Below are 72,089 nucleotides of genomic sequence, written 5' to 3' on the forward strand. Positions count from 1 at the left end.
CCATCTATTTGATAAGGAACTAATATCTAAAATGTATTTGAAACTCATAAAACTCAATAGCAAAAAATAAACAATCTGATTTAAAAATGGACAAAGGACCCGAATAGACATTTTTCCCAAGAAGAGAAGCAAATGCCAACATATACATGAAAAAGAACTCAACTGGACTAATCAGGGAAATGCAAACCAAAACCACTATGAAATATCATTTCTGCTGTAAGAATGGCTGATATCAAAAAGATAAGAGATAACAAGTGCTGGTGAAGATTTGGACAAAAGGGAACCTTCCTATACTGCTGGTGGGAATGTAAATTGGTATAGCCACTATGTAAAACTATATGGAAGTTCGTCAAAAAATTAAAAATAGAACTACCATATGATTCAGCAATTTCACTTCTGGGGATACATACAAAGGAAATGAAATTACTATCTCAAAGGGATATTTACACCTTCATACCCATTGCAGCATTATTTATAATAACCAAAACATGCAAACAATCCAAATGTCTGTCCATGGATGAAAAGATTAAGAAAATATACACACTCACACAATAGACTATTATTACTTTTGCTGATGAGAATACGGTGGCAGGGAAATATTAAGTAATTGGCCAAAGTCACATGGTTATTAAATAAAAAAGAGGATATAATACCATTAGATTGGGCTCCAAAGTTTTGTTGGGTCCTGTTTATAGAGAGAGATGCTGAAGAGAAGGAATGCAATTACATGTCAAGACTGGTAATCTTAGTGATAATTTTCCTGGTTATTTTCTTTATTCTTCTGTGAATGTCTAAAATTTTTATTTGATGACTATTTACACTAAGAATAAAAATGATAAAAGAAAACTCAAGTGTTACCAGCAGGTACTATATCAACTCATCATGTTGCAGACTGAGATTTGACTTGTTTGTAGTTCTCCATTTATGCATGATTTATTCTGCATTATCTAAAAAAATGTTGGCTGTTCTATGGTTACCCACGGGAAAGGGGAAAATATATCTCTCATTTCATTGTTAAGTTATGCTCCTGATTTTCTCATCAGAATGCCTGACAGATAATAACTGGCAATTCACAGACACACGTATTTACTACACTAATACCCAGTGTCCTGAATGTAGGACATTTGTGGTGTAAGATGAATGACAAGTTAATGAGTTTTTCTCTGAGTAGTTGGCATCAGGTCCAATAAACATATTTTTTATTTGCACAATGAAGAACATATAGTAGGCATGCAGTGCCTGTGTGCTAAATAAAAGAAATAAAGCCCTCTAAATTTTAGCATGGGATTTCTGTCATGTTGTATAATTTTTAAATGGCAACAGAATTTCATTTCACAAACACTTTTGAGTATAGGCTCTGTGCCAGGGTTAGAGAACTAACAGTGAAATAAGGACAAGGTCTTTGTCCTCATGGGGCTTATCGGCAATTCAAGCCCTAGAGTAGGAGTCAGCAAGCTATGGCAGGCAGGCCAAATTCAGCACACTGTCTGTTTTTGTACATCCCATGAGCTAAGAATGGTTTTTACATGGCTAAGTCACTGAAAAAATAAAAATAAAAACATTTCATGAAACTTGAAAACTGTATGAACTTCAAATTATGTCCACAAATAAAGTTTTATTAGGGCACAGCCACACCCATTTGTTTACATATTGTCCATGCTGCTTTCCCTTTACAAAGACAAGAGTTGAGCAGCTGTGGCCCAGGCCATGTGGCCCACAAAGCTTCAAGTATTTGGACTTCTAATCAAAGTAATAAATGGAGTGCTAAATCCTGCTTCTCAGACTTTGCTATGCACACGAATCCCCTGGGGAACTTATTAAAATGCAGATTGGATGCAGCTCTGGCTAGAGCAAAGATTCTGCATTTCTAACCAGACACCAGGTAGGAATTTCTAGCTAGGTCTAGAGACTGGGTCCTTAAGTCTCTGCAAAGGACCAAAGGAGTCAAAGAGAAAAAGGCATCGCGGCAGAAAAATAAAAGTAGCTTCGGAACCTAGCATCACACAGTTGGTTATTTTCGGTCACAGAGTTATCACCTATCAAAGATCAATGAGAGAGATCCTGAAGTTCATTTCTTAATTGTCTTTGGTCATCATGCTCTTAGCAAAACTAAGATGAACCATTTTCCAAAGAGTAAAAGGCAAATGCAGCTTTGTTACTATTAGCTATTTGTGAAGTGAAAATTGGGAAAAACTAATATTTGTGCCTGAATTCTGTTCAGAGGACAGGAAAAAAAGACAAGCTCATAAAAACACTATTAATTTTTAAAAACTTCTTTGCATCTTTAATAAGAATGGAATATTAATCAAGTATCTAGTTTTATGTACTCTGCACATTAGTAGTGAAAAGATGATTAAAAGCTCTCAGAACATTCTGCCCAAAGGTTTTAATCTTGGTTATTTCCTGTAAATACTGTGATTAAAAAAATGAAAGCTATATTCTCAATATCAAGCACTGGCAAAGACATGGAGCAACTAGAACTCTCATGTATTGATGGTGGGAGTGTAAGTTGGCACAATTACTTTCAAAAACAGTATCTACCCAAAGCTTAATATGTGCATTCCTTATGACTCAATAATTCTGCTCCTAGTATATATACTCAACCGTATTGTATATTGTATATCAAGGGATTTCTACAAACATTTTTATTACAGTATTATTCTTAAGAAACTCAAAACTAAAACAAGACAAAGAACCCCTAAATGTTCATCAACAGTAGAATGGAAAAATATTGTGGTATATTCATGACAATGGAATACACAGAGCAATAAGTACAAAGAAAACAGAACTGCACTCAAAAATATGGATGAATCTTACAACCATAATACTGGGCAAAACTATCCAGACACAAAAGAGAACAAACTCTTTAAAGCTTGAAAATATAAAATCTATCTAGCTGTTAAAAGTCAGAGAGTGGTTACCTGGGTAGGGGGATTAGTGATGGGAAGTGGGCTCGTGATGGGGGCTTCTGGGGAAGGGATAATCTCTGTTTTGGGACTTGTCTAAGAAGTCCTTTTCTACTTTAGAAAAATGTAATCAATCCAATCAGCTTTACTGAGCTCATCTGCACAACCATAGAGCCCTCATGTAGACACCTCCTCCACAGTAATGTGAAGGGTACATCTAAGGACTGCCTGCCCCAAACCCATAGGCCACCTGATGAACTGAGGCGGCTTGGGTTTACAAAAGTCCTTCTTTTTAAACAATAACCTTAGAAGAAGTGGTCTTCCCACCCAGTTTTAATATTAGTTTAGAGAGGACCTAATGTTATTCCTCTCTGCTGGGTCTTTTCTGCCTGTTGTTATCACCAGAAGTTATTCCACTTTCCACAGGAGTTTAAGGACAGGACAGGACAAAACTGTCATTGTGAAAGCTGGATTGGCTCTCTCCGGTTTACACGTGTAACCTCAGCATCGAGCAAAGTGCCAGATACACAGAAATTGGCTGAAAAAATGATATTTTGTCATTAGAAAAATTAAGTTTTGAAAACTAGTAATTTAGGAAAGTGCTCAACATAAAATTATGTGAAACAAATCAGGGTACATATGTTATATGTACTATTTATTATGGCACCACTGTTATAAAACCCACAGAAGCATATGCAAATATCAAAGGGGAAAAAACAGGAAAAATAATTCACTAAAAAAATCATGAATTCGTGGTTTGTTTGCTTGCTCTCACATAGCCATACCAACCGAATTTTTAATAATTAAAATGTATTACTGTTAAAAATAGTTACAAAGTAATAAAAGTACAGAAGTTTTAAGGACTCATAGAAATACCAACAAGAGAAAAGAATAAAAGGTCAAATACTTCAAGGATCTGACACATGCACTGACTCAATGCTGACCTTTGAGCCACCATCCTGTGCCCCCTCTACTAACACTGACACACGCTCTCCTTCTTCTCCCCTATTTGGGCCAATAGCTTGAGGGCAGGTCCCCATCTGGACATCCCCCTCTCTTCTATTTCAGGAGAGCAAGCAGGTCACAGCTAGCATGCTTCTCCTCCCACGTTGGCAGCCATAGTTTGTTGCTCCAGTAGACCCCCAGGGCACTGTGCTACCCATTCATTTACAAATCTATAGAAATATTTCTTTTACCTCTTCACTTGAGATTTCTGAAGCTCAATTTACTACACGAGGAAAAGTAGTCAAGCCTCAGAACACCTCTAGTTTGGGGCTTCCCTGAACCTACATCATCAGCCTCCTTATCTCCCAGAGCTATAGGCTTCTGCTCAGATTTTCTCTGCCTCAAGTTTCTTCTCTTCTAGAAATAATTCTGAACCCTAGCACTCCTTGTCCCCATGTCCCACCCAGCTCTCAGAGTGGGTATGTTTATTAGGGAAAACGGGGGTTTGGCGCAAGCCTTCAAGAAGCAGAAAGATATGAAAAGGAAAGATAAGAGGCCACCAAAGACAGTACTTGCAGTTTTATAGTGCAAGCGTCCCTGCAGCTAGAGAACTCAGACTGTTAGAAGCCTCTGAGGTCACTGACACCCTTGTTTCACTCAAAAGGGTTAAATAGATTTTTTCACAAATAATCACAGAAATATCTATCCACTTTCTATGTCCTTGTACCTTCCATGACAACTGTGTTCCAAGACTTGAATTTTTACAGGCAGGTTCAATTCTAAAAAGGAAAATTGCTGGTTGCTAGGTATGTTACACTGTTGCCAACCTATCATTCCCTGAGTAATTTAAAATTTTTAAAAGGAAAGAAAGAGGGGAAAAAAACACAGTAGGTCACCTACTGTGACCATCATTTATTAAAAGACATTAACCTCAGAGAAAAGAGCATTCATCTAAATTGTAGAAATGTGGACTGGTATTGGGGACCCACTGGCCCTCTGTAACCTGCCCCAGTTTATTAGCCACTTGCTATGCATATGCATTCTACCTGAATATTAAGACCTAGGAATAATGGTTCTACCTCCATGGGCACATCTTAATATCCAGCAGGAAATTATACTGGCTGTTCATGTCTGTTTCTAGTCAGTGCCTTCGTCTGGGTTCCCCAGAAGCAGACCCTGAGCCAAGGGTTTATATAAATAGTTTATTCAGGAGGTGGTGAGTTCAGGAAGCCCTGGGAGGTGAGTGTGGAGATAAGGTGAGGAAGGGAAAGAAGCAACGATAGCATGCACTGTGGGCAACTGAGCCCAGGAAGGAACTGCTGGGAAATTCTAGGTGAGAGCTTAGACATGTATCAATCAACTCCCTATCCATTACTGGTGTGGGACTGCTCCCAGGAACATTAACTCCCTGGCATTATTGGTTTGCTCCTGTCACTGGAGAGGCCTGTTTCTGTAACCAGAGAAAAGCCTTCAAGCAAGGAGATACAACTGTTCTGGTGAGAGTCCTCTGGCATGTAGAGTGATGGGGGAAATAGGGCGTGGCACCAATAGCATCTGCCATGCCCGTTTTTAAGGGTCCTCAAGCATAGTGGTAATTAACTTCACATTGAGACCTCTTCTTTATTTAATGTTACAATTAAAGAAATGTGGAAGAAAATTTTTAGGTTTCAAAATAAGAGCATTTCCTATACTCCCTGGAGTTTCCCCAAAGCATTGTGGACACTTTGTGATCTCTCTTTTAGTAAGGGCACCCCACATCCAGGAGAAAACAAGAGTAAGAACTAAGAAGGCTTCGAGAGCACAGAAGGCAATGGAACTGACTAATGTCTGCCTTTGCCTCCTCAGGCAATTAGATAATGGGGAAAAAAACACTAAGTACATGAGGGACTTAGGGAGTATCAGAAAGAGTTTGTTTTAAAAAAATTTAAATTTATTTCACTTTCCTAATAAGCTAAAATCATTTGCCACTGAATAAATTGCAAAGGCTACTGGATTCTCTTCTCAGCAGTTTGCCAAGATATGATGTTTAAGGCTTTGTTATTTGAGTTTCAACTGTGGATCATATTTGTTTATGATGTAGCTTTATCCATGCTGTCTCTTCATATAACCACTTATTACTATACAGATAGCCATTTTAAAAATAAAGAACAAATTTACAATAGCCAAGAAATGGAAGCAACCTAAGTGTCCATCAGTAGATGAATGGATAAAGAAGAGGTGGTACATATACACAATGGAATATTATTCAGCCATAAGAAGAAAACAAATCCTACTATTTGCAACAACATGGATGGAGCTAGAGGGTATTATGCTCAGTGAAATAAGCCAGGTGGAGAAAGACAAGTGCCAAATGATTTCCCTCATTTGTGGAGTGTAACAAAGCAAAACTGAAGAAACAAAATAGCAGCAGACTCACAGAACCCAAGAAAGGACTAACAGTTACCAAAGGGAAAGGGACTGGGGAGGATGGGTGGGAAGGGAGGGATAAGGGGGGGGAAAGAAAGGGGGCATTACAATTAGCATGTATAGTGCATGGGGGGGGGCACAGGGAGGGCTGTGCAACACAGAGAAGAAAAGTAGTGATTCTACAGCATCTTACTACGCTGATGGACAGTGACTAATGGGGTGTTGGGGGGGGACTTGGTGAAGGGGGGGTCTAGTAAACATAATGTTCCTCATGTAATTGTAGATTAATGATACCAAAATAAAAAATAAAAATAAAAATAAATAAAGAACAAGAGGGTCAAGATTTGTTGGGCCAGATCCTGGGAGACGATTTAGTTTTTCCTTCACCCTCAAGATACTTGTTGAATCTATATGTCTGACACAGAATATTGGCTCAAGACTGAATGATCAGGAAGATGCTTTCCTATCCCCTAGGAGCTCACAGTATAATGGTCATAAAATCCAGATACAACATGGAAAATGAGGAATTAGAATTACCTATTGTTGCCAAATCAAACCAGGGGTCTGGGAACCAGTCCTCTAACTCAGGTATGGGGAAATGCTGACAAGTGTCAGTATCCAAGGAAAAAGCCTTGGTAAAGTTAGATAACAGCAGACACGGATGACAGTGTGGGAGTGAGCCTAAGACTTGGCCAGTAATTAGGCCCTTGTCTTCACCAGTCTTCATTGTTTTTCTCCTCCCACCAGGTTCCAAACAGACTCCAACTGTGGCAGGAACATCATTCCCACCATTTGGACCTGTTGTAGACTCCACAGCAGGCATGCATAAGTAAGTCCTGACTGCTCAGTATCTTGCCCTCACTCTTGCTATATTTTTGTTCACCTTGTAGGATTGAGTTTTTGCCACAGTACCATTTTGGTATTGAGCTGCTCTAAACCTTAGCCCACTTGACCTGAACTCTAATTCTTTTCCAAACATCTAAGTACATCTTTCTTCCCTCGACAGATCATTTTGCCATGTGTCTCCCTCTACGTGCCCCACAACCTCTGGCGAGGTTCCTGGATCCTATCCTGATTAATCACCCTGTCCCACACTTGGATGACTCTGAGTATCAAACATTACCCGTGTACTCTGTACCTGGGCTCTATCTCACAGACTGGACATACTGGGATATCTGCATAGGCAAGAGTAAGAATGATAGCAGCTGCCATTTATTTATAACCATTATGGTCCAAGTAACATATTTAGACACTATCTCAGTTAATCGTCACCCTATGAGGAAAGTACTCTCATTATCATCATTTTACTGAAGAGGAAATAAGACTTCAGGTGAAAGCTCATGAGGGGAATAACCAAGTTTGGGATCCAGTTCTGCTGAAGCCCCCCATCACACTGGAAGCTGCTAACCTACTATGCTGAGCCCTCTTTAGGCACTGGGGATAGACATGATGCTAACTCCCTTGAGGATATGCCCTTAAGGAACTGTCAGTTCCCCAGGCCCAGGCCCACGAGGCCCCTGCCCTCTCTTCCTTCTGCAAGTCATAAATACTACTAACGCCCCAAGAAGCCTCACATCAGAACTCCACTGACATATGACATTGGGGTTAATTTCTAGGTTATTTCTTCCCAACTACATAAGAAGTGGTCTATCTCAGGATATTAAAATATGAGAGCTTACTAGTATGTGAGAAATTAATGCAGTTGACTCCATAGGAAAGGTAAAGTGGGCAGCTGTGGCAGATGTGTCTCTATAAAGATAGAAATCTCTAGAAGAAAGAAAACACACTATCTCATGCAGTGGGCTGCAGGGCTGTCACTCATGTAGTTGAAGTGATAATAACCAGGGATGCGGAGTTTTCCTTTCCTGATAGTTCTTCTAATGTTAGTGATTTTAACCAAACATCCAGTATTGACACTAGACATGTTTTGAGTTTAGGCCACAATACATGTATGAGCAGCACAATGCATTGGCCAAGAAGTACAAAGCTCACAATTCATGTTGAAATTATTTGTGCCACTTCCTCCCCAGTCACCTTCTAGTTGAAGTGACAAAGATTAGATGGATCTCTAACGTTTTGGCAGCTGCTGGGAGACAAACACCATGTTAATATCTTGAAATTGTAGCTGCTGATCCACAGCACTCTAAACCCAAGGCAGGCCACTCTGGACCAGCTGGCTGCCTGGCTTTGAGGCCTCCTGGGAAAGACTTGGCAAGATTCGCTGCTCCCAGGATTTGCCCAATGCTATACAAGCTCCTCTATCCCAATCATCCCATCTTAGTTTCCTATCTTTGGTTTCACCAACAAATCAGATTTGACACCATTATCAGTAAACGGAATGATGTACAAATGGAAACTCCATCTGAAGGCTGCGTAAAGAGCTTGCGTCTTCCTAGGACCATGCTCTGAATCATCAGACAAGAATTTACTCTAGCCTTCCCTTCCATTGGTCTTTTGTCTTATTCTTAAATTGTAACCATTTTTTTCTATTTCAAAAATAGGTAGCATGCATTGACTAAAATCCTGATATTGATAATTTACTTAAAACTCTATAACCAGCTGTCAAAGAGATAATTTATATGATGACTATTGATTATTCAGTTTGTGGTGATATTCTACTGTATGCAATGATCCGTGCGATCATAGTCTGCTACTAGTTTCCTATTCGATGTGCCTTCCAGTCCTCTGCAGGCACTGCTAAGAAGATGACAACAACTCATCCATTCCTAGGACATTAGGGGAAAACAGCAATACACAAAGTAAACCATCATTGGGCTTGGGGGCTGAGGCTAGTAGGGAATGAACCAAGCATTTGAATCTGAAGGCAAGATGACTTCGTTTTGGGAGGCATACATCTCGTTTGTCACTGCCCTGTGCACACACACAGACATTCCAACAACACCACACCTGTGTGAGCACTCTAGGGTATAATCCTCCTTCCCTACAGGAAAGTGAAAAGAACAAAGCAATTTTCTCGGTCTTTGCCTAGCTGTACTGACAACACTTAGAGATACTACAGAGTAGATCCCAACCCTGTTTCTACAGAGGCTTCTACTTATAATTTAATAATATAAATGGGATCTTCTTGTTACTGTGCTTTCCTTTTCATTACTAATCATCCTGAGCACCAAATAAGTTAAAAGCATTAAAAGCAGTAACATCACCCTTCTTCTCCTGAAACTGTTAATGCCAAACAATGAGTACAATATATAACATTTTCATTTTTCAACGCCTTTTAAAATATGACTTCCTTACCACTTTCCCCTCATATATTATTGACACAAGACACATGTAAACAATTCACCCATTCCCATCCCCTTGAACACACAAAGCCAAACACACGCACCAGCTCACAAATACACATACCCTCATACCTCCCTCCTCCTTCCCCCCTACTCACATACTTGGAGGCAAGGACAGAAAGTGTCAGAGAAGCAGCAATTTATGACAGAATCTGGTCTAGGATTTGGTCCCCAGAAGTATCAGGAAGAAAATGGGACTTAACAGTAAGTAAAGGTTCCCTTAGGTTGGAGGAAATGTTACTGTAAAATTTAGAACAATATGTGTTTGTGTTTTAGCTTGACCTCCCCCAGAAAAAAGAATCTGAGATGGGAATTTGGGGGTGAGGGAGTTAGCCAGTGATGGAGGCTACAGGTAGTTCATTTGGGAGGGAAGCAGCAATGAGTAGGGGAGGGAAGGCAGCCAATAAAGACTACACCAAGGAGCACGTTTACCCTGTAATAAATTGGTGTTTGAGCCCTTTGGAAAAATCTAGGAGTTGGTGTGGAATGGACAACTCAGAATCACCATCCCCAACCCAGGAGTGAAGAGAGTAGGGTATTTATACACCAACTCCCTTCTGGTTGCTTGACAGCTAGGGGTGGGGACTTCCCATGACCTGCTCCATGTGGGCAAATAAGGCCAGAGAGAACCCTGGGGCCAGGGTTACTGGCAAGTTACAGGAAATGGTCAGGGACACAAATGACATCTGCAAGAAGAAAAAAATTTGCTTCTATGTGTATTTTAGTACATTCTAGCGTGTGTGCTTTGGTATGTAGCTATGTGAGGAAAAATGCTTCAGTAAATGTGGCACAAGACACTCTGCACCATAGAAAAAATAATAGGCCAACAGTGAAATGAAAAATCCTCTCCAAATGGCAAGGGAAAAACCTATTGAAGAAAAACTGACTAAACTGTACAGCATGTATACCAGGTGTTGGCTTAAAAATGCCACGGTGATAAATGTTTCTGCAGTAGACAGAAATAGCATTAGTTCATTCCAACCATGAAAATTATGAAGGAAAACACATGCCAGAGTCACCTCGAAGTGAGTTATTTGGATGTAAAGTATCTTACATGTTTCAAAATTAACCTACAAAAAAAGCAGAGTAAAGCAATATCAGAGCAATTGGCAATGCCTAACAGTTTTATGGAGAGAGATGAGCTTCCAGACAAATAGTATAAAAAGTTTGCACTAGATAATATTCAAATGGACAAGACAGTTCACTGGTGGCTCTAGAAATAAGCACATGGCTCAATAAAAGACAGACTGGCCGATTAGACAAGGAAGAACAAAGACAAGGTCGATTGCAATAACGGCCACAGATCTTCCCCCTCCTGTCACTGCACTTGCAGTCAACGCTTCTTTGTAACTCTACCCGTTAACAGATGGAACCTAGTTCTCCATCACTAGTTCTCAGAGTCTTGGCCAGTGGGATGGAAACTTAACACAAACAGAAGCTTTCAGGATGAAGAGCAACACCGAACCCAGTTCCTGTCCCACTTGTCCCCCGTCTCCAAACTGCCAACAAACTGCAAAACACGACAGACATTATGACCAAGGCCCAAGAGATATGCTGAACCTGACCAAGACCAGATGCACTGCATTGCTTGCCTGGTTTATCACACAGCAAAAGCTTACCATATCAACACCCTGACAGACTTTCAGGACCAACATGCATTTCATGCTTTACAAGTATTTCTTCATTGCTTACCATGGCCTGCCACTGTTCTGGGTTTAGGTAATATGGAAATGATAGAAGAGTCAAAGTATCTACTTTCATGGAGCTTATATTCCGATGTGAAGAAATACCGAGGCAAAGAATAAGCATAGAAAATGCCTGACAGTGGTAAGTGCTGAGAAGGAAAGTAAAGGGGGGTGAGGGAGTTGGCAAGTGATAGAAGTTGCGAACACCACTGTAGATAAGAGTTGGAAACATCTTTCTATGGACCTGACCTTTCCTCTGGCTTCCAGCTATTTCCCACCTCTTTCCTCAGCTCACTTCACTCCAGTTACACTGGCCTTCTCTTGTAACCAGCCAGGTACACTGTTGCTTCAGGGCCTTTGCACTCACTATTGCCTCCACTTCATTTGTGAAGGTAGCTTCAAGAAGAGCCTCCTAAATAGAGGGAGCAATGAGTAGTGTGAGATGGGGAAACTGGGAAGGAGTGATGCTAAAAACGGCTTCCAGGTTCTCTTCTCCAGAGTCTGAGCTAAAATGACCTGGCAAATGGGGGATGATCCCACAGAGAGCCTTAACTCTGAAGGGAAGATGGAGTAGCATCCAGCTAGCCACATGGGAAATAAAGATGCCATCATATGACTGCATTTCCTAATGTGAATATATGGGATGCTTTCAGTATGCCTGTCTTCTTAAAATAAGGGAATCTTAAGCTAGGAATGTGTTCTCTTGATCAAAAGAATTTGATATGCAATACATATTACAGATTTAGGCTCTATTTAAACACTTAGTTGCCATGATTTTCCCTTCACAAGGCTACAAAGGCCATTGTTTACAATCTTCAGTTGTTCTAGACTTTGGGAAGGGGGATAAAAGGCTGTACTATATATGGTTGGCCCCAGGAGGTAGTGTTAATATTCCTTTTTTCCAAGTGAGAAAACCCAGGCTCAGGAAGTTTACACAGCAAATTATCTATGTCAGATTCCAAGTCAGGTTCATCTCCAACTAGACTATGAGCATTATATTCACTTCTCTAGACACCCCATCAGTCCTTCTTTGGTTGAACAATTCAAAATAAGCCCACTTTCTCTTCTTTTACATTTGAGGAGACCTCTAGTGTCTCACCTACATTTCTTTTATAGGTTGAATGTCTCCAATTCCTTTAAACATTTCCTCAGGTGACAGGTGTCCTTATTATTTAATCTCACTTGGTGATGCTTTTCTTACAGTAAGGAACCTGGTCTTACTCACACATACATCTTGAATGATAATGGGTACAAAACCTCACTTGATCTGGACACTAGTGTTCCATTTTTAGAATCTTAAATGGGGATGATTTCCTCTCCCCTATCACATGGACACATTTTAAGTTTATAGTAAAATAAAAGCCCCAGGTCTTTCCTGAACTAAGTTCCCCAATCTCCCTTTCAGTCTCATGCAGTGTATGTGTTTTAAATTGAAATGTGGCTTTTGTTTGGATTCCCCTAGAAGCAGATGCTATGACAAAGATACAAGCATGAGTGGTGTTGTAGGAGGTGATCCCAGGGAACCTTGGTAACGGAATGAAAAAAGGGAAGGGAAAATACATGATAAAGCATTATCAATCATGTCTTCTCTGTGGGCACCCAAAAAAATCCCTCCAGGGTACTCCAGAAGCCTGTGCAGAACACACCTGAGAGGTATGCCAGCTGAGCAGTGGATTATGTGCCCAACAACCCTGAATGTGAGACACATACCGTTACGCTTCCGCGCCTGCGCCTGACAAGAAGGTCCATGAAGGCATGCGAAAAGCACTGGATTATTCCACCCAGACCATGTCAGCTGCATGTGCTCAAATGTTATCGAGTAAATTCAAGTTAGCTACTCATTAAAAATGTCCCCAAACAGCCCCACTTCATGGACAGTTATAGTACCTGAAATAACAAAACTCTTTTTAAAAATGCCTTTTTCTCCAAAATAATTTATTGCTCAGAATTATGCACGCTACTACTCCTCCTCCTTCCAATAAGTCGGAATTAGTACAACTTTGCCATAACTTACCATCTGATCCCCTTTACCAGGAAAATGTCCCTGAGTTCAAGAAAACACTGCCTTTGGGGCCTGCTTCTTTCTGGCATGAAGATTTCAGTTGGGATCCAAAAGACAAAAAATAACAAGTGTTGGCGAGAATGTAGAGAAATGGGAACCCTGCTATACTGTTAGTGGGAATGCAAATTGGTACAACTGCTATGGAAAGCAGAATGGACGGTCCTCAAAAAACTAATAATAGAAATACCATTTGACCCAGTAATTCCACTCTAGGAATTCACCCAAAAGAAACAAAATCACTGATTCAAAAAGATACATGCACCACTATGTTTACTGCTGAATTATTTACAATAGCCAAGATATAGAAGCAACCTAAGTGTCCACCAATAGATAAATGGATAAAGAAAATGTGATACATATGCACAATGGAATATTATTCAGCCTCAAAAAGAAAAGAAATCCTGCCATTTGCAACATGGATGGATCTAGAGGGTATTATGCTCAGAAATAAGCCAGGCAGAGAAAGACAAATACCATATGAATTCACTTATTTGTGGAATATAAAAACAAAGCAATCAGAATGAACAAAAGAGCAGTAGACTCACAGACACTGAGCAGTGACTAGTGGTTACCATGGGGAAGGGGTTGGAGTGGGTGGGTGGAGGTGAGGCAGATAAAGGGGCACAAAAAATTCCAATCATAATGTAAGTTGGTCATGGGGATAGTAGTGCAGCATGGAGGCTATAATCAACGATTCTGTAACATCTTTCTATGTTGACAGATAGTAACCACACTAGTGGGGTGAGGATTTAATAATATGGGTGAATGTTAAAACCACTGTGTTGTATATTTGAAACCAATATAAGATTGTGTATCAATGATACTTCAATTTAAAAAAAAAGATTTCAGTTGGGAATCTTTACTTTCCAGTTGACTTCTGGTTTTACATACATTTACCAATGCTCCAAGATCAAAATGACTTCTCGGTAAATAAATGCAGGGAGGAACAACAGGGTTTACTGTGGGAAATTTTGTTCTCACTAGGGTTTTAAAAAGGACTTTCAACTTCCTCCCATTTCCTATGCTGGGACGGTTTTCTGACACACAGCAGACACATTGGAAATACAAACAAGGCAGGATCAGTGTCTTTCCTTTAACAAGAAAAGAACTCTCCCTTCTCAAGGAAAAACAAGGCTGGAGAGCGGCCAAATTTCACCAGGATATGCATTACTATTAAGTAAAGAAACTCCATGAAGAGAGAGCATGCTAAGGTAAGTCTAGGAGGAAAAACCTCTGGTTTACCTTTTACTAGATGTTCCTTTGCATTTTCAGAAATGCACTCAACTATGTTATACAGATCAGAATATTGGTATTCATTACATAACGTGTTTAAACATTTTTTTTCAGTGAACAATGGATCTCAATGAAAGCAAAGCTTTGAAAATATTAAATCCCCATGAGTTATTTCATGGTTTGACTTCTCACTGTCATGTACAAACTTATTCCTAGAGCAACACATTTCTTGGTTCCTTTAAAATATTTTGGCCATTCACTTTTGATTATCTCCTTTGCAACAAGGTTAAAAATTATTTGGCCATTAAAGCACTAAGTAGGACTGTTCAATGAATAGTATATAAATTTTCATGTTCAAAATATTGCTGGTTCCTTCATGCTCCATAATATCCAGAGAACAATAGTAGGGTAGTTAGAAGAAGGCTTATCAAGTTGATCTAATATAACCCTTTGGCAGTGGGCGTTTTATCAAACTGTTCAGTTAGATGTTTTCCTAACTGAAAACAGAGGACAGAGATGACAACTACATAGTGCCAGCATGCTACCTTCCTTCACCAATATGTGACAGACATCACAAATCAATCAGAGCCGTAATAATTAATCCTTTTCAATTAGACACTGTAGGCAGCTACGACCAATTGACCAAAGTGAGCACCAAGATGAAATTGGCAGATCCCTGACTGTTTCGGTAGTGTGACCTGATACGTAGATTTGTTTCCCACCAGGAGACTTCTACTTACTTCTAAGCCAAATGTGCTCAGTCTATAAAGCCAAGATAATGGGTACATATGATCCTCAAATGTTTCATCCAGTTAGGACAACGTGAACTAAGAATCGGAAAGGTCTTGAGCAATATACTCAGCTTCATGAGTGTCTTGTCAACTACAAAATGTAAAATGAGCTATAGCCCCAAAAATCACAGGGAAAAAGTTCTCCTAGGACAAAAAACATGATTTTCTCTAGCACAAGCCTAAGCACATAGCCAACATAAATAATGTTTTTCAGTGAATGAGTCATTAAAATGAACAATCCACCCTGAAATTTGAGGGTCAAGGCATGCCACCCATTCATAAGTGAGACAACTTTGCATTACCTGGGATATAAAGTGTGCCTAAAAATGATAAAATCTTAATAATTCTGCCTGTGGGCCTGCAAAGGAAACAAAAACCTAATTTGGTCCCCTGCTCTTTGAATGATATGCACCTATATTTCCAACATGGCTTCACATCATATTATGATTCTTAGCAGTCTTGACCTCCAGGCTTCAAGCAGCCTGTCACAATGATCCACTCTGCTCTAGTTCCCAATGCTACCTATCAGCTCTGATTGATTTGTGATGTCTGTCACATACTGGTGAAGGAAGGTAGCATGCTGGCACTATGTAGTTGCCATCTCTGTCCTCTGTTTTCAGTTAGGAAAACATCTAACTAAACAGAAGCTACCTATCAGCTAACATTGCCAAGAAACAGGCAAATATGCAGAGAAAAATATACTCTTCTGGACACCTTACTCTATTTTCTGTCCAAAAGTTTTTATTTGCAACACCATGTCATCAAGTAAAAACTGTTTAATGTCTCTAATCTGTCTACCCTTACATAGTTTCCATTTTTCTCCCATGGACATGATACAAACCAGTGATTCCTAACCTTTACAGGCAATCCTAATAGCCTACCCAACCAACTGATGGTGTATAACCTTTTGTTCTTCATTTCAGGAATGACACTTCCCATGCAGACCAAACTTGCAATTATTACACTGGCCTGTAGGTCGCTGCTTCCCTGGGAAATTGCCTTTTCCATTTCTGACATCACTTGTGCTCTTAACAATTCCAGCAAGAGTCTTTTTCTGTGGTCCTGAAAAATGCCCCCAAGCTTTAGCGGAACACATGAACACAAGGTGAATAGGAATTCCCTAATACCTAAGGAATTAGAGGCTTTTGCTTCTCCCTCAACTTCGCCTGTAACCACACCTATCACTAATATAATATAAAATGATATGTGACAGATCAATATCGAGTATACATGATTCAGATACTGTTCTGTAGGGGGCAACTATTATTTGGTTTAATCATTCAGGGCAGAACTTAATTGCAACTGTCACTGGTGCCAGAACAAGGCATGCAGCTGCTCTTCCTTGAGCTTATATTGAGATGACAGAGGGATGATTTATGAAATACCTGATGCCAGTCCTCTGACCTCAGTTGGGGCAAGAAGCCACCAGGATGGGCAGGCACTCCTTACCTCTTGTCACAAGTCACAGAGTACAATCAAAGATGGCTGCTGTCTGAAAAGGGTCCGTCAGGTAATAAAGCCAGAAGTGATCATTAACAATGAGTGGTCAGAAAAATCATGACGCAGAGCCCACTAGAATCAAGGAAGCATGTGTATGTTAAGAAGAGCTGTAATTACAGCATAGTAAGAGAAAAAATTGATCTGGGTTTATTCCATACATAGAGACTGGGATTGAAAGTAATTTTTCTGAACTTACAGACTCACTTTTCAGTGGATAAGCTAGATATGTTGAAAGGCAAAGAATGAAGTCCAGAATAATGGACTGTGTAATTAACAATGTCCAATTTGTAAGACAATTGATCTATCTGAAGGCATACACACTACTAATAAATAATACACATGGTAAATCTGGCATTAATTCTAATTGCTCCTCAAAAAGGAAAGGTGAAAACCTTAGCCAGTGCTTTCTTAGTCCTCTTCTCTCACTGCTGGGTCTAGGATTCACTCCTTCGATGTCCTTTGCTTATGTATATAGCAATTTGGAATGGTCTCATCTTTGTACCAGGGAATAATTAGCTCTCCAAAACCCTCCATCTGTCATCAATGGTCTAACATTCTCTAGCTCTTGCCATTCCCAACTAGCTCCAACTCAGTTCTGGGCGATAAGGAGGCTTCAGGTTTTCTCTGTCTCAATGTATCACCTGCAAATATGGGCTGTAAAACACCTCATGGTTATCTCAGAATGGTTCCCCTCTCTGAGCCACACATCATATGAAATGGAGTCCTCACTCTTTCCTGAATTTCTAGAAGAAGTACAACACGCTCCAGCACGTGTGTTATTCTAGGGAACTCCCCAGCAGAAGTCATTGCTGCTGGTTTTCTTGTCAAAAAATTAAACATTTGCTCTGGCTACACTGAAGTTCATTCACCATGTAATTTCCTACCAGATCATGTTGGCTAAAGTAGCATGGAAATTTTATTTTTCTGGAAAAAAGATAAAGGTAGAAAATTCTGGTCTTGTATTCATTCTCATCTCCAGAAATAGAGAATTCTAGAACCCTAATCTCATTGTGCCAGTCACTCAACCCACAGTTTACTGAGCCCCCACCACGGGATTCTCTGCAGACCACTGCCTAGGTGCTGGGAAGGGAGTATGATGGAGAAGTTGGGAAGGTTCTCCTGAGTCATCATTGCTCACCTCAGTGGACAGCCAGGCCCAGCAAACCCACAACGCTTGTTCTGGAAGAGCAGACAAGCAGAATGGGTTAGCGATTCATTTTCTCTCAGCTCCTCACCGCCGCCCCCTCTGCTTCCCTGGGCTGGTTTGTGATGTGGGGGATGGGACTCCGCAATCCTTTCTGCTTTGCTGGCTGGAGCCCTGTCCGGCTCTCAGAGGGGACTGCCGAGCTGAGGAAGGAGGGGGGGGGGGAGTTGCTCTTTCCTGGCTGCTTCCTGTGAGGATTTCTCCACCAGCACCACTTCTCTGCTGCAGTGGCAGTGCCGCCCCCGACAGCAGCAGGCGAAGGCAGGGTGCAGATTTTCTGAGCCTTGTAGAAGCAGCTGCATTACTCTCCCCTCAGAAACACCAGAGCCGGCCATCGTAGGAGATCTGGGTTTAACTCCATAGAGACCCTCCCCTGAGCTGCTAAGGTCTAAAAATCCCAACCTCTTCTTTTGGTGTCCCTAGCTTCAGAAGTGGGGGCTGTTTGCTGTAGTTTCTCTTTCCCTGATCCTTTTTCTTTTCCCTGTCTAGTGTCTTAGTCAACAATGCTGTACCTTGTTAAGCATTCTGGCTTCCTAGGTACAGAACTTTTCCTGTTTTAAATAGCTGATGAGGTTTCTGCCTTCTAACTGGACCCTGACTGAAGCCAATCCCAAGGGTACCTGACCTTTACAATGCAAGGGGGTTTCCCAATCCCTCTGGGCATTCAGGCTGCTACAAATGCCACCAAACCCTCGCACTGGTGAATTTCCACCCAACATAACATCCTCAGGAATCTTTGATCGAGTAGGCAAAGTCATGAGATTTAAAATGTGTATAGCAACTTGTAGCATCCAGTGATGTACAAAAACTCAAAATCAAGTATACAAAACTGGGACTTTGTGCCAGCCAGTCCCTCCTTGACACCCCATGCCACGCAACACACAAAGGCCTTACAACCTGTCTTCCGTGAGGACATGACTGACGGCGGTCCTAGGAGTCTCCTGAAGCTGTGGCTGTCCCTGGGCTCCCGCCGGCATACCCACTCCCTGTTCCTGGGCTTCGGCTCCCAGTACTGGGTTAGCTCCACCGTGGCTTGGGGCCCAACATCCCTTGCCAGCTTCCTTTCCTGGAGAGCTGGAGCCTGGTCTTCCTACACATTCAGGCTCTGCCTCAATCTCAATCAGCTCCCCTGGAAGAAAAATTGCAACCTAGAGATCCTGGCTGCCAAGACCCCACCCACTGCCTGAATCCTCTGGGTACAAGGGCAGTCCAACTCTTCACAGAAATTTACTAAATCCTAAATTCTACAGCTGGGTCAAACCTAGGGCTCTAAGGTCTCTGCTTATGCCCCTGTCCTTCCCTGCTCAAAGCCAGAGGCCCAGCAAGCCTGCCAAGTAGGAACACGCAGTTTATGACAACATACCCCCTTGCTCAGGTCCCCTTCACACCAGACTCCTATTTGGAGCCACTGGGATCTATAGCGGGTGGCCATGGGAACATCTTCCACATCCAATCCATGTTGTTTAAAGATTGTTTCCTGGGAATATGGTGAGACTCTGGCAAGTTTTTAACAGAGTGGACTGGGACCAGGAAGGCTCTCAGCATGAGCAAATACTGAATGGAGCCCTGTCCGGCTCTCAGAGGGGACTGCAGAGCTGAGGAAGGAGGGGGGACTTGCTCCTTCCTTGCCCCAGGGAATAGACCCACTTCTCAAGCACGACCTTGATGGTAACTGAAAAGTAATACTCAGCTGACCTTGATGGTAACTGAAAAGTAATACTCAGCTCACCCAAAAGACGCAGCCTCCTCCTCACTCCATACTTCTCAGCTCCAAGAGGCACCTGATGTTATCTCTGCTTCCTTTCTAGGTCCCCAAAGACCTTGAGGAGAAGGCTTGGAAGGAATTCCAAGATCTGTCTCAGATTTCCCTTTTGTTTCCTTATAATCTGATCTGCCATGCCATCTGTTTTGTCCTTTTTTTTCTTGGATCACAGCATGCCCATTCACTTATACATACTGTCTACAGTTGCTTTCTCACTAAAAGGGCTGAGTTGAGTAGTCGTGACAGACACCGTGTGGCCCACAAAGCCAAAAATAATCACTAGCTGGCCCTTACCGAAAGTGTGCCAGCTCCTATTTATAAATCACTTTGGGATAAAGAGTAACTCTGTGAGGTGATGGATGTGTTAACTAACTTGATGGTGGTAATCATTTCACAATATATAGGTGCTTCAAATCATCACACTGCACACCTTAAGTATACACAATTTTATTTGTCAATTATGCCTCAAATAGCTGGAAATTGAAAGCTGGAAACAAATAGGAATTACTTAGTTTAGTTCACTGACGCTCTATTGCTGTCTGTTGTAGAATCACGGTGAGCGACATATAAAGCCAAAGGCCTACCAGCAGATGACCACATCTGAAGCCCTGAAAATTACTTGTCATTATTATTTTCTAGCCATTAGAGATTGCCCTGCCTGTACACTGTTAGAGTACTGTTAGGAACTGTTAATCATAATGCATACTAATTACTCTATGTTTACAGATGGGGAAATAAACTCAGAGAAATTAAGTAACTTGAACAAGTGTATACAGCCAAAAATTGGTGAAAGCAGGTTATGAATCTTAAGGTAATCTATTATACAGGTTTTCTCAAGGCTTAATGTGCATAGAAATTATCCGGTGGGCCTTATTAAAATGCAGATTCTGATTTAAGAGGACTGGGAGGGAGCCGGAGATTCTACCTTTTTAACAAGTTCCCAGGTGATGCTGCTGGTTTGCAGCCCATTCTGAGTAGCAAGGCACCCATTCTGCACCCATTACTGCACCAGGTTGAACTGAGTTAACTGAAAACATTCCATCTTTCTAGCTAGATCGAAGCCTGAGTGACAGAACCACCAACCAGAGTGGGAAGGACTAACTGAACAATATCAGCAGTCAGAACAGCTAACATTTATTGACATGTTATGATGTGCACTTGATGTGAACTGTCTCATTTCACTGTCACAAACACCCTAAGAGATAAATAGCATTTTAACCCCATTTTACAGCAGAGGAAACTGAGGCACAGAACAGTTAAGTAACTTAACCAATGCCATACAAACACTAATATGAAGAGGTGAAACTCAAATTTCACTCTGATAGTCTCTGCTCATGACCATTCCACTCTACTGCATCTCATTGTATGTGTCTTGTAACACAGCAGTGAGGATTGCTGGCCCCATCTGTGAGTGGGTGTCAGTCCCTGTCTTTTCCAGACACTTTTCTCTGGACTTTCTAAAAGCTGTCTCCTCCACAAGGCCTGATCATGGCATCAATTTTATCAACAACCTTGACCCACCTCCCAGTGGGTTTGGAATCAGCCTTGCTGTCATTGACACAGTATCAAGTGTATGAAGAAGGCTCTACCTCCCACAAGCCCCACCCCACATTGAAACAGTCTACACAATAATCTTTCATCTTGTTTCCTTCTGCCCAGCACTCCCATTTTCCATGGGCAACAAAATCCCACCCTGAACCATAGCCTGCTTTGGTGGGGTCCTGACACCTCACCACTTACTTGTTCCTGGAAGTTGGATAATCCCAAAAGCTCTCTGACTAGCAAGTAGCCTGGAACCACAGTAGCCCCTCATACCAGACATCTTGTACTGCCAGCTGTGTGAATTGCAGCTACAGGATTAGAACACCTTTACCCACCATGCAAATGGCCTACTATGCAAATGGTCTAAGATAAACAGGCTTTCCAGACATTGCATATTTGAAAGGTTGGCTGTCTTTTGGGGTCATCTTCAATGGCCAAGGTAGTTTCCCTCACCTTCATCCCCCTTTCTCTCAGCTACTTCTCCCCACTAGCCCATCCTTGAAGACCCCAGCCTGTCTCAGCTAGGACATGCAAGCCTCAAAAATTTCCAGGTTGTAACTCACAGCTGCCATCCAGGAAATCTGTGTCACTCCAAGAAGAAAATATTCAGATCAAAGTCAGACAGTCCAGAAAATACCACTTGATGTTCTCCCTGAATGATCTTTAAATAGCCACACATATTAATTAATTTTCTGCCATACTTCACTGGGGTTGCAATCTTTTTCAGCAAATTGAGACAAAGACTCCATAATGAGAACAAAACTATATCAAACACCATTTCGGCCAAAATTGAAAAATCGAAAGTGATAATATTTCTAAAGTAATGGCTATGTTGAGAAGAGTAAATGCCATCAAATGCATCTATTTTCCTGTCAAGTGCTATAATGAGACTGACAGAAAAAACAAGATGCTAAATTAATCCACCCTTAAAAGCTGTTGCTTTTTCTTCCATCAATTTTCTACTCCTATCATTTCGGAATATCAATAAACTCCCAAAGAGGAGCTTTGGCAGTTGTTAACATTGTCATTTGTGTTTCTCTTCCCTACAACGATTCTTACTAAGGACTTAAGTCACCTGCTATCTCCCTTAGTAGTAATGCACACTGCGAAAAACTGAGCATAAGCCCTTGCCCCAAATCCTTAGTTTGAATGGTTTTAGCAACTATAAGCAGTCCCAAAGCCCCAGAGGAAGGCAATAAAAACTTCTGTCACACTGGATTGCCTTTTTCATCCCATTTGTCACAACTAAATATGTTTACTGGAAATGGTTTCCTTTTCTTGCCTTCCCCATGTTTCCCAGCCTATTGTTAATGCCCTTGTGTGTTGTCAGGAAATCTGTTGAGTTTGCTTTGTGGAGTTCAGGAGTCAGCTGCATGACCGTGGACAAATAAATTATTCTTACCTCAATTTTCACATTTGTAAACTGTATTGCTTTTAGAGGGGGAATTAGATGATGAAATGAAGTAACAAGACAGGGGGCAAGTGCTTAGAAACCTAAAAGTCACATAGCTCTATATTTTATTTTAATCTATGGAGGTATAATTCACATACCATGTAATTGATGCATCTAAAGTGAATAATTCAATGGTTTTTAGTATATTTACTGTTTTGAAACAATCACCACAATTTTAGAACATTTCATCACCCCAAAAGGAACTCTGTAGCAGTTCCTACCCACTACTCCTCCTACCTCACTCCCAAGTCCACCTCAACTCCCACCCCCATCCTTAGCCTTAGGGAATCTACTTTCTCCACATTTGCCTATTCCTGACATTTCATATACATGGAATAAAAATATCTGGTCTTTTGTGACTGGCTTCTTTCACTTCATGTAATGTTTTCAAGGATCGTTATGTTTCATAGCATTTCTCAGTACCTCATTCCTCTTCATTGCTGAATAGTGTTCCATTGTGTGGATAACACATTTTGCCTGTCCATTCATCAGTTCATGGATTTTGGGGTTGTTTTCACTTTTGACTACTATGAATAATGCTCCTATTTACATCTATGGAAAGGTTTCTGTGTGAACATGCTTTCATTTCTCTTGGGTAGATATCTAAGAGTAGAATTGCTGGGTCATGTGGCAAATTTATTATTTTATTTTTATGGCAGCTTAATGTTTAACATTTTGAAAAACTGCCAACACATTTTCCAAAATGACTGCATTGTTTTACATTCCTACTAACAACATATGAGGATTCAAATTTCTCTTCACATCCTGACCAACACTTATTATTGACTTTTTTTATTATAGCCATCCTAGTTTGTGTGGAATGGTATCTCATTGTGAATTTGATTTTCTTTAACCTTATGACTAATAATTTTGAATGTGTATTCATATGTATATTTCATGTAGGATAGTTGAAAATTCTTTTATAATTTCATATTAGTTTATTTGTACTGCTTTTGAGTGTATGCATTTGGATGGCTTTTTAGTGGTTCCTCCAGATATTGCATTATATATTCATAACATCACAGGCTACTGGTATCATTATTTTATAGTTTCGTGAAGTATAGAAATTTTACCTCTTTTTATGTCCCTTTACCCTCTCCAATTATAATTGGTTAAGCTATTTTCTCTACACCCATCTAAAACCATATCAGACACTGTTAGAATTTTGCTTCAATTGTCAAACATAATTTAGAAAACTCAAGAAGAAAAGGCTACACTATTTACCCATATTTTGCTTATCGTTGTGTTTTCTCCTTCCTGATATTCCAAATTTTCTTCTTTTATCATTCTGTTTTCATTTAGAGAATGTATTTTAGTCATTATTTTAAAGTTAGTTCTGTTGACAACAAATTCTATTAGTTTTCCTTCATTTAAAAATATCTTGATCTCATCATTTCTGAAGTTATTTTCTCTAGATATGGTCTTTTGGGTTGATCATTCTTTTTTTTTCTTCAGCATTTGAAAAGTATTATGCCACTTCCTTTTGTCCTCCATGGTTTCTCATGAGAAATCCGCTATCACTTGAACTAGTGTTCCTCTATAGATAATGTGTCATTTCTCCCTATCTGCTTTCAAGAGTTTTTCATTGTCTTTAATAACACAGAAATTCGATTAAGATGGGTCTTAGCATAGATTTCCTTTAGTTTATTGTGTTTGGGGTTTACTAATTTTCTTGAATCTGTAAGTGTATACGTTTCATGATATCGGGAGATTTTCGGTCCTTTATTCTGTTTTAATATTTGCTCATAGCCATATTCTTTCTCTTCTTCTGGAACCCCAATGATGTGACTATTAGAGCTTTTGTTACTGTCCACAGGTCTCTGAGGCTCTTTTTTTTTCAGTCTATTTTCTCTCTGTTGTTTGTTACAAATGAGAAATTTCCAATGTTCTATCTTCACGTTCACTACTTCATTCCTATCTCACCTCTATTCTTTTATTAAGCCTATGCAGGGAGTTTATTTTGATTATTGTATTTTTCAGTTCTAAAATTTCTATTTGGTTTTTCTTTATATCTTCTACTTCTTGCTAAGACTTTTCTCATTTGTTTCAGGTATGTTCATAATTGCCCATTGAAGCTTCTTTTTTGATGGATGCCTTCAAATACTTTCTAGAGAACTCCAATGTATGTTTCTTCTCAATATTGAAACCTACTAATAGTTCTTTTCTCATTCATCCTGGTTCTTTTTTATAATTGTAGTTTACATATAATTTCATAGTAGTTTCAGGTGTACAACATAGTGGCTTGACATTTATATACATTATGAAATGCTCATCACAAGTGTAGTAACCATCTGTCACCATACAGTTATTACAATATTATTGACTATATTCCCTTTGCTGTACGTTTCATCCCTGTGACTTACTTATTTGACAAAGAAGTTTGTACCTTGTAAACCACTTCACCTATTTTGCCTACCCCCACAACCTCCTACTCTCTGGCAACCACCAATTTGTTCTCTGTATTTATGAGTCTATTTCTATCTTGTTTGTTCATTTCTTTTATTTTTTTAGTTTCCACATATAAGTGAAATCATATGGTATTTGTCTTGCTCTTGACATGATGAGTGATTTTCACTTCTGTCTTGGACATTTTGTGTATTATGAGACTTTGGATATTATTTCAATCTTCTATTTTAGCAGGCCTCCCCGGACACCATGCTGATGTGGAAAGTCAGGCCCTGCCCCATTACTGCCAGGCAGGTGTGGAAGTGCAGGCTCCCCATTAGGACTCCACATACACTATGGAGGAAGTGAGGTATGCCTCATTACTGCTACATGAGGGTGGAAGTCCAGGATCCCCATGTGGTTTCTACTGTCATGACGTGGGTAGGAGGGTGTGGAAAGGGCATCTCATTACCTCTGGGCAGTGCTAGAAATACAGTCTTGGAGACTTGGTCTCCGTGGACACCACCCCACTGGGGACAGGTAGGGACATCTCATTACCAATGGATGAGGATGGAAATCTAGGCTCCACACTTGGCCTTTGCTGCTGGGCCAGGGAAATGCACTGTGCTTTTGTTTTTCTGTGATGTCTGAGCAGGGCAGTTATTCAAAAAGGTTTATTTCTTGCTAGGCTGCTCCTTTCCTGACACTTTGGCTTAAGAATATAGGTTTGTCCCGGAACTGTTTTTTTGGTTGTGCCTGGGGGTATTTCTGAGTTGCACGCTTCTCCAGCACCCAGTCCAGGATATAAGGGAGGCAAAATGAAAACCCAGGGAGCTCATAATTTTGTCATTCCTTGAGTTCCAAAGTCCTTAGCTGGTCTCCATCGTTCTGTCCAGATTTCAGAGCCTTCTTGTTTGCTTTACATTTATAATAAATAAGCAGGAGTACTAGGGAGAAATGTGCCTACACCATCTTATCCAAAATGAGAAGTATCCTCTTTTTCCTTTCTTTTTTTTAGTGTAACCACTAGAAAACTTAAAATTGTGTTTGTGCCTCACATCGTGTTTCCATTGTACAGAGCTGCTGTACATCTTAGCTTTCTTGCTTGCAAATGAGAGCGTTAGAAAAGATGCTCTCCCAAGTCAGTCCTTCCCACGTCTAAAATCCCAAGATTCTAAGGACTGTTGTTTGGCTTCTGCATATAATGCAAATGATGTAGATAATACTATTGCTCTTTCCACTTCCCTACATCACAGCTATCAGAAATGAAATAGTCCTGGAAAGCCCTTCAAACACTCCAAAATGGAGCCAAGGGATAATCGAAGGTTATTATTTTTAAAACGAATGCCAATATGTTAAAATTTCCATAGGAAGTAGTTGGTAAGCAAGAATTTCTCCAAAGGAGCTTATTGCAGGTGCTAATCAGCTTACAATATTTTTTTTTGCAGTTTGTGCTGAAAGGAGAATTAATTACCTCAATAGCTTCACTTCTTCATACACCTAAATAATGCATCCCCCCACTTTGTGGAGAATAAACTAAATTTGATAGAGAAAGGTTTAATGGGTAGCTAAAAATAGCACTGTAATCTCCTTGAAAGAACTCCCAGTACTCCCTCTCCCTCCTTTTGGAAAGACTTTCCTTTTCTGAAGCTGCTAATGAATGGTTCTTGTTTCCTTGAGAATCTCTCCCTTACCCTATCCTCCCACATATTTTGAAAGACTATTAAAGTTCATTTCCTTCTAATATTCATGATAAGAAATCTTTTCTGAAATCCACTGGATCTTTCACAGAACAATCCCAGTCACTTGCTCATGAAATCTTGGCTTCCTAGAAGCCTTGTTTAAAAATTAAGACAGTGTCCTTCAGCTTTCAGTACAAGATGAAAAGTTCTCTGCCCATCACTGAAAAGTTCTCCAGTGGTCCTCCTGTCTCTCATCCCAAATGCTTCCCTTACATGTTTCTCCATCACTCCATGAAAAAGGCCTTGAAAGTCACTCAAAGTCCTGCCCCAAATTTAGCAGTCTACTTACCTCCTGGCCTTCATGAAGTATTTTACATTGCATACCAGGCCTTCCTGACATGCTCTCTTGCTTTACTTCCTATTATAATTCTCTTTTGCTTCTCTTGACTTTTTGTTTCTTCACTTGACTCCCTGTCCTCTTCTTCTCATTACCTAATCATATGAATTCTCTGATTCCTTAAGATATCCTTAAACCTGTCTTTTGTTACTCTCTGTTTCTTGGGAAGAATATTCACCCTCTCAGTTTCAACTATAACTTCCATGCTAATTACTCTCGTCCTCCCTCTCATCCTGCCTTCTCATCTGAACTACAGTCCCAAATCTCCACTCCTACTGAGCATTTCTGCTTGCACGGCCCCACACACCACCACAAACTGGACAGGTCTGAAACCAAACTCCTCTACTTGTTCTACAAATAACTTCCTCTCCAACTTCCCTGTCAAATGGCTTCAAGATTCTTTGCTTCTGAGTCTCTAACCTATAAGCTTGTGATCTCCTTGGTTAAACATTCCTTTCAACCCATCTCTAGAATCAGGCAGCAAAGCAAGCACATTTACCCCTAAACAGGAGTTTATGGAGGGGAAAAGGCCTTGAAGCTAATCAGCCCTGTGTTTAAATTTAGCTAAGTTATTTACCATATGTTTGCATGGACTTGGATGTATTGTGTGACATCTAGGAGTTTCAGTATTTTCACATAAAGAAGGAAGAAAATACCTACTGTGGAGTTGCTGTGATGATTAAATAAGATAATGCCTTTTAAATGTTTGGCATATAGTAGGACTAAATACCTGACGTTGCTATTTAGATTCCTTCTCTTTCTAGCTCTTCCTTTCTCTGAATTATCACTGCCACACTCTGTTTAAGTCTCTCAGGCCAACATGCTTAAAATACCACTAACACAGTCCCCATTCTTCACTTCACAGCACTGCATCTGGCTTTCTCTGTAGTTTGTCCATTGCTTCCCTAATTAACATTGACAGTGTCACATGACTCCTTCATTCTACCCTTTACCCCCACCTCCCAGATTCCTAAACCATATTAATTTGAAACTTCTTTGATTGTCTTTACCGATCCTGAAAGTTCCCTATTCCCTTCCCCTGATCTAAATTATTTTTCTCCATCTCCCCTTTCTCCTTAACCTGAATCTTCTATCCTTGCCCTCTAGGCTGCTTTCATCTCTTGCCTAAAGCCACAGTGGTTTCCTCCCTTGAAACTCCAACATCCTCCCATCTCTGATTTCACACCTCCTGGTGACAGATCAGACCAACACCCATTATAGTTCTTTGCCTCAATTCTCCAGCCTCCCAGACCTCCCTCCAGCTCTTCTTGCCTGCAATTATGATTAATACCTAAAAGCATTTTGAATTGTGTTTATTTGCTAATGTGCTAGATGAACACTTATAATTCCTTGTTTTTCACATACCAGTAACATTTCAAAGTCAAACCTGGCTACTGGCATTAGTTTTACTTTTTTTTTGTCTTACTAAAGATCTTTAAAAATCATCTGTAATCTTCATTTCGTTTTCAAAGGGGCATTTTACCAAAAATAGAAGGGCATGATGTCAGAATAAAATGTTTTTAATTGAATGAATTTAGGATTATGAAAAAAATTTTTATTATCCTTAGTTTTTTTTCACTTTGATGTGGACCAGAAGAAACTGCATCAGGGCAATTCGTGGACAGGCTTTTGGGAACCTCCATAATTATCTCTATGTACCCACTGTTTTCATAACATGGCTAATTGAGACTTGGAGAATTCCTACTATGATCCAAGTAGTGTAAATATGAGTGTGTCTCTGTGTGTATGAGATAGGTATTAGTATGTCACTCCACAGATAGCAGAGCCATGGCGTAAGAAGCTTGAACTTACTCAAGGACTCACAGCTAGCATGTGGTAGAACTGAGAGTTGAACCCAGTTATTTAGGCTCCAGTGTTCTTGACCACTACCCCATACTGCTGCCAGTTCTTTAGACTCTACAGTATTGAGACTGGTTCTGTGCACAAAGTCAACATGCCAATATGTTCAATGATGATGGCAGCGTTTGCCATAATGTATCACATCTGCAGAACAGAATGCCCAGATATATATCATCCAAGTAGACCATTTCTATAGGTATTTATAAACTGTAAAGTGCTATACCACTGTAAAATCAACTATAATTGCTATAATCATCAGTGCTAACTGGAATTCCACAAGTCTAAGTCACCTTAGATCATCAAAGAAGGTTTATTAAATAAAATACCATCAAGACTGTTTCTAAGGAAGTCCCACCTATGAGAACACTTTGGGTCATCAACATAGGAACTTATCTACAGCAAAATTTTGTAGAAATTAGAGTGAAAATTAGCTCAATTGACTTCCTGCAATATTTGACTCTCTTACTATTGCCAATAAGGTTAAGTATAAAGTAAGGGACCACCCTAAGCAAAATGGTGAAGAATGTCTTAACACACTCCGTCTTTCCTTTCAATCTCTTTCCTCTTACCTTCGGACATACTTTGCTATAAACTCAAACCCTTCCTTTTTTGCCTTCCTCTGCCCTATAAGAATGTCTTAACCAGCTGCTCTACTAGATGCATCTAACTGACAACTTCACACTTTTGTGTTCTATTTTTTTCAAGAGCAAGTTAATAAGGTACCACGCCATAAACTACAGGGGTCAATATCTAATGGGAACATTTCAGACATAAGAGGTAAGCCTGTTGCAGAGATAACGTGAAGCAAAGAATGTCATGTTGATGGCCCTTAATTCAGGTAACAATCAATTTCTCCAACTGATAAGGCCAATCATAGATAGTAATGAATGACCCTGAAGGCACAACTTCACTCAGTGCCTGCAATAGCCACAAAAATACCTTCCATCCCAGTAATTCAGTATGAGTTCCACCTAAAGTGCACTGCTCTTGTAGCCAATTTTACAGCTACCCTCCTCCCCACTCTATGACTTTCCTTCACTTAATTTCATGGCTTCATCTATTCTTCCACATCACTCACATAAAACAAGAGGAACAGAAACAAGTCACTTCATGGTAGCAGAATAAGAGCCCTTCTCTGCAAGCCAAGAAATGGTTCTGAATTTATACTCTTAAGGATGGGCTGAGTACTTTTGGTTAAGTCCAGAAGGATTTTAGGGCCTCAATTTCCTTCTCTGTATAGTATAGGAGAGGAACAAGATGGCCTCTGACATATCCAACACCTCTGGAATTCTGTGGTTCTGTAACACGTAGTATTACTCAAATTAAAGACGAGGCATAAAGACAGAGAAAGCAAAACATAGCATACTCTTCATTAAGTAAAAGCTACATCTGACTAAGCAAACTTTCCATTTTAATATTTAATGAACTAAAAGATACTGGGAATGCTTTAAAACTCCCAGTATAATACATGGAGAAGTGTAGAGGAGTCTTAATGTGATTTGGTCAGAGTACATCTGGTTGAACAACCAAATGGAAACAAAATTCATTAGATAATCTATATTCATCCAGAGCAGTGTTTTCCAAATATATTACAAAGAACATTACTAGTTGTACAAAATATTAATAAGAATTATGCTTAAACAGGAGGTAGGCCTTTAAGGGTCATCTGGACTTAGTGACTTGCTTCCAAAGAACAGAGTATGTAAAAAGAGAAATAATTTTACAGTGGGAAAACCTGGGTAACACAATTTAACCAAGTGACCAAGATTAACATTACCAATGACACGTCATGTTACATCAGTTATGATTCCCCTCCCACCTCCAATACAATGCAATAAGAAGGGCATGTCATTTCTGTGATATTTTCTTCAAAACTCCATGACCCAAATCTAATCATGAGAAATTATATCAGGCATACCCAATCTGAAGGGCATTCTGCAACATAACTGACCATTTACTCCTTAAAACTGACCAGGTTATGAAAAATAAGGAAAGACTGAGAAACTGTCACAAATCAAACATGACGGCTAAATGCAATGTGGCATCCTGGATTGGATCCTGCAACAGAAAAAAATACATTAATGTAAAAGTGGTGGTGAAATGTCTGGAGTTTGGTTAATATTAGCACACCAATGTTGATTTCTTATATTTGACAAATGTACCATGGTAACGTGAGAGGTAAGATCAGAGGATCCTGAAACTGGATGAGAGTTTATGGGAACCTCTTTTACTACTTGTGTAACTTTTCTGTAAATCTAAAATCGTTCCATAAAAAAAGCTTAGTTAAAATATTGAGAAGAGGTTCCATTGGCAAATTCTTAGGAAACTTTGGGTTCAACAATGCCCAGTGGAGTTTGATTCCTGTAATTACCAGAGCCTCTGTGATACCTAATTGTGCATTGTGACTCTAATAGAGGGGACAGAGGGTACTGTACTTCTCAAACTTATTTAGCCAGCAACCTTTTATTTTTTTTCAAAAAGCATCTTTCAGGAAAGGTGCTGACATACAGAAGGTTTTTCCTAATGTGCCAAAGACTTCTACCTCTATACTTCCTACTTTCTATATCCTACCATGTTCAAATTTTAATCAGCACCTTTGGCTATAAGGAGAAAGATGTCATGAGCGGTTGATCAGCAGATGACTTGAAACTAGAGAGAGGATAATAAAATGACTGAGAGACTCAGCATTAAAATTATATTTAATAGGCTGCTTCAATTGACCAACTTAGCAGGATGAATATAATGGGATAAATATATAGCCTACTTTTAGTTGAACAAAGGAAAAAAAAATAAATCATTTAAGTACAGGATGAGGAAGAATGGACTTAAATGTCCATCATGTTCCTTTGAGTAGCTTTGCAACTTAGGAGTTCATAGGGAGAAGCAGTAGAACTGTCACTCTCCGTGAAGAGGACCTCCTCATACAACGGTAAGGCCGTTTCTTCAGACTGTGTCATTTAGTTCGATGTGCCACATCGTAAGAGGTCCTCAATGAATCACTTCCAAAGGAGAAGGAACAGGAGGGTGTGTACCTTGGAAACCATGTCATATCAAGAAATGTTGAAGAAACTAGGAACTTTACCCTGATGAACAGAACCCTTAAGGGGATTTGACAGTGGCCTTTAAGCATATAAGGGGACAAAGAGAATCAAAGCTATTCTGTGTAACTTCAGAAGTCAGGAGAAGATTGCTGCTAGGGTGTCTTCTATGTTGCACCTAATAAATGACTTCTACATAGCCTTCCAATGCCAAGATCTCTGAATCTGTGAAACCATAAGGAAGAAAAAAAATTAAGAGACATTGAGAAAATTTGCAAACTATTGAAAACACTCCCTTAGACCCAATTCTACCTCTCTTCTAAACAGCATCCCTGAAATAATAATGAAACTGCCTTAGCAAATGTTAGAATTTAGCGAAGAATCAAAGGCAAAATGCCATCCCTTAAGTGTGTACTCAAGAAACTTCTGATGGTATAATTTGAGTTATAGAAGAGGACAGGGAAGTGATGCTTTTATCAACACCAAGTATTATTGTTACTGAAAAAGAAATTTACCAAAATAAACACACAAATATGTAAATAAGTTGATTTTTTTAAATCCACCATTTTTTTCCTCCTATGGAAATAACTGGCTTATAAAAAAGACTATGTGGATAAGTTAAAGGCCTGCTTCAAGTCTGCTTTGATGCTGAGCCAGAACTAGTATAAGGTGAGCCACTGAGGCACCCAGAACACAAAAGTTGAGGAAACACACTCTCAAAGTCCTGTAAGTGTCTTTAAGATCAGTCCCTAAATTGGACAGCTACACGTAAGAGAATGAAACTGGATTATTGTCTAACCCCATACACAAAAGTAAATTCAAAATGGATCAAAGACCTGAATGTAAGTCATGAAACCATAAAACTCTTAGAACATAGGCAAAAATTTCTTGAATATAAACATGAACAATTTTTTCCTGAACGCATCTCCTCGGACAAAGGAAACAAAAGCAAAAATGAACAAATGAGACTACATCAAGCTAAAAAGCTTCTGTATAGAAAAGGACACCATCAACAGAACAAAAAAGCATCCTGCAGTATGGGAGATATATATTAGTAAATGATATATCCAACAAGGAGTTAACATCCAAAATATATAAAGAACTCACACACCTCAACACCCAAAAAGCAAACAACCCTATTAAAAAATGGGCAGAGGACCTGAACAGACACTTCTCCAAAGAAGAAATTCAGATGGCCAATAGGCATATGAAAAGATGCTCCACATTGCTAACTATCATGAAAATGAAAATTTAAACCACAATGAGATATCACCTCACACCAGTTAGGATGGCCACCATCCAAAAGACAAACAACAACAAATGTTGGCAAGGATGTGGAAAAAGGGGAACCCTCCTACACTGCTGGTGGGAATGTAAACTAGTTCAACCACTGTGGAAAGCAGCATGGAGGTTCCTCAAAAAACTAAAAATAGAAATACCATTTGACCTGGGAATTCCCCACCTAGGAATTTACCCTAAGAATGCAGGAGCCCAGTTTGAAAAAGACATATGCACCCCTATGTTTATCGCAGCACAATTTACAATAGCCAAGAAATGGAAGCAACCTAAGTGTCCATCAGTGGATGAATGGATAAAAACGATGTGGTATATATACACAATGGAATACCATTCAGCCATAAGAAGAAAACAAATACTACCATTTGTAACAACATGGAGAGCTAGAGGGTATTATGCTCAGTAAAATAAGCCAGGAGGGGAAAGACAGGTACCAAATGATTTCCCTCATTTATGGAGTGTAACAATGAAGCAAAACTGAAGAACAAAACAGCAGCAGACTCACAGACTCCAAGAAGGGACTAGCGGTTACCAAAGGGGAGGAGGTTGGGGAGGGTGGGTGAGGAGGGAGGGAGAAGGGAATTGAGGGGTATTATGATTAGTACACATGGAGTTGGGGGGGTCATGGGGAAGACAGTGTAGCACAGAGAAGACAAGTAGTGACTCTGTGACATCTTACTACACTGATGGACAGTGACTTCAATGGGGTATAGAGGGGACTTGATAATATGGGTGAATGTAGTAACCATAATGTTTTTCATGTGAAACCTTCATAAGAGTGCATATCAATGATATTTTTAGTTGATTGATAAAAAAATATAAATTTTTTAAATTTAAAATTAAAAAAAGATCAGTCCCTAAGAGTGCATGTCACTTTAAATTTTGCATCAGAGGCACATGCTTGCCTCACCCTAGTCCCAGCCCTGTGATTGGCCAAGCAATAAAAGCCCCTGATACCACATCAAACAGTGATTCCCTATGTAAGGCCTGCATAGCTAACTACTGGTGGTACAGTTGGTTGATCAAGACCCTGAAGAGAAAAAGGTCTCAGACCACATCATCACCCAATCCTAGGTAAGCGAGAGGTCAGCACCAACCTTACCATTATCCAGCAATGGCCTGGGCCCCAGTGCAGAAGAGGGTGGAATCTAATCCAGGAGACCTCAGGGCCAGCAGCGGGCAGCAGAGGGGGCCGAGGCAGGGGCTGGAGTGATCCCTCCCACTCTCAGGAACCACTCTCTGCTTTAGATTACTGAACAGCATGACGGGTGTGGTGATTGGTTGCAGTGGATAAAAAATAAAAGACATCCAGGGTATGACAAACACCAAAATACAGATCATAAAAGGTGATTCTGAAGTAGAGATAAAAATTTTTGGCACCAAGGACATGAAAGCAAAGGTCAAAGCAGCTACAGAAACTCTTGTTGAAAAACAAGAAGGAAGATACAATCGAGAATTCAGTGTAGATAAACCTGTATCACAACCCTCTGTTGGAAGAGACGTAAATACAGACAGCGTTTTTAGAGAAGTTCAGCCATTGATAGATTGGGATCAAATTAAGGCAGAAGTTGTAGAGTGGGGAAAAAAGAAAATGGGCAGATTTACCACCAGTTAAGAAAAACTTTTACATAAAAACCAAAGCAATAAGCTCACTGTCTCAAGTGCAGGTGGACACTGGGAGAAAGGAAAATTTCAACATAATGTGTGATGACTTGAAGGATGGTGAAAAATGTCTCACCCCCAATCCTACTTGTGAATTTGAGGATGCTTTCCAACACTATCTCAAACTTATGAAAAGAATTTAAAAAGCAGGTTTTCAAACGCCAATGCCAGTTCAGTCACAGGCATGGTCAATTATCCTACAAGGAATAGATCTTATCGGAGTCGCCGAAGCTGAAACAGGCAAAACATGGTCCTATTTAATGCCTGGGATTATCCATCTCAATCAACTAATATCTAGAGAACAAAGGAACAGACCTGGCATGCTAGTCCTTATGCCTACAAGAGAATTAGCTTTTCAGGTGGAAGGAAACATTCTAAGTATTCATATGAAGGTCTTAAAAGTATCTGTATACATGGTAGTGGAAATAGAGAGGGACAAATACAAGACATTACCAAAGGGATAAACATCATTATTTCAACTCCTGGATGACTGAACAATCTGCAAGTGAAAACCTTGGTCAACCTAAGAAGCATAACCTACTTGGTCTTAGACGAGGCAGATAAAATGCTGGATCTTGAGTTTTCATCGACTTGAGCAATCTTATTTGAGAAAGCCTACGGTTGTTTATGTTGGCACTCTGGATCTAGTTGCTGTTAATACAGTGAAGCTAAATATAATTGTTACCGCAGAAGAAGAAAAATGATCTCTTATCCAAGAATTCCTACAGAGCCTGTCACCCAAAGACAAAGTCATCGTTTTTATCAGCAGAAAACTTGTTGCTGATGACTTATCAAGTGATTTAAGCATTCAAGGCATACCTGAGTGATCACTGCATGGTGACAGAGAACAAAGTGATCATGAGCAAGCATCAGTGGACTTCAAAACCAGAGATGTGAAAATATTGACTGCTATGATTTAGCATCCCGAGGTCTCCATGTTAACAATGTTACACATGTGTATAATTACCGTTTTCCATGGAATACCAAAGAATATGTACACAGGGTAGGGCGTACTGGAAGGGCAGGAAAGACTGGCATATCATTTACCCTTATGACTCAAGATAATTGGAAAACTGCCACTGATTTGATTAAAATTCTGAAAAGAGCAAATCAAAGTGTCCCAGAAGATCTTGCGACAATGGCTGAGTGCAATCATCAAAAAAAGGACACAGGAAAAAAAATCAAGAAAATCTCAAGGAAAACCCAAGGAGTTTTTCTGACGTCTACACTGGAAAGTTGCACCCAATCACTGGAAAAGTCAGGATGTGTTAAAGATATGGCATATTCTAGGTACATAAGGAAGTGTTAGAAATATACTGGGAGTTTAGAGACTTCCCCAATTCTTAAACACTGTTACTAAGCTTTCGGTATTGTGTATGTTCCTTAATAAAACCAAAGTGCTTTGAAAATGAGAGTGAGAGACCGTGGGAAAAAATGTTATGTGTTAGTCTAAATCTAGTTTCTTTTATAGCCTGCTATGTCCATCTGTGTCCTCTCCAAAAGACTTGGTAGAAGCCAACAATGGTGCTTTCCTTGCTTTAAGATAGTTGCACTAAATTGAAACACTTTTCATCAAGCTTAATCCAGCCAAAATTTCTATTTTGCCCCAGTGGTTGGTGTCACAACAATCCCTAAAAATATCTCCACTATCATTCCCTAATTTAAAAAAATTCATTAGAAAATGCATGCGAAATCTTCTAGAAGATTCCACAGTACTCTTTTTTTCACAGAGATGCTAACAGAGCAGGGTGTCTGATTCCCTGGGATTCAGATCTTCATACAAACTCTATCACTAATCATTGGTTAAAAATTTGGTGGAGGTCGTTTGTCTTCTGTAGGCCTTACTTTCTTTACTAACAAATTGGAATGATTACATTTAATAATTTCGGGGTTCCCTTCACCTCTAAATTCTATGATATTATAACTAAAGTTGTGCACCCCAGCCTTATATTACCACTTTATTTTCTAATCTAGGGAAAAACCACAACTTTGTGTAACAAATTGAGCACTGAAGCCCTTTTAAATGACCAGAATAGTGCATTCTTCCATTTTGATTTTTGTAATGTGACTTGACAAGTTGTCTGTTTTCTTTTCATCACACTTTATGTTTCAATTTGTTTTGAAAAGGTCAAAACTGCACATATACATAAGAGGAAAAATTAACAGGGAAGAAAAATATATAATGGGAAAAACATTAAAAACTCAAAGGACACTTCTGCCATAGGAACCAATTTTAGTAAAACTCCTAATTTATAATTCTAATGTTTTATTTAGAAACAATATGCATCTTCTCACATTGCAACAAGAAATCCTCACAGTGATGCTAAATTTTAAAATACAGGGTTTATGAGAACATTAGAATTAGTCAAGCCTTAAAATTTCCGGCAAAATGAAAAATGAATGCAACAATCTTTTCGCCAGCACCACTCAGCCATAACTACAACAATAAGTCAGAAATTAAGTGAAATAAAGAGGTAAACACTCAAGGTATGGATGTCTGAGGTTTAAAGTCTGGCTTTAAAGTCTCTTTATATAGGCCTCAATATCTGTTGGCAAAATTAGTAACAATGGTTAACATTTGTAAGTGTCTGATATATACCCAGTGCTTTATTACCTATAATCATTATAAAAAACAATCAGAAGGTGATCTTATGCCTATTTTGTAGAGGATGAAGCAAGGTCAGAAGAAGAAACAAACTTCCCTAAAATCACTAAATCTAGTTAAAGAGGAATTCAGTGATATTATAACCCAGACATGCCTGATTTCAATATTTACATCCTTTTCATTTCAATACAGTTACTATGTACAAGACTGTATGCTTGTCTTCAGGTTGCCCATGTGTTCAAATTTAGTGAAATAGAAAGGCATGTGCAAATGTGCTCTAATGCAAAAGCAGCTATAGCAGAACCCGTGATAGCAGCTCATGTGGCCTGTTCCTGTTCACTCAGGGAGAAATGATGAATGTTTAGCAAATTGGAGTGAATGTTATTTGCCAGAATTTTTCTTAGGGGCAAATGCTATATTTGTTAGAGAAAAACGTAGCAATTAAACCACTTGACATAGTGAGGTTCTTCAATCATGTTCAAGAAACAACAACAGAAATTATCACTGAACATCTGAGTCACAAAAGGAGAGAAACACACGTTTGCCCAAGAAAGGCCAGAGGAAGAGCCCCTGCACGGCGGAAAGGAGAGCAGAGCTAGAGCACTGGCGCTGGGCCAGGGCGCTTTAGCCCCTCCCCTCCAGGAGCCGGTTAACATATGTGGAGACAGCATTGGTTGCTTCAACCACGGGAGTGGGTAGAGGCCAGGGATGCTGCCAAACACCCTACAATCTACAGGACAGCCCCCACAAAGACAGAATTATGTGGCCCAGATTAGTAATAGTGCTGAAACGGAGAAGCTCTGTGAGAGCAGAAGCAGAACCAGACAAAACAAAAAACCCCAAATGCATAGCAACCAAAAAATGACTTGAGAGGGAAAAATAGAGGATTTTTAACTTACATCTTTTGGGTTATAGAGAATAAAACCCTATAACCTTCCTATCCTTGGCATAATCTGCATCAGTGGTTCTCCATCAGGGCCAATTTTGTCAGTGTCTGGGAACAGATTTGGTTGTCCCAACTCAGGGGAGGGGGATTGGCGTCTCCTGGGTAGGGCCCAGTGGGGCTGCTGAGCATCACACAATACACAGAACCTCCAAAACAAAAACATTACATGGCCCCAATGTCCGTAGTGCCATAGGTGAGAGACCGTGCCATAGATTTAGCAAACACCTCTCCCACAAATTCACTTGCAAACCAAGAAGGGAGTTCAGCAAAGAAAACAAAAAGGATACTTAGTTCTTGTGCATAGTTCAATATAAAACTGTCCACCAACTTGCTTATCTTTGGTATAAGCTGCATCAGTGATTCTCAGCTGGAGTTGAATTCGCACCCTAGGGGACATTTGGCAATGTCTGGAGACATTTTTGCTCATCCCACCTCGGCAGCAGGATTGCTGCTGGCATCTAGTGGGTACAGGTCATGAATAAACATCCTGTCATGCACAGAATAGCACCCTACATCAATGGATTTTTCAGTCCAAAATGTCTAAGGTACTGAGGTCAAGAAACTGTGGTTTACACCTACCAACTAAGTTTTTGTGAGTGAATTGCTTTTTTAGAAATTCAAAGAAATACTGCATTCTGGATCAAATCGCAACAGAGTGGAAGCAGGGCACTGAGCATGCACTGATGCAGGAGACAAAGTATGAGGATTCAGCTGACTTCAGAGTTATTCCTATAAAATGCTTAGCATGGTGGTTCACATTCAGAATATACTCAACAAATACTAGACCATTTCCACCCCTGCCTCTCTGATCACCTATTATATAATGCTTGCTCCCAATTCTGGGTGCTCTTACAGGGCTTCCCCCCTTTGGAATGCCCTTTCTCCTTCCTCTCTGCCGGGTCACAACAGACTCACCACTCTGGGTCCAGCCAACATAGCACATCTTCCCCCAAGAGCCTCTCTGCTCTGCTCTATTTTAAGATTTGTGTAGCTCTCATGATCTACCAATAACATTGCCATTTGCACTCTACTGGTTTGCATCCCTCAAGAGGCAATTTCGAGAAATCCAAATTTATTCAGGGAAACTACACTCTCAACTGTTTATATACACTATAAGAATGTATCATTTAAATTTGCTTGACAAATCATCAAAGAACTGTCCAAAGTTCATCTGCATGACAAGCTCGAATACAATAAAGGTGGAATCTTTAAGTGAAGAAAGGAAAGTCTATCCCAAAACAAACCAAAAATTTTTTAATGTGTCATATGTACATACATATATACACACCAGGACAACTGATTGGCCATAAAACTCCTACTATTTTAAAAAGTCCCCACTAGATTCTTGCCTTTTATTAAAAAATAAAAGAACTTGAAGCTCTCATAGGCAAATAATTTGATATCAAAGTGGGAAAAATTTTTAACATAGAGACAACCATGAAAATTAAGATACACATTGACAGGTTTTTAACAACAATAACAATGAAATGTCAAAAAATACCATAAAAGGTAAAGGAAACACCAAAAAATAATTTAAAATATATAACATAATCATAGCTATTTATATTTAACATCTAGTTTTTTACAAAGAAAAAATAAGGATGAATTCCAAAATATATGAAATTAGGCTGTGATTAGGAAAAAAAAACCCTGGAAATACCTAATAATAGTTAGGACGTAGGGAAATAAATGTTGATAAATTATAATATGGTAAAATTATGTTCCTTGGAGGGATAGTTGAGGTTATGTATAAAATCTATATATGTTTAGTAGACCTTGAGCCAGTAATATCACTTCTAGACATTCACTGTAAGAAGATTATCACATATGCATTCCATGATGTATATGCAAGGCTATTTATCATAGGGCTACTTAAAGTACTTACATTTTAAGAAAAAACCCTGAAAGTCCAATTACAGAGTATTATTTAAATAAATTACAACTATCTATTCCTGATTTGAAATAGTAGAAATCATGTTCTTGAAGATTATTTAAGAGTATGAGGGAAAGTAGTTTATGAAATCATCTCCTTTGTTTTTAGAAAATTATAATGGTCCATATATCTTTATAGAAAATACCAGAAGAGATGGACACAAAGAGCCACACATTAATGATAACCAAATGTTCTACATTATGGAATTATAGGTGGTTTTAATCCATTTTATTTCCTAAAATTTTTACAATATCACTTTTATTATATAAAATGACATTGAACATAATTTTTGAATAATTGGTTCAAACCTAAGTTAATGAATAACTAAATGACCAAAGAAATTAATTCAAGAGGCATTGTAGTTGAAGGTATTCAAAATATAAGCATCCTTTCTACTTCCCCCATTAAAATGTAAACATCATTAATAGAAGATTTGTCTCTTTTATATCACTGAATTTTAAGTGCTAAAAACAATGCCCATGGATTATATAGTACGAGCACAGTAAACATCTGAACAAATCAGTAAGTGAATGAATGAAAATAAGTGCATTATTCTATTTTCATTGAGCAAAATAAGCTTTTCTATTTCTGTTCCCTGTTTTGTCTGGTAACATCTGTTGGCCTATACTTCAAGTTCTGTTTAATAATAAAAATAATGTTGTGTTCTTATCACACACAGAGAAAGGAATACAAGGAAATGTTAGGAGATTTTGGGTATATCTGTTCCCTTGATTGGGGTGCTTGCATATGTCCAAACTCATCAAATTGTACAAATTAAATATGTGCATTTCTTTGTATATCAGTAATTGCTCAGTAAAGCTGTTCATAAAAAAAGAAAGACAAGACTGGAATATGGCTTCCAATGTAGAGATCTGTTGTCCCTTCACATGTGACCTATGGGTATTCCAGTTCTGTTTTTTCATTTTTGTTTTTATAATTCATAAGGATTTCAGGTTCAGGTTTTTCTAACTCTTACATAGCAAAATAAAAAGGCAAAAATGATCAGATGATATTATTGTCAAAACAGACAAATGATGTTGCGGTACTGCTGAAGAACATGAATCCAGCTTTATTTAAAAATACTAACTAGATCTGTAAATATACTCGTGTTTGTCAGTGGTTAGAGACAAATTTGTCATGTTAAACCTAAACATTAGCAACAGTTGTCTCTGGGGAGTGAAGTTGGGGAAAACAGTCAATTGTGTAGGTCTCTTAGTTCTGGAATAAAAAGTATTTTATGTATGAATGCCAGAGGTGGAGTGTGTGCTTTATCAAGACGAATTCTAAGACTTGAACACTTCAGCTTCTTTCCCAAGAGCACACACTGCAGAATTCACAGAAATCTGCTTTTGTGTAGAAATAGCATTTGTGGGTTCTTTTTGGTTTTACTTGAACAGTTTGGAATTATTTTCTTTTTAGGAAGCAGCAAATAATTGCATGGAAAGTAAACGAGAAAAAACATAATTAATGCTGTCCGTGTAAAGAAACAGCTTTCTAATGCCATAAAATAAATGAGCAGGAAGAGTTGAAAGGGGACGAGAAGATGATGACTTGTTGTTTGTGCCACAGCAGCACAAGAAGGGGCACGTTTATCTCATTTTACAGTTGAGGAGACAAATGCTTAGAGAGGTCACGTAGCTTTCCCAAGTTCAAACAGTAGGTAAGGAGTAGAGCCAACTAGCTCTGTGCAAAAAATTATATACTGAATAAAGAACCAGGATGGTGTACAGAAACACTGGAGGGGGGGAAGATATCACTAGAGAGAGCATATGGGTACCGCATTTTGCATCAGAAAAGTACCCTGTACAGATACTTTCACACTAGGCAATGTTTTTCTGACTCCTCTCCCCAGGCCTGGAGTGTCCGCATCTTTCTAGCACTGGTGAAACCTGTGTGCTAAACCAAAAGATTAAAATGGCAAAACTAAAATCATTATTAATGCAATCAGAATTTTTAGAACTCCTTTGAAAATATCGGTCTAATCAGTTTGGTTGTATATCTGGTCACTTAAACATTTAGTAAAACTATGAACAACAACAAAGTAAGAAATTATATATATATATAAAAAATATACATGAAAAACTACAATAAAGCCTTCATAGTTCTGGCTGGGGGTACAAGATAAAAGATAATCAATTCACGACCTCTAATGTCTGAATTTCTGGGAATAAAATTATAAAGTGCCACCTTAGGAATATTTAGGGTGGCAGACACTCTTGATTTACCCACCCCACTACCACCACCCTCCTATGCCCCTTCCTATTTCCTGGCATAAACCACTTCCCATTATTAGGCTGAAAAAGCCAGAAATTCCCTTGCCTAGCCTCCCCTGCAGCTAAAGCATAGGCCTGTGACTCAAACCTGGCCAGGACTGACAGGTAACCCTGCTTGCCAACTTTAAAGAAACATCTTCCTCCCTTAAAAACAGAGGCATGCAAGGATAAACTCTCCTTCCTGCTTTGCTACACAGTTGTGTGAAGACCTGAGGTTGTGGCGGTCATTTTTAGACAATGAGGAAATAAATCTGGGGACTACCAACATGTGAAGCATGATGCAAAATACATTGGGAAAGCACCTGGATCCTGGACGGTATACCTGTGCTGCTGAAGTAAACCTTATGTGGCAGCTATACAGATAACAGAGATGTGCTGCTCAGACCTCTGTTCAAGAAGAGCTTGCTCGTCAGTCACGAGGAGTGCAGGTTGCTGAAAGCCCCCAGATGCAAAGAATCCACAGAAGCACCTGAGCTGGGGCCAGGCTCTTCCAGGAAGTCCTAGCCAATAACTGAGCACACTGGGGTGCTGGGACTTGGTCATATCTGCCCAACATGGACTATGTCTTTGGTAGAGCTCCCTGTTAGGCTGGCGGTGGGTTTCTCAGTGCCTCACTGCAGTCTTTGGCTTTTCCTAGCCAATCCTTCTTCCTTTCACAGCTATCAGCTATGAGCTATGGTCAGAGGGTTTCTGTGACCACTCCTGATCCTTTTCCTCTTTATCTTTCATAGGCATTACATCCAATAAATACTGGACCCAACAAATACACCGAGAAATACCCTACTTCTGACCTTCACATTATATGAAATACTGTCTTTATCATTTAAGTCATTATTAGTCAAGTACTGTATTGCCAGCAGCCCAAAACATTTTAACTGATATACTGGAAAAGTAACCACATAGTACCGTGTGTTGAGACACTGGATTTTCCATTACTGCAAAGAGGCTCCAATGGTATGTCCTTCACTAGGATGAGAATTGACTATAATAGGCAAATTAAACTCTTTCCCTGGATGTCTACTGAATGGGGACACTAAAAATACAGGATTCTATAGGGAATTGCTATAATTTGATAAAAAGTTGGAAGCATTTCAACAACGCTTCAACTTTCAAACAGTCAGCAGCAATTAGAGATGGATCTGAGAAACCAGCAGAGTAGAAAACTTGACCAGCAGTCTCATAAAGAGACCCAGTATCAAGGTCATCTAAACCAATAGCCCAATAGCTTCAACAGCATTCACACTCAGCTGCACCTGGAGTACCTCACTGGCTCTGACAAATCTGAAATGTAGTGGACCAGAGATTTTCTTGCAATCAACAACACAGAGGGGCTCAGGGTAAATAATTGTATTTAATGGAGATATACAGCCAAAAGCAATGGAAATCTTCTCTTGAACACAAGGAAAATTTTTTTTTTCACATAGAAGGGGACTAAGCAGAGAGGAATTGAAAGGCCATCTTTGTTTTTCCATCTGAGCTTGAAAATCCAATTTAAAAAATAACAATGAGCAAGTTGTTTCTAAAAGGAGTATCGAGAAAGTCAGGAAAACATTTCTCTCCCTCTTCCCTCCATTCCTGTAACCCACATGCCCTCCCCTTAATAAAAAAAATGGTAATTCAGGATTTCTTGATGTATCAATTGGATAAAAATCTATAATTGAGTTGATAGATGGAAGAACAGGTCCTCTCTCTGTATGCCAACTCCTTCATTTTACTTCCCAAGTACCACTGAAGCTCCTAGGTGCCATACAAGTTCACAAAATTACCTTCATGTTTCACATCTCCTCACCTAGCACACAAAAGACAGTGCAAGCCTGTTTTGGCTTTCCAGCAAATGTAACTGTTACCCTTCACGTCCCTTTGCCTCCTGCAGACTTCTGTTTTCTTTTACTTCTTCCAACAGGGTAAAATGCCTGCAATGATGCTTACCTGGTTTAATGAGGTCCATCCCATAATCCAAAGCTTGCAATCTGTGGTACATTCTCAGCAGTAAGTATTCTGATGTGTTTTAGGGGTCCTGATGAAAATTTCAATTGGAAGGGGTGGAGCCAAGATGGCGGCGTGAGTAGAGCAGCGGAAATCTCCTCCCAAAACCACATGTATCTATGAAAATATAACAAAGACAACTCTTCCTAGAATAAAGACCAGAGACACAGGACAACATCCAGACCACATCCACACCTGCGAGAACCCAGCGCCTCGCAAAGGGGGTAAGATACAGCCCCCGCCCGGCGGGACCCGAACACCCCTCCCCCCGGCTCCCGGCGGGAGGAGAGGAGTTGGAGTGGAGAGGGAGAGGGAGCCCAGGACTGCTGAACACCCAGCCCCAGCCATCCGGGCCACAGCGCAGACACAGTGCATGCACGGGGCCCTGGATACTAGGGAAACAGGGCAGCAAGATCGGTGAGCGGGTACTGGACGCCTGGCACCGGAGAATAAAGAAAAATGAGCGGCCATTTTTTATTTTTATTTTTATTTTTTTAATTAAAAAAAATTTTTTTTTTTTGTGGTTGTTGTTTTGTTCTGGCAGGTGCTTTTTGGAAGTCTTAAAGGGGCAGGGCAGGACACTTAATCCAGAGGTAGGGAATCCGAGGATCTCTGGGCACCGTAATCCCCTGGGTTGCAGGGAGCACGGAGTCCCCTTACGGACTCCTGGCCGCTCCCCCGCCAACGGGACTCCACCACTTTGGAGCAGAGGCCCAAGCCAGGCCACGCCCACAGCAACAGCGGAGATAAACTCCATAGCAGCCGGGCAGGAAGCAGAAGCCCTGTCTGCACGCACCTACCCAGTACAAGCCACTAGAGGTCGCTGTTCTCCCAGGAGAGGAGGGCCGTAAAACAACAAGAAAGGAAGTACTTCCAGCAGTCACTCGTCCCAGCTCTGCAAACTATTGCTATCACCATGAAAAGGCAAAACTACAGGCAAAGATCACAGAGAAAACACCAGAGAAGGAGACAGACCTAACCGGTCTTCCTGACAAAGAATTCAAAATAAAAATCATAAACATGCTGACAGAGATGCAGAGAAATATGCAAGAGAATTGGGATGAAGTCCGGAGGGAGATCACAGATGCCAGGAAGGAGGTTACAGAAGTGAAACAAACTCTAGAAGGATTTATAAGCAGAATGGATAAGATGCAAGAGGCCACTGATGGAATAGAAACCAGTGAACAGGAATGCATAGAAGCTGACATAGAGAGAGATAAAAGGATCTCCAGGAATGAAACACTATTAAGAGAACTGTGTGACCAATCCAAAAGGAACAATATCCGTATTATAGGGGTTCCAGAAGAAGAAGAGAGAGGAAAAGGGATGGAAAGTATCTTGGAAGAAATAATTGCTGAAAACTTCCCCAAACTGGGGGAGGAAATAATCGAACAGACCACGGAAATACACAGAACCCCCAACAGAAAGGATCCAAGGAGGACAACACCAAGACACATAATAATTAAAATGGCAAAGATCAAGGACAAGGAAAGAGTTTTAAAGGCAGCTAGAGAGAAAAAGGTCACCTATAAAGGAAAATTCATCAGGCTAATGTCAGACTTCTCAACAGAAACCCTACAGGCCAGAAGAGAATGGCATGATATATTTAATGCAATGAAACAGAAGGGCCTTGAACCAAGGATACTGTATCCAGCACGACTATAATTTAAATATGATGGTGGGATTAAACAATTCCCAGACAAGCAAAAGCTGAGGGAATTTGCTTCCCACAAACCACCTCTACAGGACATCTTACAGGGACTGCTCTAGATGGGAGCACTCCTAGAAAGAGCACAGAACAAAACATCCAACATATGAAAAATGGAGGAGGAGGAATAAGAAGGGAGAGAAGAAAAGAATCTCCAGACAGTGTATATAACAGCTCAATAAGCGAGCTAAGTTAGGCAGTAAGATACTAAAGAGGCTAACCTTGAACCTTTGGTAACCACGAATTTAAAGCCTGCAATGGCAATAAGTACATATCTTTCAATAGTCACTCTAAATGTTAATGGACTGAACGCACCAATCAAAAGACACAGAGTAATAGAATGGATAAAAAAGCAAGACCCATCTATATGCTGCTTACAAGAAACTTACCTCAAACCCAAAGACATGTACAGACTAAAAGTCAAGGAATGGAAAAACATATATCAGGCAAACAACAGCGAGAAGAAAGCAGGGGTTGCAGTACTAATATCAGACAAAATAGACTTCAAAACAAAGAAAGTAACAAGAGATAAAGAAGGACACTACATAATGATAAAGGGCTCAGTCCAACAAGAGGATATAACCATTCTAAATATATATGCACCCAACACAGGAGCACCAGCATATGTGAAACAAATACTAATAGAACTAAAGGGGGAAATAGACTGCAATGCATTCATTCTAGGAGACTTCAACACACCACTCACCCCAAAGGATAGATCCACCGGGCAGAAAATAAGTAATGACACGGAAGCACTGAACAACACAGTAGAGCAGATGGACCTAATAGACATCTACAGAACTCTACATCCAAAAGCAACAGGATACACATTCTTCTCAAGTGCACATGGAACATTCTCCAGAATAGACCACATACTAGGCCACAAAAACAGCCTCAGAAAATTCCAAAAGATTGAAATCCTACCAACCAACTTTTCAGACCACAAAGGCATAAAACTAGAAATAAACTGTACAAAGAAAGCAAACAGACTCACAAACACATGGAGGCTTAACAACACGCTCCTAAATAATCAATGGATCAATGACCAAATCAAAATGGAGATCCAGCAATATATGGAAACAAACGAGAACAACAACACTAAGCCCCAACTTCTGTGGGAAACAGCAAAAGCAGTCTTACGAGGAAAGTATATAGCAATCCAAGCATATTTAAAAAAGGAAGAACAATCCCAAATGAATGGTCTAATGTCACAATTATCGAAATTGGAAAAAGAAGAACAGATGAGGCCTAAGGTCAGCAGAAGGAGGGACATAATAAAGATCAGAGAAGAAATAAATAAAATTGAGAAGAATAAAACAATAGCAAAAATCAATGAAACCAAGAGCTGGTTCTTCGAGAAAATAAACAAAATAGATAAGCCTCTAGCCAGACTTATTAAGAGGAAAAGAGAGTCAACACAAATCAACAGTATCAGAAATGAGAAAGGAAAAATCACAACGGACCCCACAGAAATACAAAGAATTATTAGAGAATACTATGAAAACCTATATGCTAACAAGCTGGGAAACCTAGGAGAAATGGACAACTTCCTAGAAAAATACAACCTTCCAAGACTGACCCAGAAATAAACAGAAAATCTAAACAGACCAATAACCAGCAACGAAATTGAAGCAGTAATCAAAAAACTACCAAAGAACAAAACCTCCGGGCCAGATGGATTTACCTCGGAATTTTATCAGACATACAGGGAAGACATAATACCCATTCTCCTTAAAGTTTTCCAAAAAATAGAGGAGGAGGGGATACTCCCAAACTCATTCTATGAAGCTAACATCACCCTAATACCAAAACCAGGCAAAGACCCCACCAAAAAAGAAAACTACAGACCAATATCCCTGATGAACATAGATGCAAAAATACTCAACAAAATATTAGCAAACCGAATTCAAAAATACATCAAAAGGATCATACACCATGACCAAGTGGGATTCATCCCAGGGATGCAAGGATGATACAACATTCGAAAGTCCATCAACATCATCCACCACATCAACAAAAAGAAAGACAAAAACCACATGATCATCTCCATAGATGTTGAAAAAGCATTTGACAAAGTTCAACATCCATTCATGATAAAAACTCTCAACAAAATGGGAATAGAGGGCAAGTACCTCAACATAATAAAGGCCATCTATGATAAACCCACAGCCAACATTATATTTATATTGAACAGCGAGAAGCTGAAAGCATTTCCTCTGAGATCGGGAACTAGACAGGGATGCCCACTCTCTCCACTGTTATTTAACATAGTACTGGAGGTCCTAGCCACAGCAATCAGACAAAACAAAGAAATACAAGGAATCCAGATTGGTAAAGAAGAAGTTAAACTGTCACTATTTGCAGATGACATGATACTGTACATAAAAAACCCTAAAGACTCCACCCCAAAACTACTAGAACTGATATCAGAATACAGCAAAGTTGCAGGATACAAAATCAACGCACAGAAATCTGTGGCTTTCCTATACACTAACAATGAACCAACAGAAAGAGAAATCAGGAAAACAACTCCATTCACAATTGCATCAAAAAAAATAAAATACCTAGGAATAAACCTAACCAAGGAAGTGAAAGACTTATACTCTGAAAACTACAAGTCACTCTTAAGAGAAATTAAAGGGGACACTAACAGATGGAAACTCATCCCATGCTCATGGCTAGGAAGAATTAATATCGTCAAAATGGCCATCCTGCCCAAAGCAATATACAGATTTGATGCAATCCCTATGAAACTACCAGCAACATTCTTCAATGAACTGGAACAAATAATTCAAAAATTCATATGGAAACACCAAAGACCCCAAATAGCCAAGCAATCCTGAGAAAGAAGAATAAATTAGGGGGGATCTCACTCCCCAACTTCAAGCTCTACTATAAAGCCATAGTAATCAAGACAATTTGGTACTGCCACAGGAACAGAGCCACAGACCAATGGAACAGACTAGACAATCCAGACATTAATCCAGACATATATGGTCAATTAATATTTGATAAAGGAGCCATGGACATACAATGGGGAAATGACAGTCTCTTCAACAGATGGTGCTGGCAAAACTGGACAGCTACATGTAGGAGAATGAAACTGGACCATTGTCTAACCCCATATACAAAAGTAAACTCAAAATGGATCAAAGACCTGAATGTAAGTCATGAAACCATTAAACTCTTGGAAGAAAACATAGGCAAAAACGTCTTAGACATAAACATGAGTGACCTCTTCTTGAACATATCTCCCCAGGCAAGGAAAACAAAAGCAAAAATGAATAAGTGGGACTATATTAAGCTGAAAAGCTTCTGTACAGCAAAAGACACCATCAATAGAACAAAAAGGAACCCTACAGTATGGGAGAATATATTTGAAAATGACAGATCCGATAAAGGCTTGACGTCCAGAATATATAAAGAGCTCACACTCCTCAACAAACAAAAAACAAATAACCCAATTAAAAAATGGGCAGAGGAACTGAACAGACAGTTCTCCAAAAAAGAAATACAGATGGCCAACAGATACATGGAAAGATGCTCCACATCGCTAATTATCAGAGAAATGCAAATTAAAACTACAATGAGGTATCACCTCACACCTGTAAGGATGGCTCCCATCCAAAAGACAAACAACAACAAATGTTGGTGAGGCTGTGGAGAAAGGGGAACCCTCCTACACTGCTGGTGGGAATGTAAATTAGTTCAACCATTGTGGAAAGCAGTATGGAGGTACATCAAAATGCTCAAAACAGACTTACCATTTGACCCAGGAATTCCACTCCTAGGAATTTACCCTAAGAATGCAGCAATCAAGTATGAGAAAGATCAGTGCACCCCTATGTTTATCGCAGCACTATTTACAATAGCCAAGAATTGGAAGCAACCTAAATGTCCATCGATAGATGAATGGATAAAGAAGATGTGGTACATATACATTATGGAATACTACTCAGCCATAAGAAAAGGGCAAATCCTACCATTTGCAGCAACATGGATGGAGCTGGAGGGTATTATGCTCAGTGAAACAAGCCAAGCGAAGAAAGAGAAATACCAAATGATTTCACTCATGTGTGGAATATAAGTACAAAGGAAAAACTGAAGGAACAAAACAGCAGCAGAATCACAGAACTCAAGAATGGACTACCAGGTACCAAAGGGAAAGGGACTGGGGAGAATGGGTGGGTAGGGAGGGATAAGTGGGGGGAAGAAGAAGGGGGTTATTAAGATTAGCATACATGGGGGGGTGGGAGAAAGGGGAGGGCTGTACAACACAAAGAGGGCAAGTAGTGATTCTACAACATTTTGCTATGCTGATGGACAGTGAATGTAAAGGGGTTTATAGGGGGGACCTGGTATAGGGGAGAGCCTAGTAAACATAATATTCATCATGTAAGTGTAGATTAATGATACCAAAAAAAAAAAGGCAGTTCCTGTGTGGTGACCTCCAATGAGTTCTACACAAGGGTATAAAGGGCATATAAAAGTGTAGGCAAAGGGTCTGTTTGTGTTTATATAGAGGATCAAAGCCTAATTTGGCTACCCCGAAAATCAACTAAGATACGATATGAAAAAGAACTTCCAACATCAGCACTCTCTGGAAGACTCATGCCAGAAGATGATCATCAAAAATCCCCAACAAAGATCCACGTACTGCTACAGCTGTAGATGCACTCATCCCACCGGTTCCTGGACTTGCCATGGGAATGAAGAAGGAGATATTTAAGCTGGCCTGTGCATACAGTAAAACAACAAATTTGACTGGATCTATACTATTGGAACTCAACCAAGAATTAGGAGAAGTTCAAATTGTAGCGCTCCAAAATCTTACAACTACAGACTATTTACTGTTAAAAGAACATATGGGATGTGAACAGTCCCCAGGAATGGGTTGTTTTAATTTGTCTGATTTCTCTCAGACTGTTCAAGTTCAGTTGGACAATATCCACCATATCATAGATAAGTTTTCACAAATGCCTAAGGTGCCTAACTGGTTTTCTTGGTTTCACTGGAGATGGATGGTAATTACAGGTATGCTTTGGTTATGTAACTATACTCCTATTATGTTAATGTGTGTGCACAATTTAATTAGTAGTTTAAAACCTATACATGCTGAAGTTACTCTACAAGAAGATATGTCAAAGAAATAATCAATCTTCCCATGTTTTCTTCCGCCTGCTACTTCTATAGCTTTTCTTCTTCCTTCATAATTACAACCCTTAAATAGAATTCGTGCCTCATATCAAATTTACCGAGTATCATAATTCTTCCAAGTGGTAAAGATACCTCAAGACAAATGCTGGGCATAGAAGCCACAGGGCATTAATATGCAAAGAAGTAAAAAGCTAACCTTTTCAAACAATAAGGCTTCTCTCTCACTTACCAACTTTACATTTCCCTGTATGGCCCCGGAAGATGACTGGTTAGCCAGAGACAGGTAAGATTCCTCAAAGGAGGAACAACCTAAGACAGGCACAGTCGCAGGGGGGCCATCAGGTGAAAAATTGGGGATCAACAGAGGTGAGACTTAGAACCTCACCCCCCCTGTTCTGAGAGAAATCTTCTGCATCCGTGGATGTTTTGTTGCCCTTGTCTAGCTTGGATTAACATATAGTCTACAGGCACACACCTGATCATCTATATTTGCTCTCTTACAACACTAAACTATGTTTTCTACCTTTATCTTGTATCTACCTACCACTTCAGCATTTTATTAAAAATAATAATAATAAAGAGAGAAATGTGGTATCCACATATAAATCAAGTATAAAAATTAAATGAAAATGAGTATTCATATTTGAACTGACTGTTTATAGTTCATAATGCATGAGCAAAACCGAAAGTTTCTGTGATGACTGCCCTTGTACTGTTCACCATGTAACTTATTCACTATGTAAGAATTTGTTCTCCATGTAAGAACTTGTTTGTTATGCCTCAGAAGATTGGAGACTGACGAAAATTAGGCTTGGGGTGGATTCATGATTGTGCATTGAGCATTGACTCCCCTATACAAAATTTTATTGTTGTTAACAACCATTTGATCAATAAATATGAGAGATGCCCTCACAAAAAAAAAAAGGACAGACTTCCAATGGTAAAATAAATAAGTAACCGGGATGTAATGTATAGCATAAGGAATATAGTCAAAATATTGGAACAACTTGGTATGGTGATAGCTGGTACCTAGAATTATCATGTATATAAATGTTGAATCACTGTGTTGTACACCTGAAACTAATGTAATACTGTGTGTCAACTACCCTTCAATAAAAAATAATTATCTACAAAAAAAAAAAATTTCAGTTGGAACCCATTTCTCATATCCAGCAAAATTCCTTTGAAGCCTGATCTAATTCTTTTAGGTTGTGTCCTGTGAGGACCCATACGGTATTTTACGTAAATGTTTTCATTTTCTCTGGAATCAATAAATGTGGCCTTGTCCTCTCTTTCCAGGCATTTGTGGGGGGTGGTGTGTGTTTGTAGGCTTCTCCTATGACACCGACCCTCTTTCACAGTGCCTTCCCATGAAGCACCATATAATATTCCATCTTAACTTTAGTCTGTCATGGATAAGAGAATGTAAAATGGTGCTAACTAAAGGTAATTAGAGTTTTCTGCTTCTGGCCAAGAGTCTCCTCCTTACCCCACTCCTCCTTTCTATAGTACACACTGGCACACACGCGTGTGTGTGTGTCCAGTTTTGCTGAGAACACGCAGCCTGCCTCACCACTACCTTCTCCAGACCTCACCCTGTCCTTCAGAGCTCAGCACACTATGCATAATATGAAGCATAAGCTGAACTTACTGTTCCTGTAGAAGAGGGCCAACGCTCTTTCCCCCTTTTTGGAAGATACTGGTTGCTGTCCCCAGATTCAAATATAATGTAACAGTTAAGGGTATGTCTTAGGAGTCGGAAAGCCCCTGCAAATGTGAGCCTCAGTTTGGCCACTCACAATCAGGTACGTGAATTTGGGTAGGTCACATAAAGTTTTGGTTTCATCAGCTGTAAAAGATGGATGGCAACTTTAATTTTACTTCATGAAGATTAGATGATATGCATATAAAGCACCCAGGATAAAACAATATTAACATTATACTCAATAGTTTTTTAAAACAGGATAAGATAGTATGGGGAGATGACAGTGACGCTCAGGCCAATTCAACCTAATTGTCTCTCCCACAAATTAAAATGTTAATGTACTACAAAAGATTCCTCAAAACATGATAGCTTTGTTTGGAGAGGTGTTTCTACAGAGAGGACACTTGTTGGGTCCCTCTACCTGTAGAACATGTATGTTTCTTGACCTGTTTCTCTCTACATGGCTGTTTCATTCTTCCCTCTTCACAGACTGCCTTTTGCTCTTTCTCCATGTGCATGGTAGAAGATGGCTGATTCCACAACTCTCTGGTTTACATTACATCTGTTCATGACATCAGTCTAGACTGGCTCAGCTCCAAGTTCACATCTCTATAAGAGATCTGATTGGTCCAATTTGGATGAAATGTCTACTCATAGTCCAATTAATGTTATGGGTGGGAGGGCTGGTGGTAATGGGGCCCTCTAACAAAAACATAGCTGCTAGGACCCCATCCCTGTATTTAAGGGAAGGTAAATTTCAGAGAAAAGTGACCTTAGAGGCTACAGTATTACACTGTTTTCCTTACAAAGAAAGCTCATATATATTTATCATTTTATAGATATAGTTCGCAGCTCTAGTTGTCATGCAGAGACTATCAAAGTTCTTTTAGGCATTTCTCTACAATATGAGAATTTTCATACTATGTAGAGCTTCAACTCATTGGTCTATTCATTATTATATATTTTTTCACATACTTTTTATCTATCCCATTTCTGGAAACATTCATAAGATCATCTGATGAGCAATTATCTACTTCTAATGAATTTTAATAGCCATTTTCCAAGGACAGTACTCACAATGACATTTATATCATTATAATATCCCAAGCCTATTCTTTTTAAAATCAGAAACTGTTCAATTAATAAACTTTCATGTCTAAAATAGGACAACACATATAACTTAACTTTATCTGCCCCCAAAACATTTTTACATGAAACAGTTTCAGTATCATAATATCACATTTAGATATTTATATATTAGCACTAAAATATATGTTGGATGTTAACACTTGTGATTTAGGCAACACAAAATTATTTTTTTGGTGCAATCTACTTTTCATATCATCTTAAATCACAAAGAAATTGAGTTAAGGTAACTCTTTCAAGTACAACATAGCTTTTTTTCTTTATTTACCACAGATCTAATTCATTATCATATCTTGTTCATTTATTACTGATGTGTTATCTCAATATATCAGTTTTCTATGCTGAGACTTAAGTAGTCCATGTAGAAAACTAAATATACATTAATCACATTGGCTGCTTCAGAAAATACCTTAGAGTACAAAATTGGATGTGCCAGAAAACATAAATCTTGAGATTATACAGAGTATCACTTGAGGTCAAAGAACCTTGAAAAGAAGGAAAATAAACTGTGGTTAAATGTGGCCTAAACCGTTGAGGGAATGATGTTTCAAAGGCAAAATTGGCTGGTTCATAGGAAAGATTTCATGGAATTTTTCATGCCAAATATTTTCTTTGCTATTATATAGATAGCCCCTCTACATTTTTTGAGATATTCAATCATACAAGGTATTACGGTAGGGCTAGGAGTTGAAGGTATTTTTTCCCCCAACTTTACTGAGATATAATTGACATATAAACTGCATAACTTTAAGATGTACAGCATGTTGATGTGATACACTTACATACTGCAACATGATTAACACCATAGGATAGTTAAGACTTCCATCATGTCACATAATTATAGATTTCCTTTTTGTGGTGAGAACATTTAAGATCTATTCTCTTAGCAACTTTCAAGTGCACATTATACTACTATAATCACCAAGCTGTTCATTAGATCCTCAAAACTGACTCATCTTTAACTGGAAGTTTGTACCTTTTGACCAACATCTCCTAACTTCTCTTACCCTGAAGGATTTATATACATCCTGTCAATCCCGGTTCTAAACCCCAGAGGCTCCTAATTCAACCATAATTTTGTGTGGAGAAAAGAAGAAATGGCCCAGACTACTGGTTTTACATGCTTAGACTGCCAGGATAAATGGTCACCATCACTGGAGTCAGGGCCCATTGTTTATTTGGAAACCTAACTCTGTAGGTTTTCGTGGCAAACCACGGTTCCATGAGCTGGAAGAGAAACCCTGGGTCTAAATGAAATGTTTATGTTCCTGTGCAAAATCTAGCGGAAGCAAGGATGTGGCAACTAGTTGGACTTTGGAAAGATGGCCAGGAGTCCTCCATCCTGTTGCCTTACCGAGCACTAGCAACATGAGGAAATGTGCCTGCACAGACCAAGCCCGTGTTTGGAGTGGGGACAAAACTTCTGAAATATGGGGTCTCTGGCAAGTAGACACATGCCAATCTAGCACCTGTGCCCTAGTTCATCTCACTCTGGAGTGTGCAAAGAACACATTCTTCATTCTGCCAGCAATCCCACCATTTGACCACCTGTACTCCTTGAATAGCAAATCATGTGGCCTGAGAGACTAGGGGCCTCCAGGGATATGGTCACTAAACAAATAGCCATTGTGACACTGGTGTCTAACCATGTTCCTGACAGTAGTGGGAAGAGAAGGCTGCCTCTGTGAGGCAGGGCTGGGGACTCTCTCTCTTCTGGTACTTACGTAATGAAAAACTCTCTGGCTGTGAAAGCAAACAGATCTGGGTCCAGTACAAGCTCTACCATGTTACTTTATTCCTTTTTCAAAAATAAAGAAATACACAAAGCATTTTAAACATAACAGACATCTACACCTAAATTTAGCAAATGTTGATATTTTGTCACATTTACTTTGTTAAGAAATTGAAGATTACAGAGAAAGTTAAAATTCTCCTATGTTATCCTATTTCCCTTCCTTGCACTTCGGGGACAACTACTCTCTTGAAGTTGGTACGTATCATTCCCATGTATATTTTATATGTTTACGACTGTAAGTGTGCCCACAGCAATGCCCATAAACAATATATAGCACTATTTTTCATGCTCTAAATTTTATAGAAATGGTGTCATGCCACATGAATTATTTTGAATTTTGTTTCTCATTATGTATAAAATTTAGCAAAGCTGATTTATATAGATCTGGCTCATTCATTTAAATTGCTGAATATCATGCCATTCTGAGAATGCACAGGTTTTTAATATTAGAAACCATAGTGAATATTCTTACACATATCTCTTTGTGCATGTGTGCAGGTGTTTCTCTAAGGCATGTACAGAACTGATATTCAAATGCAATGTACCAATACGACCATGCCAGTCATTTGTAGTATATGTTTATTCTGATTGGTTGGTGCCTCTGATAGCAGTTATTAAATATGTTGAATATCATCCCTGGCTATGCACCTAGAAGAGTAACCACTGGGTCATAACGTATGCATGACTTCACCTTTACTAGGTATTACCAAGTAGCTCTTTAAAGTGGTTAAACCAACTTACACTCCCAATAGTAGTTTAATATGTGCATTCTTATTTCCCCACAGCTGATACTGTCAGACTTTTTAACTTTCACTGGTCCGGTGAGTGTGAAATGGTATCTTGCTTTAATTTGCAGTTTCCTGATGACCAATCAGATGCAACATCATCTGTTTATCAGCCATTCGGAACTCTCCTTTTGTAAATTGTCTGTCCATAGCCTTCACTTCATCTTCTATAGGGCTATCTGTCTTTTTCTAATGGATTTGCAAGTGTTCTATATCAACTCTGCATATGAATCCTTTGTCCATCATAAGGGTTGCTAGTATCTTCTTGCCATCTGTTTCACTTTCTTAATGGAGTCACTCTACAGAACCACCATATTTTTTTTGCTCTATGTATTTGGATAAACGATTGAGACTCTCAAAGTCTCCCTTTACTCATTTATAAAATGAGGATAATAATATGTTCTTCACAAGATTGTGGTAAACATAAACAATGAAACAGTAAGAATGCAGGGAAATGTTCAATAAATAAATAATAGCTTCCTGTGGCCCTACCTTCAAAACAGAAGGGGAAACAAGAGCCCACTACAGTGTAGATATCTTCACTGAACTATGATATGCCAAAAAAGAAATCATGTGGATCCTTAAACAGAATGAGTTGACTGGATTATATAACTCACTCAGTAAATATTTATTGAACCCTCTCTGTGTGCCAGGCATAGAATTAGAGTGGAATGCAAAACAGACCAAGGCTTGTCTAGTGGGAGCGAGGGAGACAACAAGCAGAAAAAGCATTATTTACAACAGTGTCTGGATGACTAAAACTAGCAAAGTTTAAGGGGATTACAAAAATAGAAGGGTTCGTCTTTGGATTGGGTCAATCTTTGGATGGGCCAGAGAAGTCCCATCATGGCGGCACCTGAAGTAGAAACCTGGAAGAACCACAAAGGGAGCCCTATGAAGCAAGAATGTGTGAAGAGCTTGAGGCCCTAGCATACTTATCAATCAAGGAGAAGAAGGACACTGCGAGGGCAGGAAATAGCAAGAGAAAGAGTGACAGAAGAGATAACCAGGGACTGCAGCACGACCTTTGGTGGTACAATAAGGATGCTGAATTTTATTCTAAGTGTGATGAAAGGTCCCTTAAGGGTTTTGCAGTCATGACATGTCATCAGTTATGTTTTAAAAGGATCCATCCAACTATAGGATGAAGAGAGGGCTACAGGAGTCAGGAGAAGTAAGGAGACCATGGGAGGCTGTCTTTGTTGCCCTGAAGCTTTATGAAGCCATTCTGATCATGTCCCACGACTCAAAAAAAATGCCACTTTGAATTGAAATCTCAAATGCAGCAATGATGTTATTTCTATTTACTTTTATTGCAAAATCTATGTTTAACCCAGAATCCAGCCAAACATAAGAAATAGTAGCAAAAACAAGGGATGGAACAATAGTGCTGAACTCATTGACCTCTCATTTGCACAACTGCCAGTTTGTGCATTTTCCTTTGGCTCAAAGAAATCAAGGCCTATTTAGGACGGTTACCATCCATGGATTAAAACGTGTCAAATGGCTTGTATAAAAGCTATAATGACCCCATGATTATTCTGTGAGTATTATTACTTGGTAACATGGAGAGGTCATATCTAACTTTCCCTCTCGAGATAGCCTGGCTATCTGATAATAAATTCTCCCAATACTGTCTCACTCTCTAAGGTGTTCTAATTGATTTTTCTCCCTGTTGTTTAGAATCTAAGGCTATTTAATTAATGGGTTTCTTTTACACAAATAGAAAAACTCAGCATGACCAAAATCAGAATGGTCAACAGCTCAGCACTTCCCTGCCTTGCAGCTGTCACACCTTCTTAAATAATTATTGTCACACCTTCTTAGGTGTGACTCCCCCAGCCTGCCTGCCAATCCATTCACACTGTGTTCTTCCAACAGTTTCTGTTTCTGTATTGAAATCACCAGTTTGATTTGTTAAGAAATTATTCTGAGAGCACATCTCTGCAAACTTTGATGTGAAAATGCATAACCTAGAGATCTCATTAAAATGCAGATTTGAATTTAGTGAAGCAGGGGTAGGGCCCCAGATTACTCGTTTCCCTTGAGCGGCTGACGCTGGTGATCTGAGGACTACACTTCAGTAGCAAGGTCCTAGGCTGAAGGCAACCACAGCTTTAAGTGTTATTAAAATATATATGCATATATTTTCTTATATATAAAACACATATACACATCATGTATGCAATATATGTATATATATTTGGAGTATATTTAGAACCGTTACTACCTGTGGATAAAGTAGTATCAAAAGGTGGAACTCCCTTGTCCGCTCCTGGCCTGAGTCAGCAGCTCTGTCCTCTCGCTTTCTCTCTAAATAAAAGCCTCTCTCATGCTCGCCTGAATAAAAAACAAAGAAGAAGTATCAAATGGCTTGGGTAGAAAGTAGCGCCATGATTTTTTTTTTTTTAAGAGTATCATGATTTGATGACAGGGAGGGGTTAAGTCTCAACTTTCAAGTTCAAAACTTGAAAACATATCTAAGTATGGTCTGCATAATAATGTAATGGCACGGTAGGCCCTTTTGATGAAGCCACTCAGACTTGTCATTAGTGAAGAGTCCCTTAATCATGACCCAGACTGTGGGAATTACACTGGGTAATTAGAGATTAAAGAGAATGGGAGTTTGCAAACCGAGGTAAATCAAACTACACAGACACAGAACTCTTAGTTTCCCCTTGAGGCTATAGATAATCTCTTGACTCATGTGTCTTTGAAATGTTTTACAGGAATTTAGACCCCCACCAGATGGGCCACCTCCTGACAAGCACTTAGACCCCAGCCTGGATGGAGCCAGAAGATTCCTGAAAAGTCCCCTGGCACCTCACCACCAACCAATCAGAAGATGGGCATGAGCTGATCACACACCCTGCAGCCCTTTCCCATAACTGCCTTTAAAAGCCCCTGCTTGAAAGCCAATGGCAAATCTCGGACCTTGAGCATGAGCTACTGGTTCTCCCTGCAGGGCACTCTGCAAAACACACCCTCTTTCTTTCATTACATCCTGACGCCAGTGATTGGCTTTGCCACACATCAGGCCAGTGGACCCACGTTTGTTTGGTTTGGTAACAATAATAATTTACCATCTTACATTAACAACCTAAACAGCTATTTTCCCTATCAAATAAGATCTTTTTAGGAAATGGGAAATTTATTATTTGTCTTTGGTGAAATTTCTTCAAGGTCATTAACTCACAATGCTGTATATGCAAAACCCTCAGCCTGGGTTCTCAGAATATACTCCCAGTACCAGCAGCATCAGAATCACCTGGAAACTTTTTAAGATTACAAATTTCAAACTCAACCCCAAACCTACTTGGTAGGAAATGCTGTTTGTAGGGCCCAGCCATCTGTTTGAACAAACCCTCTAAGTGGTTCTGAATTTTGAGAACTACTATTCTACAGGACAAGTTGCTGTATTTCCACTTCCAGATAAATTACATTTACATGATTTTCTTAAATGCATAGAACTGATGAAAAAATAACACAAGCCCCCGAAACTTCATCTCAATAGTGTTTTGCACATTTAAATGAATTAACAAATACAAACCTAGCATAAGGGGGAAGATGAATATAATTTCCCTACTATTTATAACATATCTTCCTTCTTTACTAAGACTACTATTAGCTATTCATTGCATGAAAGAAGAAAGCTAAAATGTGACACAGACATTAACATTTAAAATTTTAGGCAATTTATAGCAAGAAGTAAGCTCTCTGGAGGCCAGCTTGATATTGCTTTGAGGGCCACTTCTCAATTTTTTATACAGAGACTACCTAGGCATTGTTCTTTTCTCATCTCAAAGTTTATTCCTCCTGGGAAGAATCCATTTGAACCATCCCTTCTATATAATTGACTATTTATATGCAGCTATTACTGGCGAACTTTACCCTCTGGAGGGCCAGTAGCCATTTGTGAGTTTGATTCTAGGATACTTTTATGATGAAATGTCACTAGGAGATGAGGATCTAACTATGGAACAACTCCAGACTGGTTTCCTAAGACTTCTATGCGAAAATGTCATCAAGTACCACACATAGGTCCATTTCAGTTCTGGGCCCTACAAAGAAAATGCTCTGAACTAACTGGTAAATTCCAATAAATTTCTAAGTGGGAGAGTTCCCCTGAGTTAACCTCATTTCATTTAGTGCTGGCAGTGGCCCTGGAAATAACTAGAATAGTTTCATGTCATCATTTAGGATTAGAATCTGTAACATTTCAACATCAAATGCACTTCACAAATCACAAATATCTTTGCACTACATTTTAATCTGGACTTTTTTGGAAAGTTGTATTTCATGTCCTAACTTTTGCTCACCTTTTACATTACATGTTCTCTGTATTTTTTTAATATATAACTATTTTTTTATTATAATCTCCTGAGAATTGGTTTATTAAATGACCTAACAAAAGGAATAAATTCATCTAACAGCTTTTGTGAGAACATAAATAATATTAATGGACAATTAAAGCAAAATTATTAATAAACTTGTGCTGGTTAATTTTATGTGTCAGTTTGGCTGGGTCACATGCCCAAATATTTGGTCACACATTATTCTGGATGTTTCTGGATAGGACTGACATTTAAATCAATGGACTTTGAAAAGAGAAAATAAATTACTTTATAATGTGAGTAGGCCTCATTCACTTAGTTGAAAGCCTTAATAGAACAGACTGAAACTCCTTCAAACAGGAAGAGGTCTCTGGAGCCACTGCACACTTCCCTGGGTCTTCAGTCTCTTTTTTTAGCATCATCAAGCCTCCACAGTTATGGGAGCCAGTTCCTTGAAATCACTCACTCACTCACTTAATCTCTCTTTCTCTTTGTGTGTGTGTATGTGCATATAAAATCACTGCTGGATACAATGTATACTCTACGTTACATGTGTGTACATACGCGATGTTAACAGGAAATTATATGTACAACCTTATCTTTTCTTTTGACATTTAATGAAAAACAATCTGAAAAGTTTATTTGATAGAATTCCCAAAGTGAAAACATTCATTCTAAACCAGCCACCATGGTGGGCTTATTGACTGGTCCAGGGGCAATGTCCCTCCCATGGAGAAAGTCTTCTTGGGAAAAGAAATATGCCTTTAAAAATAAGACAGGCTCTACTCTGTCTGGCATATACTCAACATGGGACAGTCTGACGAGGGAGATGAATGCACTACATGGATCTGTAAGGATTTCCACCCCCCTTCAGTGTGGTGGTATTTAATTTCTTGGTGTAGTACCTCCCACTGCCAAGATTAAGTTCTCCTTTCTTCCTTGGCAAAGAAAGACATGCCCATTAGTTCATTCAAGACTTTGCTCTGGCTACCGAAGATGGGAAAGTAGAACTTTATCTTCTTGACACATGTTGTTTTAGCACTTAGTGAAATAAATGGTTTCTATATTGCACATCATTATTCATATACTAAAACTGGTTTTCTTGAAACATCTGAAAGAGATTTGCAATTTGAATCATCTCTTATCATTCTGATTTTTCTTCAGCTATATTTAGGGAGTTCCATGTATTAAGAAAATCATAAATATTCAGCATTATGTCTGCAAGAAGAGCAGAGGAAAAAACTAATATTCTGTCCCCAAAAAGTTCCAATTGGAGAACGCGTGCACTATTTTCACCCTAGGTAGCAGTTTCATGAGCTGAGTATCAATTAAAACAGTAACTCTCCTTAAAACTGGTAAAATACGCCTTTGCTCTGAAAAGTTCAGGCAGTTTGTAACTGAAAATACATGGGCTTTAATTTTGTGTTCTCCCAACTTTCAATAGAATACACGGGTCATTATGCATAATCTCAGGTCAGATTCCTAATGAAATTTCAAGACCTGTCCAGGACTGCACAACAGAAGAGAAACTGGAGAATCATCAAAGAGTTCAGAAACAAGAACGGCAATGATGGAAACAAGGGTGCAGAATAAGATCTTTACAGAGGAGAAAAATGAAAAACTAAGGAAGAATTTAATAACCAATTTCAGTTGCTAAACATGATGAGCAGCTAAGGGACACTGATGTCATCTGAAATGTGGACCAAGCTAAAAATAACAGTATAAAATCACAGACAATGGGATCAAGATAGACACGAAGTACTTTTCTCTCCAAAATAACGATAAAAAACCATTAACATACAAGAAGATGATGAAAGTTTTGCTATAGATTCGTGGACACATTCATCCAGCAAATCTGCCCCCATCACCTACCTGTTCTCCTTTATTCTCTCCTCCCTCCCTCCCTGCTGCTTACTTTGCTCCTGTCACACTGGCCTCCTTGCTCTGCCCTCAACCTCCAAACATATCTTTACTTCACACCTTTGCACCAGCTGTTCCCTCTGCCTGAAAGCTTCTCTCTGCAGGGAGACACTAGGGCTGTGGTTGTAGTGGTGATTATTATGCTGAGAACATTTAACTTCTACTCTCTCAGCAAATTTCAATTATACAAAACAGTGTTATCAGCTATAGTCACCATGTTATATCTTAGATCCTCAGAACTGATTCATGTTATAACTGAAAGTCTGACCCTTTAACCGTTTCTCTCCCTATTTGCCCCAGCCCCTGGCAACCACTTTCTACTGTTTCAATGAGTTGGGCTTTTTAAAACATTCCATATATAAGTGATATCATTTATCCATCTGGCTTATTTCACTTAGCATAATGTTTTCATTTTCTTCAGATATATACCCAGAAGTGGGATTGCTGTATCATATGGCAGTTCTATTTTTAACTTCATTAGGAATCTCCATACTGTTTTCCATAGGGACTGTACCAGTTTACATTCCTACCAACAGTGCATGAGGGTTCCTTTTTCTCCACATCCTCCCCAGCATTTGTTGTATGTCTTTTTGATGACAGACCTACTAAGCATATGAGGTGACATCTCATTATGGTTTTGATTTTTACTTCTCTGATGATTACTGATACTGAGCAACTTTTCATGAATCTGTTGGCCATTTGTCTCCTTTGGAAAAATGTCTAGTCATGTCCTTTGTCCATTTTTAATATTGAGTTACTTTGCTTGTTTTTGCTATTGAGTTGTATGAGTTCAATTTATAGTTTGGATATTAACCCTAATCAGATATGTGGTTTGCAAATATCTTCTCCCATTTCATAGGCTGCCTTTTCATTTTGTTGGTTTCCTCCGCTGTGCAGATCTTTAGCTTGATGTAATCCCACTTGTTTATTTTTGCTTTTGTTGCTTGTACTTCTGGTGCCAAATCCAAACAATCATTGCCAAGACCAATGTCAATGAACTATCCCGCTATGTTTTTTAGTAGGAGTTTTATGGTTTCGGGTCTTATGTTCAAGTCTTTAACCCATTTTGAGTTGATTTTGAATGTTTCATTCTTTTGCATGTGGATATCCAGTTTTTCCCAACACCATTTATTGAAGAGACTATATTTCCCCCACTGTATATTCTTTGCTCCTTTGTTGTAAATTAATCGACCATATATACATGGGTTTTTTCATCAGCTCTCAATTCTGATCAATGATCAGAGATTTTCATGTTATCTTTCTGTTATTTCTAATTAAAGTCCTTTATTGACAGAGAACATGCTTTTTATGATTTTAATTCTCTTAAATTTGTTTTGTTTTATGCTCCATGATACATTCTATCTTGGTTAATGTTCCACATGCATATGAGAATGTGTATTCTGTTGTTGATAGGTGTAATATACTATAAATGTTAATCACACCTAGTTTACTGATGATGATGTACATGCTTCTACACCTTTTCTGATTTCCTATTTATGAGTTCTGTCAATTACTGAGAAAAGAGTACTGATGTCCCCAAAATTCCGCTTCAGTTTTCCTCTCTACTTTTATTTCTCTGTTCTCTTGTCTTCCTTCTTTTAAATTATTTGAACATTTTTAGTGCTCAATTTTAATTTTTCCATTCTTCCTTTTAAACTATATCTCCTTGTATAGGTTTTACTTTGAGTAGTTGCTCTGGGAAATGTACATACTGGACTTTTTACTGTCTACATAAGATCAATTTTTTACCACCTGAAGTCATATGAGAAAGTTTTCCCTAAGTCCCTTCATGCTATAACTGTCTTCTGCTTAACACTGAGTGACACTGAAAACCCATCAGACATTAAAATTTTTACCTTCAACCAAACATATTTCAAATAACTCAGTAGGAGAACACTAGTCTGTTACATTTACCCAGATGTTTGCCATTTGTTTCTCTTAGTTCCCTGAAGTTCCAAGTTTCCTTCTGGTCTCATCACCCTTCTTTCTGAACATCTTCCTTTAGCAATTCTTTCACAGCAGGTCTGCTGGCAACAAATTCCCTTAGTTTTCCTTCATCCAAGATTGTCTTTATTTCTACCTTTATTGCTGAAGAATTATTTTTGCTAGGTATAGGATCCTGGGTTGAAGTGTTCTTTCCTTTTATCACTTTAAAAATGTTGTTCTAATTCCTTCTGTTATCCATGGTTTCTGATAAGAAATAAATCAGCTTTCAGCTGCATCATTGTTTCCCAGCAAATTTTCTGATGTTTTTCTCTGCTTTCAAGATTCTTTCTTTGACTTCAGTTTTCAGCAGTCTCATTGTGATGTGTCTGGGTTTGAATTTCTCTGGCTTTATCTGAAGTTTGCTGAGCTTCTTGAATCTGTAGTAGGTTCATGTCTTTCCCCAAATCTGGGAAGATTCTGGCCATTATTTCCCCAAATATTTTTCTACACAGCATTCTTTCTCCTCTTTCTGGTCTCCCAATAACACAAAGACATTTTTGTTATTATCCAATAGGTCCCTGAGACTCAAGTTTTTTTTCATCTATTTCTACTCAACTGCTGAAATTGGTTACTCTTTACTGATCTACTTACAAAATCACTGATTGTTTCCTCCCTCACCTTCATTCTGCTATTAAACTCTTCCATTATTCTATATTTCAATTATAAAATTTCCACTTAGTTCTTCTCTATATTTTCGATTTCTTTGCTGACACTTAGTCTTTCCATTTTTTTCAAGAGTGTTCACCCTTACTTATTGAAGTAGTTTTATAACAGCTGTTTTAATGTCTTTGTCATAAAGCCTTTGTCAAAGGGCAAGGGTGCGACAGTGAATTAAGATCCAGAATAAAGGAAAATGTTATGGTGCTTTCCATGTATGAAAGAAGATACATATTTGGTGGTCCACATACCTGGTCACAAATCAGAATATATGAGTTCTAGTGTAAACTCTGCTACCGACTATCTGATCCCAAGTATATCATCTAGTTTCCCTAGACCATTTTTTAATCTTGAAATTGAAAGTAACTAAGCCATTCTATTTATTTTGATGAGGAAATGCACTCCCTCATGAGCAATAGTGAAATTTCAATTCAAGTACAGACTTCAGGTTTCTCAGTCCCAACATCTTCAGTTTTCTTTTTATTATATACATTTAAATATAAGGTTCATGAATACTGAGTTAAGGATATATGCTTTATAATAATCAAATTATAAAAATTAAGTTGAAGTGATGATTTATAATTGCCAAAGGATTCATTGCTGTATAAGTGATCATATGATTGTATGTATATGATTTTATATATGTGTATATGTGTGCCTACATTCATTATATGAATGAAGAAAAATAAGATTATTTGTAAACTGTTTTAAGAAAATGTTTCAGAAAAAGATGCTCCAGAAATCCTATGAGGCATCTCTGATGCACACAGGGTTGGTTCCATAGCTGTTGGAGCTGACTGCTTAACTGCATCTTTTGTAGGGTTCTGCAAACCAACATGCACAGGCACAGCATGTGCAAGCTGGGGAGGCAGAAAACTGGTTACATATGGTTGCTCAACACGCAGGTGACTTATTCACAAGCCCACCCTTCCTCTCCTGGTTGGTTCTGTCCTTGTCACTCTTCCACAACTGTAATCTAGTTACTGAAATATTTTTACCCACTTTCTGCCCCTTGGAACTCAGATGAGCTCTTCCTGAGGAGCTATTCTCAGGGTCTGTTCTGTTACTTTGGATTGTCACACAACTTTTGGTCCAAAATTGGAATGGCCAATATTTGTTCCTGCAAAATCCTCTCTTACCTAATGTCCATTTCATCATGCATTCTTGAGCAAAAACGATTAGGAGAAAATTCATGATACATTTTAACACCTGGGGTCAAGGGTACCAAGAGAGCCTGGATACCTATATTTTCTTCATTTGGGGATTAAAAGTATCTTTCATAAAATATCTTATTACAAACAATAAATTCATATTATTTCAGTAAAGTTTCCAATATAGAAAATGGAAAATATAATTATCAAGAAGAATGAAACTAGGACTGTCTAATACCTATTTACCTAGAGACAAAGAAACTTTGATGTGTATATTTCCAGTATTTTTCTATATGTATATAATCCTTATTATAAACTAGGAATAATAGGATCATTTAAAATTCACTTTTTTCATTTAATATAGCATTAATGTCTTTCCATGTAATAAATATTCATGTACAATCTTATTATCAATATATGATTAATTCCATTAAATAGCTGCATCATAATTTATTAAGCTGGTTTTTTACTGCAGAGCATTTGAGCTGCTTTGAAGTTTTGTTTTATGATCTTTTAACATATTTTTCAATTATTTCATTCAGTTGAATTACATGAAGTAGAATATATTAAAGGCTATGTTTTATGACTTTATTACAATGCTTTGTTATAAATAAATGAATTACATCAAATGAAATATATCTATATTATTTTTAGATTCATGGCTTTTTTATTTTTTACCAAAACATATATTTTATCATTTTAAAAAATCAAGCAATACTTGAAAAAGCAATTAGGTGAAAATATCATCAACCAGATATCTAGTGTTATCATTGTATGAGCATCACCCTGTGCATATATACAGGTACAAAGAGAGATAATTAATAAGCAGATGATTGATTGATATAAATAAATAGCTAAAATTATTTTAACAATGGATTTGTATATATGTAAACTACTTTTTTGGAAAACTACATTTAATTCTACTAAAATGTAATAGAACAAAAGTGAAACTCAAGAAAATGCTGAACTGTTCCTTTGTCACAAAAATACTTGTTTCTAAAAGACCCATGTCACAAGTGGTTAGAAGCCAAGGATGCTGATAAATACCCTACAGTGCACAGGATGCCCCCACAACAAAGAAGCATCCAGCCAAAAATAGTGGTCAATAGTGCCAAAGTAGAGAATATTAAGGAAAAAAATAGAAAGTATTTAAAGATTGGAGTAATTATTCTTTTTTAACATACCTGTTTTGATTTTAGATGTGACCAGACACTATGGAAGGTGAAGTGGTTATCACATTTAAACTTCTTTCTCCCCACTGCCCGTAAGCATTCCATCTGCAGCCATAACCCCTTAGATACTTGACCTAGTTCTTGCATATTATTGCTGAGAGTTTTTGTTCTGATTTTTAAGAGCTTCCCAAATTCTTTCCAGTCTTGGAATATCTGCATTAGCTTTTTGTTTGAATAGCTCCTTGGTTGTGTGTGATATTCTTGGGTGCCACTTTTTTTCCCCATTAGAACTTGTAGTAATCTCACCATTGTCTTGACATTAAATGTTACTACGAAGAAGTTTTTCTCCTTGTGAATCAAGTTTTCTGACTGAATATATGAAGAATTATAATTAAGAATTTCATCTTTATTCTTAAGTACAATAAGTTAACCAGAATATTTCTCTGTGTCTTGATTCCAAATAATTTTTCCTGTTATGAAGTAAGCTCTTTTAGTTTCTTTCTTTGTTTCTGGGAAATTTTCCTCTATTATATCTCTAAATATTTTTCTTCTCCAGATATTACATTAAAATTTCATCTTAGGCTGTGTTTTTATTATTTACAAGCTAGTAATATATGTCTAGTTCTGAATATGCTTACTTACTATCCAATCTCCTTTTACATTTCATTCTTTTTTACCTTCTTATCCTTGTATTTCTGCTTTTACTTGATTAATATTCTTTATAAATTCTTCTACAGTAAGAACAATTTTATAATAGTTTCCTCTGTATCTTAGTTGTGTTTCTTTCAAGATTGGGTTCTTTTGGTTTTGCTTTTACTACTTTCACTCATTCTTTCATTTATTGGTTTTTAATGTCCATTTTTGTCCCACTCTATCATAACTGCTATTTTACTTCATTTCCTCTCTCTCATACCTAATGCATTTCACACTTTCTTTTTGTATAGATTTGTTCGAGTGAATTCCCCTTGACACCACTCACACATTATTTGAGGTTCTTTTTCCTGCTCCACTTAGCTCCAGTTTGAGTGCTTTCAACCAGTGCCTGAGTTTATGGGAATGCAGGAGGAATCAACATTTAGCTTTAACCATGTGAAACACTTGCCAGGAAATGTGAGCTCCTCTTTCTTTTCTAAAATCCTATACCAAGGCCTAGTGCACTCAGATTGTTTTCTGAACTTTGCACTATTCCTTGAATAACAAGACTTGTAGTCATCTCACCCTTGAATGTAAGAACATAAAACCACACTTTTTCTTGACTTTTCCCAGTGTTACTTATTTATCCTTTTATTGTATTTTCCTCCAAATGGAGTAGTACTAAAGAGAGATTTTCAAGATTTTACTGAATCCTCCTTTGCTAAGTGTTATTTTCTGCTGCACTAGAACACATAATTTTTTGCTTTTTTTGGCCACTTTTCAAGTTGATGGCATAAGCTTTACTCATTTTCCTGGTTTGGTTTCTGTTTATTTTTTACCCTTTTTTTTGAACAAATAAACTACTTTTTCTGTTTAGTTAATTAGGCTTCCAGAGGGGAATTTTCTGTGATCTTGCCCCCTCCAGCCATTAATTTACAGTCTCCTATACATATCATTACTTTATTTAGTTTCTATTACTCCAAGCTTTCATTTGTTTTGTGTAGTGTAATATTTAGGTATTATAATCAAATGCACTGCCAAATGTTTTTATAATACTTTGGGGCTGTATGTATAGGAGTAATTATATCTATTATGGTAAGTAACTATGGAGGGCTCAGTGAGGAGCAATATGGAGGGTATTACTTACTATAAACCTTCCAAGTGTAGTAGTCAAAGTATTAATGCATGGAAAGTTTCACATTTTATGTTAAATCTGTGGCTGTATTACCTGCAAAGTTTAATGTGCTCAGATGTGTTTTATACAACGCCAGACTTCACACACCCTGAGGAGGGAAAGACTAGACGTGGAATTTCGAGATGTCTAGCCACCTTTTTGAATGGACAGATCATGCTCTGTCCCCACCCTGTAACTGCTGGATACCCTTTCATTACCCTATAGCTCCATTCTAAACCAACATCCTTAAAGCTAAGTAAATGATCTGTGCCAAAATTCAAGTGAGCCTACTCACACATCAATCAAGTCCTTCTTGCTTACTTCAGGTACAATACCTTCAAACTCAAAAACAAAGGGAAGTCATTTCAGCCCCCTGAGGAAAGTACTTTCTTCCTCAGAGTGAGTATAAACTTGGCCATAGAAAACACCTACAAAAAGGCATTAAATTAAGGTTGGAAAATGTTGGGTCTGAGGCACAGGATAAGATGCAGGGAGTTATCTTTCCAAAGTTACCCAAAACTTTTGAGTCATCCAGCCTTCATCAAGATTCCAGGTTCTGGATGCATTTGAACTTTACAAAGGTTGTTAACTGTCCATTCTTTTGAGTTTGCTACACTATGCCTTTTAAATTTTTTCTGTATGAGACTATAATTTATAATGCAAAGGATATGAGGAGATGGCAGTGGTATACTGGTAAATGTTTAACAGTTGGCTCCAGTGGAGGAAAGCCCTGATTTCTAACTTTTGCAGTGGTGTAAACACTCCCACCATAGCTAATTTCAATCTACTAACATGTCATCACTGGACACTGCATTGAGAATAGATGTGCCACCATCAGCTCTCTCAAGGTGGTAGGAACCATCCCCAGCACACCACTGGTAGATAGCTTAAAATACAATGCTGCAAAAATGTCAAATAGTCAAAACATATGCAAGATTATTCCTCCCCTGGCAACAATACCATACAGTTCTTTCCTCTTCTAGAGGAGGCAACACTGTTGGAAGCTAAAATAAACAAAGAGAAACTTTTTTCCATCCCTGAGTGACTTTGGAATAAGTCCTTCTATCCAAAGCCTACAAATGCTTAAAACCCAAATAACAGTAGTTTTGCCCTATAGAATTCCCTTTTTACAAAGTACTTCAGGTACTAGTATGAATGGTATTATCAAAATGAGAACTCTTATTATAACTTTTAACTTCTGGAATTACAGTTATTAATGAGGATTATATAAATACCTTTTATAAGTTAAGGCAAAAGCCCACATACAATTAAACCCAAACTACCATAAGAATAAATAAGTTACTACTGCAAGGTTATTTCATACACTGTTCAATGACAACTGCAGCTGTGCCACTATTTAAAGTATAGCTGTGAAATTAATTTGTTATGAAAAAATGCTATGTGCAGCTCTTGGAGAGGAAGAAATCTGAGTGGGTGGCAGAGAAAAAGAGAAGCAATAGCAGAGCACAGTATAAAAGAGAAACTTCAGCTATTTTGATGTATTTGTAAAGATTCTGTAAAGTCCCCTTAAAAAAACCAGACATGTCTCCAAGTTCGGTATAAACTCCCATCTTCTTTTATTCCCTAAACAAAACTTAGTATCGTGCTTCAGTCCCTCAGAATTCTAGGTTCTTCCTTTCAGTTCCCAACTGCTTAACTGATAAATGTATCAACCTTGAGGTGATAATATCTCATAGCAAAAACCATACCTCCTAGGAACAACAAGGTGTCTTTGAAAGGATTCCTGAAAACACAGTGCCTTCACCCAACCTCTCAATGCTATGGCTAACACAGAAAATGAAAGTGTTTGCATAGCACCTGGGATAAGTAGTCAAGGCGTCCAGCAACTCTGGATAAGCAACTGCGCTTCCATTTGCTCTAAGCCAAGCCCAGGCATGATGAATGCTGACAG

General features: G+C 38.7%; 1 protein-coding gene across 1 annotated transcript; it reads left to right on the forward strand.

Moving 5' to 3' along the window:
• The first annotated feature begins 6,745 nt into the window (after positions 1-6,745).
• Positions 6,746-36,331, forward strand: DDX53 (DEAD-box helicase 53). The gene is given in 8 exon segments (XM_057495991.1): positions 6,746-6,845; positions 7,264-7,446; positions 34,679-35,031; positions 35,033-35,480; positions 35,483-35,693; positions 35,695-36,020; positions 36,023-36,285; positions 36,287-36,331. Coding segments are annotated over 8 exon segments (1,929 nt in total).
• Positions 36,332-72,089: the final 35,758 nt, after the last annotated feature.

This window comes from Manis pentadactyla, chromosome X (genome assembly GCF_030020395.1).
Source record: "Manis pentadactyla isolate mManPen7 chromosome X, mManPen7.hap1, whole genome shotgun sequence".
Lineage (NCBI taxonomy): Eukaryota > Metazoa > Chordata > Mammalia > Pholidota > Manidae > Manis > Manis pentadactyla.